The sequence below is a fragment of the Peromyscus eremicus genome, chromosome 15 (genome assembly GCF_949786415.1).
Source record: "Peromyscus eremicus chromosome 15, PerEre_H2_v1, whole genome shotgun sequence".
Classification (NCBI taxonomy): domain Eukaryota; kingdom Metazoa; phylum Chordata; class Mammalia; order Rodentia; family Cricetidae; genus Peromyscus; species Peromyscus eremicus.
In genome coordinates, this window is record NC_081431.1 from 31,671,929 (window position 1) to 31,744,017 (window position 72,089).

The window sequence follows — 72,089 nt, forward strand, 5'->3', positions numbered from 1 at the left end:
TCCTCTTTTGGGAAAAGCTCATTTGAACCCAAGAATACAAGATCAGCCTAATAGAAGATAGATAGTAAGGAGGGAGGAGAATAATTTACTAAAACACATTTTGTTTGAAAATACAACAATGGGCTGGAGAGATGGTGCAGTGGTTAAGAACATCTCTTGCTCTCACAAAGGACCCAAATAAGTTCCCAGCACCTACACTGGGCAGCTCACAACTGCCCAACTCCAGATCCAGGGATCTAACCTGATTCATGATCTCACAGGCACTGTACCCACAGATACAAACCCACACACAATACACATGCACATACTCAAAACTAAAACCTTTGAAAAAATAAAATGTCATAATGATAACTAATGTTCTACATACTAATTTTTAAAAATAAAAGTTTAAATAAAGTCTAATAAAGAAAACATTCAAACCTCAAAAACCCTTTCAAGCCTGTCAGTGATGGTACACGCCTTTAATCCCAGAGCTTGGGAGGCAGAGACAGGTAGATCTCTGAGTTCAAGGCCAGCCTAGCCTACTAATTAAGTTCCAGGACAGCCAGGGCTATACAGGGAAACTCTGTCTTGAAAAACCAAAAACCAAAGCAAATCATTTTTTAAAGGAAAGAAAAGAAAAAGAAAAGATTAAACTGAGTTTCAAACCAGATCTGTCCGGCAATAAGTGATTTCCCTTAAGTTTTCTGACTTTTTCTTCCTTTTATCCTCTGCACTGTTCTCTGTTCCATTGCTTCAGTGTCATAAGACAACACTCATGCATACCTTGAGCCTCACCCTGGCTCACATGCCTGCCACTTTTAGGACTAAGCAAGTTACTGGAAGTTTTGTTCATATATGGAGTTTATAGAAAATCCATTGCTGTGGTGCCTGCACATAAAACTAACAAGATGGTTTTATGTTAGCTTCCAGTTTCCATCATAAATTTCAGATATTTTGCTCACCCATCTCATTCTTTAGTCAAGGCCTGACATTTATTGTCAAGTTGGGATATGAAGCCTCTGATGAGAAACAATATGCTCTGTTACAGTCGTTTCCCAAGCTTGGTTATCACCTGAGTTAAGATGCTGTAGTCATTCATCTCAACAAGAGAATGAAAGAGAAACAGAACAGTGGTACTGATTGAAGTTTCTTAAATTGAAGTGACCTTCCCCAAGTAGAAATGTGTCTCTTCTGTAGAACTAGGTTTCTGACTATTGACTGTAAAATAAGTCCTTTCATCAAGTAAGTAAGGACCATTCTCAAACCTAAGTAAGATCCAGGAATGAAAACATTTGACTGCAAGCTAGAAATAACATCACAGCTTCAATTCCAGCATCAGAAGAAACTGAGTTACGTGCTTAAACACAGTGATTTTTGGTCTCAAAGGAAAAGATCAAATAACAGTTGAATATCTTCCAGTACCTTCAGAAGCCAAGCCAGAAAGTCCAGTTCACAAGTGTACAATGTACCAGGACTTACATAAACCATCGCACTCTGTTCTTCAAATCAACTTGTTTAATCAGTAGTGAAGGCCACACAATAACAGCACAGCATTTTTATTCTAACATGCAGCATTTTTATGAACTCTGAACATTTAAAGGTAATGTCAAACTATTTTATCTTTTAAATGCTAGCCTGTCTAAAGAGTTTTTAAACTACTTATATGTCAATAAGCGATATATCTCCTCCTTTGGATGGCATCCTTGGGTTGAGAGAGATAGTGAATGGACTAATATCTCAGCCTTGTGTTTTAAATATAAAGTATTGTTGTCAGATAATTAAGAGTAGAATGGGAAAACAATGTGGATAGCCCTTGAATATGTGTACTTGGAAGGAGTGAGTGATCCTTAGAACATTACCTATGTATACTTGGAAGGTGTGAGTGATTCTTAGAACATTACCTATGTGTACTTGGAAGGTGTGAGTGATTCTTAGAACATTACCTGGTACAGTATAGACAATTATTTACTAAATTAATATATTAAAATGTGTGTGTGCATGTACAATTGTGTGCACACGTTATAGTGATAACAACTGTTTATGTCTGTCTTATTGGCCAAACTCTATGCTCTATCTTATAAGTCGTGTTCAGTGTTTGATACATAACACATGTTCTTGAAATATATGTTGAACTAGTAAGCCACAATTTGAATAAATCAGTTAAGGTCCTTCATGTTTTTGTTTTTTTGGTTTGTTTTTGTCTAAACGTAAGAACATAGTTGACCTATAAGTGGTTCACAGAGATACTGAAACTTCTTTATTGGAATAGCTGGCAATCAGTAGGCACAGGGTTGTTTTGTTTTGTTTTTGTAATGCCTGGCAGGCATAATTAGCATTTATCAGCAACAACATTCCAAGAGAGATAAATATCCAGAAATCCCAAGAACAGGCCAATAGAATGAAAAATTGTCCTGCCCAAGGTATCTAGTGATATCTAGGTATCTACAATGATGTGATTTAAAGTAAAGGATATTTTTTAATTGTCTGTTGTGACTCTCAAGCTAACATTAGCTGAAAGGACTCTGGCTCTGCTTCCTGTTAGCCTTAAGGAATGTCCCTGGCTTCACTGTCAGATCCCACATGTAGAATGTAGGAATAAAGCAGCCAAGTGCTCTGGGCTGAACTCTGAACTAGGTCCCTGCTCTTAATACCAGTTCCAGCTCATGTAGTCTGGGAAATGGAATGGAACCCAGTAGTTTATCTTGGCCCCTACTGCCAAGCCCCAACCAAGACAAGAAATCTCCTAAATCACATTAAAATTTTTCTCATGCCACAGAGCTCTTGCTAAGGAAGGCTCTGATGATGGGTGCTATCCTGATGACATCCATCTCTGTCACCTCAGAAACAATTATGAAAGCTTTAGGTGGGAACTCAGAGTTGCAAGTTCCCTTATGGGTCTTGATCATGGGGTAACATTTGCAATGTGAGGACAAGTAGCCTTGCCCGGTGGCAAAGGACAGCGGGTGACAGAAGCCCACAGGCCTGTGGTTGGAGCCAGCTCTCAACTCGGTATTGCTCAACAGTGAACTCAGTGATCAAAAATCACAGTGAATCACAGCCAGACCTTGTCTGAGACACGTGTTCAAGTTTGCACTGTCTTGTTAGCTCCAGAATAAATGCGTAGTCTTATCATCTAAGTTCTAGAACATTTTGTTTTATTTTACGCAGTGAAAGTATTTTGTTCATGTTTGATGCTGTTGGTTTATCGGACTGTTGTTTCATCTTGGCTCTTTCATCTAGACTCATACATGGACCCCCTGCTCAACAGAGTAAAGGATATTAACAACTTAGTGTATACATGCAGCCATATTTTTCTCTTTAATATAAGTTTATTTTAGATTGTGTGAGTGTGCCTATATGTCTTGCATTCATATTGAAAAGAATTTTTAAATAACTATACATTTTTCTAGTTAAAATGTAATAGCCTTTGTACATGTTGTATCTGCTTTCCGTGTGACATAGGATTTCTCTAAACCATCTATTACAACTGTAATAGCTACATTATAGCTTTTTAGTACCCACAGACTATCTTCTGGGAATTAAGTAATTTATTCATTTCTCTATCAGTAAGCATTTGTCAAAGACAGACACATGGTTTCAAAAACGTCAACATAAAAGAGACTCATTATATGCAATGACACCAACACAAGGATTTCAGGGGATTTATCAGCAGGGACTGCAGGATGGCACTTTTCAAAGAAGAACTGCCAGAAAGGAAAAATCTAAACTAAAAGTATCACAACTGTCCAAAGAAATAAAAGACAGGTAAAGACATTTTCAATGCCAGAAAAACCTGAGAGATCTTATTCTTAGGCCTATCTTATTTTTAAAAATGCAGGGAAAACTTTCCAGTTGAAACAAAAAGCTCAGAAACAATGTGGAATTATAAAACTCCCTGATAAATATGAATAAGTATAAAATTTAAAACATAAGAGTACGGTAACATGCTTGCCTTGTAAGCATAAGGACCTGAGTTTGAATATCTAGAACTTGTGTAAAAACAATCTAGGCAGGTCAAAATGTGTGAGAAATGGAGACAGAAAGATGTTTAGGACTTGCTGGCCACAGCATAGTCTATTCCGTGAGCTCCAAACCACTGAGAGAGCCTTTCTTAAAAAGAGATAGATAGTGTTTCTGACATCCAAAGTTGTCCCCTTTATACCCATACATGTACACAGACACAGACACACACACATACACACACACACACACACACGCATGCATGTGTGCACCAATAAAGTTTAATGATGTGCAACTCTAACTTGTTATGTCTCAATAAAGTTTGAAGGAAAAGGAGTCTGTGCTCTTAGGAGGTATAGAGAGATTGACAGGATTGGAGACATGACCTTCTTGATCTATCAACATAGGCCAACTTGACAATTGTTTCTAGTAGTGTGAACACTGGTATCAGCAGCACTTGTGACCTGCAGGAGAATCCAAGAGATGAGCCAGCTACCTTCCCGTCATTCTCTCTAGAGCATCAGCGTCACCTGTTATTGCATGAACGTAAACCAAGTTGTCTTAGAGAAAGACACTGTGTCGCCATCAACCACATAACAGCACAGCATTTGGCATCACTTGGTAGGAAAAATAAGCAGAATGATGTGACACAGCTAGCATTCCAAAGTCACAGGCACAGTGCATTGTGCAATTCAGACAAAGCTATTTAAATATATTTAGACAAGCCATTTCAACCGATAAGATGTGTGAATCTCTACCTAATTAATCTCCTTTTGGAAGCAAATGCTTTCTTTAAAAATCAAGTATGTTAACAACTGCTCATTATTCTACATTCAGTTACTTTTAAACATGACCTAACACTGCCTGTATGTCTGTTTTTCCACTCAGGCCAGTTACTGTACAAGTTTACTGCTTAAAGTATAGTTATTTCCTCCTGTTCTAGACTGTGAGGCATTTTGTGAACATACTCACACTGCAATGGCTCTTTTAGAAAGTACATATTCAACAAATTAAGTCTCAATTTTGCAGAAATATAAATATTTGAATAGAAACGACAACTAAAGATATATGCATTAGATTACTCACAGAAAATAAAGCTTGTAAAATTACTTTTTAAAAAGGCTTCCGTTGAAGTTAGGTGCCTGAGTTTCATAAATGCTTTTAAGTGCAAGCTTATCTTCACTGCTTTCTGAAGAGCTGAGTTTGACTCTGTTGACTCTGTTGACTTCTTGGCCCCTTATGTAGAACACTTTCCCATGGCTCTGACCATATGTCCCTATCCCACTTTGACCAAGTGGCAGGCAGTTTCAGATGCTGAGACCTATGTCTGTAAGTAGGCAGAGAGCTTGACTGGTGGAGATGATAGCGTAGTGAAGGTCTTGAAGAATGGGCATAGTCTCCTCTCATGTCTTTGCTTGACTGAAAGTCTCATCCCTTCTGAGCAGATAGAGTACAGTGGACACTTCTCACACTGGAGGCCCATGAGGAGGGTAAAGTGCAATGGCAAGAGACGCATTCACTTCCAAACTCTTCCCTGTGGAATTCCTTTAAATACAATTGCAAGCTCTGACTTTAAATCTGCTGAGGAAGGTCTCACAGAAGACCCACAAGGCCCTCAGCAAGATTCACTTGAATAATATAATTTTTCTAAAGCCCATGACCAGGTCTGACCTACTTGCTACGAGTATGTCAAGGATTTTTTTTTCATATCATAGAAAAGCTATCTTCACTGCTGGTCTATCTCCAATCCAATTATGATTAATTTTCCATAGAGTTTGGAAGGTTATCACAGGCTACCTCAAAAGACCTACAAATAAGGAAAGTAAGGTAAACTTTGGAATTATACATAAGGAAACAGAATCGAGAACCATAGCAACTTGGAAAAATTGCTGCCTCCCAGGCAAGGACCTAGGGGTGAAACTGGAGGTTGCTAACAGGAAAGCAGGTCTGAGTGACCAGAAAGGTGGCCCCAGAGACCCACACATCACAGGAGCTGGGGTGTGTACTCACTTGCTACAGGATCAAGGATTATCCCTTTAAGAGAAGCTCCTCCCTATTCCAATAACACACTCCCCAACTTACCATCAGGTGCCCAGCATTTTCTCTTTCAGACTCCCCAGAAGACTCGGGGCTTAAACACACAGAAGAAAGGAAGACAAGGAAAAGGTAGAAAAAGAAAGCTGTTGCAATGGGCAAGGGGTAGGGGAGTCTGGGAGGTGAATGGAAAAGGAGTGAGGAGGAGGGTCTGGTGGGTGAATGGAGTTGGGTGGTTCTTCTTTCACTGTGGCTAGAATGAATATGGCATGCCATTCAGGAAGTTGCCTGGTTTTATTTTTCCTGGGTGTCCTAAAATAGGATTCTCATCATCTAAGTATTTTGTTTGTTTGCAGCATTATGGACTTTTACTCAAAAAGAAAAATAGAGAAATAGAGGTAGAATCTAAGGATAGGAAAAGATTAGGAAGTGTGATTTTCTTGGAAGAGAATGGAGTTGAGAATGGATAATAATGGGAAGATATTGTTTGAAGGCAATGGTGACTTTTGTTGAGGAAGGAAAAGGACAGACTATCTGACATATTGAGATGTAGGTGTTCCCAGTCTTATGTCAAGTAAAACAGACATAGGCATACATGTATGTTATATGTATATGTGTGTATGCATGTATGTATGTGTAAGTATGTATGTGTATAAGTGTATGTATATCTGTGTGTTTCATATATAAAGATTCAAGTACCTACAAACCAATGATGTGGTTAGGCTTATGAGGGTTGCATCTGTATTGAATACACACATGGTTTTTTTTTCTTCTTGATATTATTTAAGTGATATAGCAAAACAAGTATTTCCAATGAATTGGTAATATCATAAATTACAAGTAATCCAGAGATGAATTGAAGGATACAGGAGGATTCCATAGGTTAAACCAAAATCCTAGGCCGTTTATTGAAGGAATCTGAGCATCTGCAGATGGTCATGAAACCAACCCTCTCACACAAAGAGACCATCATACATCTACACATAGATCTTGGTTTGCTTTATTCACATATAAACATTTTTGTGGAGCTTTGTGTGTCTATAACATAGCTGTGAATGTGTGGTGTGGGTGAATGTTTATGTAGCTTAGTTGTGAATCTCTTAATTTGGGGAGCTGACTGAAAAGAAAATGCTTAATACATTTTGCTTTCACATGCTTGTGCATGTGTGGATGTGCCATCCTCTCTCGCAACACTCACGTGTGCGCGTGCGTGCGCACACACACACACACACACACACACACACACACACACACAAACTTGTTTAAAAGTTAAACCAACTTTTAAAATGTGAGGTTACCAAAGATCACAAGTCTCAAGGTGACTTTCTTTAGCTGCTTACTTGCCAAGAACCAGAAAGCACTTTGATGACTAACAGAAGTTCTGAAGTACTTTGGATAGGTTTTCATGCACGCCAAAACAAAATTTCCCATTAAACCAAAAACAAACACCAAAGTAAGGTCTCAGAAACGCTGCTGGAACTGATCTCTGCCTCACTCCACAGGAACCCATGAAGAGGAGAGTGGCTATCGTCGGAGCTGGAGTCAGTGGCCTGGCCTCCATCCGGAGCTGTTTGGAGGAGGGGCTGGAGCCCACCTGCTTCGAGAGGAGCGATGATGTTGGAGGCCTGTGGAAATTCTCAGTGAGTGTGGCATCTGTGCAACAGGCAGGGAAGTGGAGGAGGAGACTCCAGGCCTGCCTAGGTGACAGTTGTGACTCCTAGCAGGATTGGATCCCACAAAACACAAGAGAGGAAGTAGGTCAGAAATAACCTCCTTTCAATTTAGCAGAAAACCAGTTACCTTAGAGAGTTTGTTTATTTACAGAATTCGCCTCTGATAAATCACAAGTAAGAGTCACTTGGAGATTAAAAATCCATAGTCAAATACTAGGTACTTGTATATAATATAAATACATGTCTTCCTTGTTTAAAATCCAACAGGTAGGTCTTGGAGATGGCTCAGTGAGTAAAGTGTTTGGCCCCACAAGCATGAGGATCTGAGTTTGGATCCCCAGAAAATACATAAAAGTCAGGGTGCAGTGGTGTACACCTATGATCCCATATAGTGAGGCAAAGCTATACCCATACATATGGCTACCAGACAGTCAGTCTAGCCAAATCAGTGAGCTCATGCTCAGTGAGAGACTGTACCTCAAAAAAGGAGGAAAGGGATTGAGGAAGACTCCAACTTCTGGCCTCAGCATGCTCTTGAACATGTATACATTTGTCACACAAAATAAATAATGTGTAGTGGGAAAGTTTCTCCGATCCCACCAGGACCCTGCAGTCCTGTGGCCTGCTTATAAAATAATCAATCACTCATAAGCTTATATTAATTTTAACTGCTTGGCCATTAGCTCAGGCTTATTACTGACTAGTTCTTGCACTTAAATTAACCCATAATTCTTATCTATGTTTAGCCACATGGCTTGGTACCTTTTCTCAATTCTGCCTTGTCATCTTGCTTCCTCTGTGTCTGGCTGGTGACTCCTGACTCAGCCTTCCTCTTCCCAGAATTCACCTCTCTGCTTGTTCTGCTTATACTTCCTGCCTGACTACTGGCCAATCAGCATTTTATTTATCAACCCATCAGAGTAACGCTTATTCACAGCATACAGAATGACATCTCGCAGCATAAATGTTTCAAATGTGAGGATACAAAAGGTCATGTTAGTGATTTAGACCACAAATTTCAATTTCTCAGGTAGATTTGGTCAAGAATCAATTAGCTACAAATGTATTAGGTTATTTCTATGCTCTATATACTGTTCCACTGGTCTAGGTGTCTGTTTTTATGCCACTATCATGCTGTTTTGGTTTCTGTAGCTTTGTGGTATATTTCAGAGTCAGGTAATGTGATTACTTCCAGCTTTTGGTTTTGGTTTGTTTCTTTAGTACTGCTTTGGTTTGGCTTGGTTCAAGTCAATTGTATCTATTTGGAGTCTTCTGTCCTTCCAGAGGGATTCCAGGACATTTTTCACTAGTTTTGTGAAGAACATCATTGGTATGTTGATAGATTGAATAATAATCTGCATTGAATCTGTAAATAACTAGGGTAGTACGTACATAGTAACATCAATTCTTCCCATCTATGAACATCAGAGTTATCTCCATTTGGTGAGGTCTTCCTTAATTTCTTTCATCAGAGTTTTACAATTTTCATTGAAAAGTCTTTTACTTCCCTGGTTAAACTTATTCCTTTGTAGTTGTATTTTTGTTTTGTTTTGTTTTGAGAGGGGGGATTGTTGCTTTGTTGTTGTTGTCATTGTTTTGTTCCTTGTTTGTTTGTTTGTTTGTTTGAAATAGGGTCTCTGCATAGCCCTGGCCCTAGGTATCTGGAAACTCACTCTGTAGACCAGGATGGACTCAAATGCACAGAGATCCACCTGTCTCTGTCTCTCAAATGCTGGGATTAGAAATGTGCACCACTATGTCCATCTCCTTTGTAGTTCTGTACCAGTTGTGAATGGGATTCCTTTTTACAATCTCTTCCTCTTTAATCTTACTAGAAAAAGAAATGATAAGCTCTTTGGTAAATGGTACTGGAAAAAGAGGAAATTCACAAATGGATTATTAAACTTGACCCCCTATACCTCTCATGCACATAAAAATAAAGCAAAAATGGTTTTAAAAACGTGAATGTAAGATCCAGAACTACATAATTACTAGAAGAAAACAGGGGAAGCATTTCAAGACATTAATACAGGCAAAGAGAAAATGGATATGGCCCCAGCAGCACAAGATATGATAGGTGAATGGATGAAGTAAGTGTGGCACATAGTCTGAATGGAATAGTGCTTGACCTTAAAAAGAATACCATCCCATTATTTTCAGCAAAACAGTTGAAAATGGAAGTCATTGTGTTAAATTAACAAAATGTGTTCTTAAATAATTGAATGTGTAGTAGCAAATACTAAAGGCTGGGAAAGGAGAGAGATGAAGCAGACACTGGGAGTTTAGCTAGCAGTCACACACAAACAAGTAGATTGAAGTAATATGCTCTATATTATAGTTTCCAGTAACCAATTATGTGGTTTTTGAATAAAAGAGTCACCCTAGCACTCCAAACACAACGTGATGACAAGGGGTAGAAAACTCGTTTCCTTAATCTGATCAACACGTATTGTACCTATTTATTGAAATATTGTGGCTCAAAATATGCACAATTATTCTGGGTTAGTCAGCATATTTTTAATGATTGAAAAGATATAATTTCTAAATACTCTGGTTTAAGCACTATGCAATGCCTACATGTATATGATTTTTATATGATAGCCTACAAGGTAATACAATTAAAGTAGTAATGTTGGGAGTATGGGAGGGCACTGTGCTCTCTGGAGAAACATACTCCTGACAACGTGCCTTTATGGAGGACAATACCATCTATTTACAATGACTATATACAATTAAAATGCTTATTTTAGAACACAAAACACTCAATTTATTAACACAGGCAGAAAGTAGTTATATCTACTTTAAATTAAACAACTTAAATCACACATAAAATCTCTCCATTCCTGTTTCCTCCAACACATTTTGCATTACTAATACAAATACTAATTTTTTATACATTGTGTACTCATTAACAAGTCTTGGCTTTTCTACTAATTGTTGCTATACACATTGCTAAATAGAACCTACTTAGTCTGTGTAATGTTACTTGTTTTTAAAGAAATTTATTTTAAAACACTTCTTTAGTATTTATGTAAGCTTGCTATTTACTAACAATGAAAGCAAAACAGCACACTAAGTAATAGCAATAATATTGTCAAAAATGAGATGCTGGGAATGTGGGTAAGTGGTAGAGTTTACAAATTAATACAATTCAGAGTTCATTCAGAAGCCTTAGGTTGAATTCCCAGCACCACAAAACCGGGCATAGTGGCTCTCACCTCTAATCTCAGCACTCAGGAGGTGGAAGCAAGAGGATCTGGAAGCTCAAGACGGTTCTCAGATACACAGCAAGTTTCAGGCCAGCCTAGAATACATAGGGTCAAGAGGAGGGCAGGAAAGGGCAGGAGAGGGGAGAGGAGAAGGCAGGAGAGGGCAGGAGAAGGGATTAAAAAAAAAGCAATTTAGAAGATAAAAACTAATGAGACAGCTGCAAAGGGCAGTATAGGACACATTTTAAAGTTCATTTGATGTTTTATCACTAACTATCCATTTATCCCAAGTAGCCTATCAGCAGATGGGTTCTTATTCCATCCCTGATTCAAAGCCAGAGTGATGTACTGCCCTCTCACTGCTGACCCACAGAGTAGATAAACTGCTTTGACCAGGCCACAGTTTTAGCTAAAATTTCTGTTCCCCAACAGCCCTCCCCCAAACAATTAATTCGTAAGTTGCATTGATTTACAAGAAGTTTAATAAAGGCTCTTTTTCTATACACAACCATTTTATTAATTTTTATTTATAATTTGAAAATTGTATGCATGTATTCAGTGTATCTTGATCATATGTGCCTCATATCCACCCCCAATTCCTCACTCCAATTCCCCCTTCCCCATTCCCCGACACATTGCCTTCTCAACTTCATTCTGTGTGTGTGTGTGTGTGTGTGTGTGTGTGTGTGTGTGTGTGAGTTCAGTTAGTGCTGCCTATCTGCTCATGGGTGTGGGTCATCCACAGGGGCTTGAGTAATCTACCAGTAGCCAAATCCGATAAGAAAGGTAATTCTAGCCTGCATGGGTCTGCACTAGATCCTCTACATACATGTTATGGTTGTTAGCTTGGTATTTCTGTGGGGCTCCTAACAGTGGGAATAGGAGTATCTCTGACCCTTTTTTCTGCTCTTGGGACCCTTTTCTTCCTACTGGGTTGCCTCACCTAGCCTTGATATGAGGATTTGTGCCTAGACTTAGTGTATCTTGTTTGCTGCATTCAGTTGATAGACCTGGAAGACCTTTTCTGAAGGAAACAGAGGAGGAGTAGATCTGAGAGGAGTGGGGAGGTTACTGGGAAGAGTGGAGGGGGGGAATGAAGTCGGGATGGGTTGAGAACAAAAAGAAAGAAGGAAAGAGAAAGAGAGGGAGGGAGGGAGGGAAGGAGAGAGAGAGAGAGAGAGAGAGAGAGAGAGAGAGAGAGAGAGAGAGAGAGGAAGAAGGAAAGAAAGAGTTCCTTCTTCCTCCCAGCAGCCATTAACTGCCAATAGTTCCTCACCTTGGAGTGGGACTGCAGAAGCCCCTTCCCCAATCCATGTTTGAATTTTTTTAAATTTAAATTTATTTTATTTTACAATACAATTCAGTTCTACATATCAGCCACAGATTCCTTTGTTCTCCCCCCTCCTGCCCCCCTCCCCTTCCTCCCAGCCTATCCCCTATTCCCACCTCCTTCAGGGCAAAGCCTCCCCTGAGGACTGAGATCAACCTGGTAGACTCAGTCCAGGCAGATCCAGTCCATGTTTGAATTTTTAACTGGCTTGACCTTGTGCAGGTCCCACGCAGGCAACAACACTTGCTGTGAGTTCAACAGCAGCATGTGTGCAACAGTCATGTCCTGTCCAGAGGGCATCTTTTCACAACACCCTTCTCCATCCCCTGATGTTCTTTCTACCCTTTCTTCTACAACATTCCCTGAGCCTTGAAGAGAGGGGTCTATACAGATGTCCCACCTACAGCTGGATTCTTTTACTTGTGCTACCATGCTGGTGCTTAAAACATTTCAGATTTGGAATTTGCAGGTTGAGAGGCTCTATGTGAATTAATATATCCTTTATTTTTTCCCTCTTACCTAGCAATATCATTTCTATCAAGCTTTCTGAATTCACTGGAAGCTACAAATCCCTTCAGCGCCTCAAAAATCTCATGCAGACTACCCATGTGCATGAGTCACATGAACAGCAGAAAACTCGGGTCCCATTTCAAAGTCACATTCCTTTTTGAAACAAACAAAACAGCTAATTTGTCCCTTGACAATAAACAAACTTCAGTCATGCTAGTGATAGTGATTGGCATGACCTAATATTCCAATGTTTACTAAAAGGTCATAACCCGGGCACCCATCAGCTTTGAGTTACATGAGACCTATTGAGAACTTTCTAATGATCTACATGTTTCTCTACAAACTCACAGCCATCCATAGAGATCTGCAATTTAATCTTTCATCACAAAGCTTAAGGTCCAATCCAGATAGCTTACTGATTTCTTGTTTATGGAGGTGCTGAGAAAGACAGATATTTCATCTAGACCTATAGAGCACTCACAACATACCTTGGTGGTTTTAGAGATCCAAGCAAAGTTTCAGCTCTTTTAGCATGGTCTTTACAGTATTTTTTCTTTCAATTTAATGCCTTGGGCTGAGGATCTAGCTCATTCAGTAAAGTGCTTATTTTGCAAGTGTGAGCATCTGAGTTCAAGCCTCAGCACCCAGGTTTGTAATCCGAACACTGTGAGGCAGAGGCAGAAGGATTCCTAAAGCTTTCTTACAAGCCAGCCTAGCCTTATCAGTGAGTGGATGGCTCTTAAGGAACATACACCTGAGGTTGACCTACACACACATACAGAGGATAGGGGACACATTTGCACATGGACACACAGGTGTACACCACCCATAAACAAGCATATATATTTTTCATTTAGTGTCTTTAGTTCACCTCACACATACATTGAGACACCAGCTGCAACAAACAGGTTCTAAGGTGTACTCCTGCATAGGATCTACTTTGGTGGTCATTACCCTCTACCAGTTTTATTCTACACTGTTACTTGAAAGACATTTGAAACTCCAGGCCAACTAAAACAAAGTCTACAGTAGTTGAATCTAAGTCTGGATTGCTGTGATATTTTGTTTGTTTGTTTGGTTGGTTGGTTGTTTGGTTGGTTGGTTGGTTGGTTGGTTGGGGCTGTTTTGTTGGTGGTGGTGGTGCTGCTGCTGGGCATGTGTGCATGCATGCATGCATGTGTGTCTTTGTGTGAGTTTACCAGTGTATGGCTACAGATGAGAACCAGAACACAATGTCCTGATCTGCTCTTTGCCAAGTCTTTTTTTCTTCAATGTTCCTTTCTTCTTTCATCATCACTTAGTACCTCCTTTAGAATTTTTAGCACAATTCTGTAACTTTCCCATTATATAGGGAACCCTGCTGAAGAGAGGGGGAAGGATTGTAGGAGCCAGAGGGGTCAAGGACATCACAATAAAACCCATAGAAACAACTAACCTGGCTCATAAGAATTCACAGTCTGAACCAAGCCCTAAATATATAAATATATAGGTGACCTAAGCCCTCTAAATATATATGACAATGGTGTAGCTTGGTCTACTTGTGGGACTCCTAACAATGGGAGCAGCAGTTGTCCCTAATGCTTTGACTGGCTCTTGGGAACCTATTCCTCTTACTGGATCACCTTGCCCAGCCTTAATACAAGGGGAAGTGCTTAGTCTTACCACAACTTGACATGCCATGCTTTGTTGATATCCATGGGAGGCCTGTCCCTTTCTGAACAGAAACAGAAGAGGATGTGATTAAGGGTGAGCAGAGGGAAGGGAGAAGAGAATGAGAGGAGAGGAGGGAGAGGAAATTGTGATCAGGATGTAAAATAAATTAATTAATTAAATTTAAACAATATTACCAATGCAAACATTTCTATATTTCTAAAAGTTGAAACTCTACTACCTACATAAATGTTCAGTGGGCAGGCAATGTTCATAAATTCAATATGCTTGGTTCAGAATAAGCAATACGAATCTTACATTTAATTTTGAGAGATTAGGATTTAAAATGCTCACATTTACAAATCTTATAGATAGCGCCAATCGCCTATCACTGTTTTTGCAAATCAAATTGACTGCTAGTTGCTCATGTTCATGAGTTGGTGACACAGTGAAATCCTGTGGAGTTGAGCTATGAAAACAGCCATCACCATATGTTATATAAATAAAAATTCTAGTTGTGCACTTCTAAAAGGAAACAAAGAAATTGTTTCCCTTAGAAAAGAAAATAGATTAAGTATGTGCTTCCCCATTCTAAATCACGTTGGTAAATTATTTAGGGGAAGTTCATATTTACTTGTCATCTTATCAGATTCACTAGTGGGTAAAGGCCAGTTCAACTTACTATAATGACTTGGAACTGAATATAAACAAGAACTGTATACTCACATACCAATCTTCCCCCATCTGGAAATTTCATTCACAGGACCATACAGAAGAGGGCAGGGCTAGCATTTACCAATCAGTCTTCACCAACTCTTCCAAAGAAATGATGTGCTTTCCAGACTTCCCCTATCCTGATGACTTCCCCAACTTTATGCATAACAGCAAGCTCCAAGAATACATCGTTTCATTTGCCAAAGAAAAGAACCTTCTAAAATACATACAATTTGAGGTAAGGCCACGCAGTGTCAGACAGAGCAATCAGGAAGTCCGTGGCAGTGGCTCTGTTCCCATCTTTCCCCAGGGTCCCTTTCTTTCATCAATATTTTTAACAGTTTGCTTTCTCTAATTGTAGATTTGTGAACACTATTTTTCTCTCATGAATCTGTCAGAAATATGCAACTATATCACATATAGTTCTAACATCAAAATGGCAACAACTTAGAAACCAGTAACAAAAAAACAGATACACAATATCCATGGGTTTGTAAATTTACTTTCTAAATAATCCCTGTGTCCAAAAGAAGTTTAATGAAAAAAAAATACTAAACATTTAGAATTAGATATTAGTTAGACTTTTTGTGGAAAGCATAGAAAGCCATACTTTTGTGAGACCATAAATGTAACCATTTGCAGTAAACAATGAAAAATATTTAAAAACAAGCCAAAGAAGAACACACACACACACACACACACACACACACACACACACACACACATATATATATATATATATGGAGAGAGAGAGACCTATATACATACATACACAATGTAATGTTTTTATTTCTTCTGAGGGACTTTTGAATTCCTTAAGAATTCAAAATCCTTACTAATTAAATGATTTTATTAAGACCAATCTACTATTAGCATATTAAAGAAGGCTTTCTCTCTGCATTCCTTAGACATTTGTAACCAGTATAAATAAATGTCCTGATTTCTCAACTACTGGCAAATGGGAAGTTACCACTGAAAAGAACGGTAAAAAAGAAACAGCTGTCTTTGATGCTGTAATGATTTGTTCTGGGCATCATGTGTACCCCCATCTACCAAAAGACTCCTTTCCAGGTAAGACTGAAATTGAGGAAGCCACCTACACATCTGTTGAAAATAAACATCTTAGTGATGTCTATTTTAGTCTACTTTCTCATGCAAGTAACAGAATACCTGGGGATTAAGACATTGTAGAGAAAAGAGATTTGGCCCATAATTACAGGCACTGGCAAGTCTAAACAGACTGGTGCTAGCCTTCTAGCAAGGACATCCCCCCCACCCTGCCCAAGTTGCATCACAGCATGGTAAAGAAAAAGAATTAGCCCTGTCCAGCAACTGAGGATTACAAAGTGAGAGGGGTGGCTGGAGGGATTCAACAGGCAGGCTTGCTCTTTTTAGAACTAAAAAGTTACTGCTCTATGTAACTATGCTCGCTCCATCCTCCTTTCCAAGGGTGGTGTCCTCAAAGACCAACTTACTTCCCAGTTGCCACCACCTCTTGAAGGTTTATATCCACACCTCAGTACCACTGCAGTGGGGACCGAGCTGGCAGCACATGTACCTCTGGGGAATAGACTCAAGCCATCCCCAAACTGCATTAACGTCTTTTTAATTAAACTACAAACGGGCAGATTAAAATACGTTTCTGTTATATATAATTTATTAAGACTATTAAATTTTCTTATTTGGTGACCACTAAATATTTTATTTTATTGTTTTCTTTTAATGGAAATCAAATTGATTCATGTATTTCTCACCTTTCACTCAGGACTGAACCGTTTTAAAGGCAAATGCTTCCACAGCAGGGACTATAAAGAACCAGGGATGTGGAAGGGAAAACGAGCCCTGGTGATTGGCCTGGGAAACTCAGGCTGTGACATTGCTGCAGAACTCAGCCACACAGCTCAACAGGTACCGTATCCCCCACATTCCCCAGACAATCTGAAAGGAACAGAAATGGTTATTATCCTTTGCAAACCATTATGGAATGGGATGGCATGTGAAAACCAAGGGATATTTCACATACCTCAGCTTCCTAGGTAACAAGTGGGATTTGAAATCGCTTTATAGGTATCATTAGTGATGTTTCCTACCCAACAAGCTTCTTGAGACATTTGATACCTCGTGTGTGTGTAATCACTTCCTCTAAAACTAGTTGACTTCAGGTTAAAGCTATGACTAAGACACCTAGATAAGTTGTTCTATACTTCTGGGTTTCTGGTCTCCTCATCAATAAAACAGATAAAAACCAAACCAATTTAGAAATGAGAATGTGACCGAGTTAAAACCTGATTTGGTCAATATTGACAGAGAGCTGCATATTCACCCATCCATGCATGCATTCAATCTCTGGTTATTTCTTGTTCTGGGCACTTGCCTAGGTATTGGAGAAAGAATGTTGAACTGAACAAACATAACCCTCACTCTTGAACTCCAAGATATTAACTAAGTAAATGCTCTAATGTGTAAACTATGATTGCAGAAAGTGCTAGCAAGAAAAACAAAGCCCAGGATCTATGTGATTAGTAGGGGTGACCTGCTCCCCACGTGGAGGGAAAGACCCCTAGAGATGATGACACACGCAGAGAACCAGTTGAGAAAAGCACAGTATCAGAAGAGGTCTCCAGGTAGAGTGTCTTGAAGTGAGAAACTTGGTGTCTCAAAAACTGACAAAAGGCCTCTTGGCTGCATCTCAGTGGGTCTGGGAAAGAAGGGTGTAAAGGGAGACTGAAAGGAGGATGGAGGGGAATGATGAAGATCCCCTTAGGGTGTGACTTTAAACAGATGTCATCTCCTCACTTTGAAAGATTCATTAAAGGATGCCTTTCCAGAAGTCCAAAGGCAGGAATCTTATTTCTAGATGTTAGTCCTTCTGATGTCTATACTCCTGATAAGGTCCCTGAGCATCCCAGTATGTTTCTAGTTTTACTCCATGATATTATTGTCAAGATGTATGACGATCATGTCAGGACAAATGGCATAAAAATCTATTCCTATGCCTCTGTCCAAACACTGCACTTGACAAGCAGGAGGCACGCAAAGAAATGAGCCACATGACCTTCTTTCTTAAGAGGTCATAAAATCTAGTCAAAGCACACACACACACACACACACAATGGCACACATAGACAACCTCAAGAGCTAAGCAGAATGCATGACAACAGTGTAAGAGCTAACACTGGAATAAAAGATAAATGGATGATTGTGACACTAAATGCCTACAAGATTCCAGACTCGGTGGCAACACAACAGAGATGGTCCTGAGCCCATTTTTGAAAGAGAAATATAAATATATATATAAATATATATAGTTGCAGTGGTGGCAGAAGCTGTTCTTAGACAGGGGTATGATAGCAAAGCATGAAGACAGGAATCAGTTCTGTGTATTTGACAACTACTGACTCGTCTTGCTGAAATAAAGGTTCTTAATATCAACAACGGATATAATCCATCAAGGTGCTTTAATGCTCCTGCATAAGTGAGTGCCTTCGACTGTAGGTAAAGAGTCATTGAATCTTACTTTTCCCATTGGGGAAAAAAGATAATTGAAGACAGAAATATCAGCAACTTCTTAGAAAGCTCAGAGGAACTTAAGATCGGAGCAGGAGAAAACAAGAGAAATGAAATTCAGAGCTTCAGATTCCAAGAGCAGAGCAGCTACAGGAACTGAGACAGGAAAGAAAGGTTGGAGTCCCAGTGAGTGATCTTCTCAAAGACTTCAGTGCAGAGCTGAAAAAAACATGGATTATTCATAAGTAAAAGTATATCGTTTAAGGTTTTCGAACTAAGAGCAATAGGATGAACCAGGGTGATAAGATATTTATGTCTGCATATGGAATGAATTACAGAGAAGAAAACCAATTTCTGAAGCTCTCAAGGTACATTTCTTATCTAGCTAGTTTCTTTCATAATGGCATTACATAATTTAAAAGGAAAAGAAGAAATAAATAGAGGAAACCTAAAGACCTACTGTTAGGAATTAACGGAAGAGGAAGGAAAGGACATTTACTGATCACATTATATGTGAGGTTATGTCAGCCATATGGCACAGGTTATCATGCTGAATTGACCCTCATGAAAATCTGAAGTGGTAGATGATGTTCCTTTCTGGTTTAGAAGAAGGAAAACAAGATCAGTGAAGTTAAAGTAATCTTCCCTATGTCACATCGAGGTAAGAGGGCCAGGATTTGTGCCTATGGTGTCCTGATCACAATTTGCTTGCCTTATTTTACACCAATGCCTATTTGGGGATCATAACTGCTTCTCTGTAGCTATCAGTAGTTGGATAAGCACCCAGAAAAATATGATTGGAATTCATACTGATGGTCACCTGTGCTAAGTAAGACATCGCTAAAATAAGCTGGTTCCTGTCAGCAGCAATAGGGTAGCCAACTTTTAGAAGTAGGTTAGAGCGGAAGAAGCTTGTCTAAAAGTACTCTTGGAGTCAATGTCTCCCAGGAAGGAAAGATAGCTTCTTTTTGCCTTATGCTTAAGCTTTGATGGGCTTATGGATATGAACCAAGCTGAAACGAGGGTCCTACATGGACCAATCAGTGAATTCAGAAAACCCAGAAAGGAAATAAGACCTGAGTGGAGCTCATTTCTTTAGTCAAAACAATTATCTTTAGGAGGTCTGGCAGCTGAGGGATTCCTATTTCCTCCCAGTAAAAGAAAACAACAAAACAAAGAACAAAACTAAAAACCCAAGAGCAAGAGTAACAAGCCCATTCCCACAGGGAGATGTAGAGGGCATCGTACAATATGCACTACATTTAGCATTTGTATTTTTAAGGTCGTCATCAGCTCCAGAAGTGGATCTTGGGTGATGAGCCGGGTCTGGGATGATGGCTACCCCTGGGACATGCTGGTGATCACTCGATTTCAAACTTTCCTCAAGAACAACTTACCCACAGCCATCTCTGACTGGTGGTACATGAGGCAGATGAATGCGAGATTCAAGCACGAAAACTATGGCTTGATGCCTTTAAATGGGTAATGTGGACTGAAACACAATGTGCCTGCTAACATTTACTTCAGTGTCAACAACCCTTGATGTGTGTTGTAACCTCAAAACAGATCAAAAAAATATTCATGAAGTAATCACACCTCCTGCATCGAAGGATAAAGAACCGCAAATATTGGGGATGATTTCCACATAACCTTCATACCAGATTTGTACATCTAGAAAGTTAGGTAATACTGAAGCAATTAGTTCCCATAGCAACAGTAATAAAAATAAACTTGTTTTAAGCACTTCATATATTACCAGAGTCTTACCTATTCTCTCCTTTAGGCTCTGGCATATGACATACACCCACACAACTATGAAGAGGGCTCTGTTTGTTCTCCTGCTTTTCTAAGAAAACTAAAGTACAATAGAATTAATAATGTTACCAAAGTCCCACATTCAGGAAGTAGAAGCAACCTTCAGTATAAACCCACATCTGCTGATTCAAGGTCCTTTGTTTTTTATCTATAAAACTTTGTGACTTCACACTTAATGTCAAAGTGGAGTACTCTTTTCTCACCCCCTTCAAAGGATGCTCTCACTCTACCAGGTCTACATGAATCTGGCATTTTTTCAACATTGCATACAAATCCCAAACTTCTTACAAATTCATTAACTCAGCAAATACAAATGAAGTATTTACTGTGTCAGGTCCCGAGTGTTTGTGGATATATCAGGGTCTAGAACAAGCAGAATCCTGTCCTACTAGAGTACACTCTTAGTAGCCATAAACATACCATAAATGTTTAGTAGAAAGCTGTGTGTTATAGAGAATACAATGCAGGCTAGGGGGATGAAAATGCCATAAAGACAATTTTCAAGAGTGTCCTTGAATTGGGTTCAAACTCTAAGTTAAATTCTATGCCATCTCTTGAAGGAGGAGTGTAGATGCAGAAGGATAAAAGGGGGGTGAGCTCAGCAATCAGGTGGGGGAAGAAAAGAGCAGCAGGGAGCACTGAGGGAAAATAGTCATGTTAGGAAAGGAACTAAGAAAAAGTAATGATCTTTGAAGACAGACAGTGTTTCAGGAGGGAAGACGCAATTAACTAAGTCAAGAGTTACTAATAAGTTCAAGAAAATAACTGACCCTTCAGCTTTATTCTGACAGCCTTGGCAAATGCAGTCTCAGTGAGGCTAGGGTGCTTAACAACTGAGGGCATTGAGTTTACTACAACTGGCAGGTAGGAAGTGCAGTTGAATCTACCACTTTTCCAACCAGAATTCCACCTAATCTCACTGTCTCAGTTTCTCCTCCTGCAGCTTCTTCTCCTGTCTTGGCCATACATAAACAGCCCTTTCCTTCCACGCTATTCAAGTTCATTGTCAACTTCGGAACAATCCGTATGCATAGAGATTTTATTAATCAAAAATAAGGATCTCTTTTCAGATCCCCAGGGGCCAGTGCTTCAAACTATTCTCCCCTTCTTCTAGCTTTCTCTAAGTTCCCAGGAGCATTTTCTTTGACCTAAGTGGTGTAATTACTTCATGTGGCTCACATTTCACCACTGAATGAAAACCCAGGTGTGGCCCTCTCATACTGTCCTTTCACCCTTTCAAGTCTGTCTTACCATGGCCAGTTTGGAAAATAAGAAGAGAAGTTAACACTGTTAGTGCTTTGTCTGTGCTACAGCCTACAAAATCCCTCGTATTATTCAGATCTCCCTGTGATCTAAGATAGATGACATTGTCATTCCAGAAGAGAAAAGTGAGATATGGGGAATTCAAGAGGACTGAATCTTCTCAGTTTCATGGGTAATAGGAAGTAATGAAAGACTTCAGACACCAGGTACATTAGAACTTTTCTGGACATAGGCATGATAGCAACTTCTCCTACTTCCTACATGGCCTCATATAAGTTTTGTTCTTCACATGCATTAGTGATATTCCATAGCTTAGAGAAAACTCTTTGATTGTTGTGTTCCTTCCTTCACAATTTGTATAAAGACTAAGACAAGAAGGGCATGTTACTGTTACAATGACCAGTCTCTTCTGTCCATACAGAACCCTCAGGAAAGAGCCTGTGTTCAATGATGAGCTCCCAGCCCGCATCCTGTGCGGTACTGTGTCCATCAAGCCTAACGTGAAGGAGTTCACAGAGACCTCCGCTGTCTTTGAGGATGGGACTGTGTTTGAGGACATTGACTGTGTCATCTTCGCAACAGGCTATGGTTATGCCTACCCCTTCCTGGATGACTCCATCATCAAAAGCAGAAACAATGAGGTCACCTTGTATAAAGGCATCTTCCCTCCTCAACTGGAGAAACCAACCATGGCAGTGATTGGCCTTGTCCAGTCCCTTGGTGCTGCCATCCCCACAACTGATCTGCAGGCACGCTGGGCTGCAAAAGTAATAAAGGGTAAGTGGGCCAAAAATTTCAGCAACGGATGCTAATGAGAGTACTTTTCAGAATCTAAGTAATAATCCTAATTAAGAGACCTATCCAGCGTTGCGAATTTGTAACTCTATTTCCATTGGTGCTGTACTCTATAAGCACTTTGAAGCATGTGGCACTAGGTTATCGTATGAAATGGTATGATATTATTAGGAGATTTTTGCTGCTTATGATTCTTGGGAGCTGACAATTGCCTGAGATCATTCAATAGACAAGAACTCCAAGAGTTCGCGGTCCTAACTGCATGACAACATTATTGAAGTGTGATTTCAAACTGAATAGAATTACATTACTTGAAAGGGTGATAGGGAAGGATAGTTCCAGGCCAATCTCCAGCCAGCCTCAGATATCTACAGCCAAGGAGAGCACAGACTCTGGAAAGGCAGCGGCTCTTCTGTGCTATTTTCTTCTCCGCAGCGTGTTAGTTAAGGACAAGCAGTGGTTGACTTGAGACAGGAAGTACAAGATGTGAAAGGTGTTTAATCTCTGAGATATGAGAGTACATAGTATTCATATTTTCAAAAGGAAACGGAAACAACAGACTTGATTAGGGTAAGGCACGGAAGGAAGGCAGCAGAGCTGAGATCAGAGTCACAGTGACAGATGAAAGATCAGAGTCACAGTAATGAATGAAGTATAGCTGTGAGCGGCCGCAGATCATGAAAATACATAGAGCCATAATTAAAGAAAAAACAGAGATGTCAAAGCATACTGAGCAAAGTGAGTTGAACCTTAAGTTATGAAACTTCTCGGTGGGGGAGTTTTAGCAAAGTGGGCTCCTTTCGAAGCCATAGCTAAAGCTTCTAGTGCTACTCTAACTTGCTGGGGCTTACAGAGTCTCCCTTTCCTGTTGAAGCTTAGAGTGGGTATACACGGCACTGCACAGCCTGGGCTACCAGGCTGCTACCCATTTCAGCATGGTCCTACTCAGCAGTGACCTCCTTAGGTCTCCTTTGTGTCTACCTGCTCAGGCAGAGATTGGAGGTGGCCTCAGAGGCCTAAGTAACTCAGACAAAGCAGCAGCACCTCAGGGAGACTGGACTTAAAGGGAGATCACTAACTCTCTGTGAGGACAAGAGTTGTAACTTTGACTCTGAGAAAAGAAAATAAGGGAGGAAAGTAAAACAAAAAGGGGAACCAGGGAAGGAGATGACTCAGTTGACATGGGTAATTGATGCCAAGGCTGACAAACCTGGGCTCCATTCTGGGGACCCACATGGTAGAAGGATAAAACTGACTTCCACGAGTTGTCCTCTGACCACCACCACACACACACACACACACACACACACACACACACACACACACACACACCATGATACCTGGGTATGTATGCATTCACAGACACAACACAAATAAGTAGATTAATAACTTGTAAGAATAATCTTGAAAGAGGAATGCAAAGTGGGCAATTGACAGGAAATTGATGAAAAAGGCAAATGCTTAGATTACAAGAAATGGGCTATTGAACAAACAACTTAGTTTGAGAGAATCAGAGCTACAGCTAAGGGCTGAGGATTGAGTTTAGTGACAAGCACTTGTCTAGTGAGCACAAAGCCCTGGATTTGGTTCCCAGCACCCAGAAAAGAAAAATCAGAACCCCAAGACAGAAGAGCCAGTTTCAAGCAACCTGATGGTAGGAGTGAGTTGGCTTATGAACACATTTCCCACCTCCCAGTCTCTTCACCTGCACCTGGATAAGACAGAGCCCAGGGGCTATAATGAGGCCATGTTGACAAAAGCTGTCCAATGATGCTGTAAGGGCTGCAAGAATGGTGAGTTCAACAAGTCACTGCAAAGGGTGAGCAGTCATTTTTTTGAGATAAATTCTAATCTCATTCAAAAGTCATTCCAGCATTGCCAAAGAAATTATCCTACAATATATTTTAGTCTGTGTTTCAGAGACCCATATTAGCTTATATGAGCCTAAAATCCTGAGGGAGCTTCAAATGGCATCTTGTCACCTGGCACTCCCCGTATCCTTGGTGAATCTGGACAGTCCATCATCTCAGTCACTCTTAATATCTCTTGTTTCTCCACCAAGAGAATTGGGGGTTTACTAAGTTCTCTACTGTAGCTAGAGTTTTCCTGCCTGACCCACAGTCAGGACAAATCTCTGTCACCTGCCAGTCCCACAGCTGCTCAGACCCGACCAAGTAAACACAGAGATTTATATTGCTTACAAACTGTATGGCCATGACAGGCTTCTTGCTAACTGTTCTTATATCTTAAATTAATTCATTTCTATAAATCTACACCTTGCCACGTGGCTTGTGGCTTACCGGCATCTTCACATGATGCTTGTCATGGTGGCGGCTGGCAGTGTCTCCTCCCACCTTCCTGTTCTCTCAATTCTCCTCTATATTAGTCCCGCCTATACTTCCTGCCTGGCCACTGGCCAATCAGTGTTTTATTTATTGACCAATCAGAGCAACAGATTTGACATATAGACCATCCCACAGCACTCTACCTTATCTGCTGAAATCCCCTTCTCTGGCAAAGCAAGACTGAATTCCCTAAGGGGATTTTTTTCCTTGAATCTTGAAACAAAAATCAGAGCAGAGAGATGGTTCCATAAATAAAGTACTTATCACGAAGGCATGGCAGCCTGAGTCCAGATCCCCAACACCCATGTGAAAATTCTGGGTACGTCAGTGCCTGCCTGGACCCTAGTACTGGGGGCAGTGGGTGGATGCAGGAGGGTGCCTGTGATTTGCTGGCTAGCTTGTCTAGCCAGCTGGTGAACTTCAGGTTCAAGAGCAGACCATATCTCAAAAGCTAACGTAGAGAGCTGTAGAAAAGGGCACTTGAGATTGACCTCTGACCTCTGCTCATTCTCTCTGTCTCTGTCTTTTTCTGTCTCTGTCTTTCTCTGTCTCTGTGTGCCTCTCTCTCTCTCATATCTCTCTCATATCTCTCTATCTCTCTATCTATCTATCTTACACACAATACACATACAGACATGTGCAAAAAAGATACACACACATACTCCATACACACAAAAAAAATTCTGAAAAATAATTACAATTCACCTGCATTAGACTATAATTTATAGAAAATATTCTTTAAAATATGATTGAAAGTTTATGATATAGCTCTTCAATTAATATTAAACATCTGATATCTTTAAGAACCAAAATAAGATAATTCCATACTAGACTTTTGTTATTGTGGCAAGTGTTCTGAGAAGAGTGGGAATCCTTCATCAATCTGAAAACCATCACCTACTAATTTGCTCAAGACTTTGTTTTGCTGAATAGCAAAAAGTCAAAGGAAAATAGGACCAGTAAGAGGGCTCAGTGGGTAAAAGTGCTTGCCTCCAAAGCCTGATGACCTGGATTTGATTCTTGGAACTTAGTAAAAGGAGAGAAGTGACTCCATAAAGTTGTCCTGTGACCCCCCACGCCTGTGCCATGGCATGAATGCATGTGCACATGCACAGAAAAAATAAACACTTTTAAAAGTGAAAATATAACATGACTCATAATTCACTGAGAATGAAAAATACTGGGGTACGCCTACACTGGATTCATGAAACAATCATTTTTGCCCTTTCTTCTTTTTCAGAAACATGCATTTTGCCTTCTGTAAAAGACATGATGGATGATATTGATGAGAAAATGGGGAAAAAACTCAAATGGTAAGAGCTTTATATTGTAGATTATATTGTAGGTATATAATAACGTAGATCTAGGATTTGCAAAGAAAACCAGGATTTGTCAATATTTGAAACTGATTTCATCTTAAATGATCCTTCATGAAATTAACAGAGTAAAAGCTATGTGCCACATTCTTCCATCCAAGAATCATTAGTGGAGATCTTCACGCCTGCCGTTGCATTGGGTCCCACTCAGCGCAAGGTGCAGAGTGAGACTAAGGATCCTCCCTGTATTTTGTCCCCATTTGCCCTGTCTTCTGCAGTACATCCCAGAAAAGACATGTAAAAGTGATGAACTCAAAGTAACCCTGTTCTCTAGCCCAGAAATCTTTCACAAGGTAGATGATACTTCAAGTAGATGCTTTAAATAAAATTGACTCAGCGGCATGAAAATTAACCCAGAAAACTAGACTCCATTCCTGAAGTGTCACTCATTAGCTCTGGGCTGCAAATAAATAACTTCACTTGAGCAAGAGACAATTATCGATTTGCTCCCAGGGACACAAAAGTTCTCCACTGCTCTGTAGAGTTGGAGAATTTATTTCCAAAGGAGATATGAAATATTCCCCTCAATAACACAAGAGAACAGCTGCTCCTGATAGACATGAGTTGCCTTCCCTCTTCTTGCTTCTGCGAAGCATGGGTGTCACAGGAGTCTCTCCTCTCCATCTCTAGGTTTGGCAACAGCGAGACCATCCAGACAGATTACATTGTTTACATGGATGAACTGGCCTCCTTTATTGGAGCAAAGCCCAACATCCCACAGCTGTTTCTCAAGGATCCCAGGTTGGCCATCGAAGTGTTCTTTGGCCCTTGCAGCCCCTACCAGTTCCGGTTGGAAGGTCCAGGGAAGTGGTCAGGAGCCAGGAATGCCATCCTAACCCAGTGGGACCGGTCACTGAAGCCTATGAAGACGCGTGTCGTTAGTGGTGTTCGGAAGCCTCGCTTATACTTTGATTTGCTCAGGCTCCTTGCGGTCCCTATTCTGCTCATAGCTGTTTGCCTTGTGCTCATCTGATTGGGATTCCCTCTAGAATGTTGGGTAGTCACTGACAATAACCAGGCAGGAACTTTGCTATTTAAAAATTGAGATTCTCATACCTCCACCTTTCCTGTTCAAGTTCATTTGGCAGGACATGAAGGCAGTAATTAGTAAGCAAGACAGTGTTTGCTCTGGCCTTTTAAGTAAGCCTCTTTCAGAATCATGCTAGTTTTTAGAGGTTGTAAGTCAGTTCTCTTTAAGTTTCACTAACACTTTGTAAGGAGAAGTATGTTTTTATGTCCAACTTGAATCATTTTTTTTGAAACAATTGGAAGTGGTTCCTTTTCTCTTTTAAACAATGTTTGAAAGGTGTACTTCAAATACAAACAGTGAATAAAATAGAGCATTTAGAACATAATCTTCTCGGGCTGCTTCTATAAACTATTTGTGAGCCTGGGGGGAGAGCTTGGCTACTGCATTCTAATTTTATTTCATTACTAATGCTCCAAGCAGTCTTTCTTGCCCCCTAGCTAAGAAACACAATATAGAAATCTGACCCACAATGGAGGTTAGCATAAATTAGCTCACTTCACTGATAAGAAAATCAGCCAAATAAGGAAAGAAACTCTCCAGCATAGAGCAAATAAATAATCACAACAATAAGCAATATACACCTTTGAGTTGCTACAAAAGATGTTTTTAAAACTGGGTTTTCTTGGTGCCATGACTTGAATATGGTAAAGGTTCTCTAGGGGACCTCAAGATGTACTGCTGAGAAGTGATGGAAACTTCCAGAGGTAGAGTCCAGCAGGGGATCCTTGGGTCATTCCATGCAGCAGGCCTTCAAGGGCTTTATAAGCCATTGGTTTCTTCTTTCTGGTCCTGGCTTGGTATGCAGTTATGTTAGCTAGTTCTCCCATGTGTTCCCACTATTCTGTCTACCACAGTCTGACACCGAACACTCAGCCAATGCCAGGGTTTCGTGCTCTCACACTGATCTGCCTCAGGTGTTTCATCACAGCAACAAAAATCGGGGACAGTTGTTATTCCAGAATGACGAGGCCAGCAGATCAGGAAATGATTGCCATTCAAAGGGCATCTCACTGTACACAGAGATTCCCTAGGGAAAGCCTTCAAAACTCAGAAAGATGAGAAATTCAACAGCATTCTCCAAAAATCACTGATATAGTACAGAAGAAATTAAAAATGTATCTTGACAGAAATAAAACATATGCAATATAGCAATAGCAGCCCTATGTTACAAACTTATATTACACAAATATCATATATGTGTAATGCTTGTACTCCAAGAAGTACTCAACATACTTCATGCATAAAAATAATTATCGTCTATATGAATAAAAAATATAAAATCCTTCTGCTCTGTTTTTTAATATTTTCAAATACATCATTTATTTCTCAGTAATTTTGCCTATTGCAAAGTGTCTTTAACAACAAAATGTTGGAGATAGCGCAAATGTCTAAAATGAGAAATTAAAAATAGACTGTGTCTCCCACAGCTCCAGAGTACCATCCTCTATCCGCTGAGCGATTGTAGTTTTGCTACTGTTCCTTCCTAGGTCAGAAGGAAACCCCTGAGGACCACAACATATACTTTAAAAATAATAATAGTACTCTTAATTTATGCATGAAAACATTGGTGAAGCCTTTTCTGAACTAGCACACTGGCCTTGTGCTAGGTGAGAGATACTTTCTGCACTTCTCCAGCTGGCCACCAGGAGGAGGGGGCCAGACGCTCATGAGCATGCCCTTCCATTCACTTCTGTTAGGTGGCCCACACCTCCAAGTGATATATATATATTAACTATTACTTTATCCCCCCCTCACGCATATCTCCTTGTCAGAGGCTCCATGGCTGTGCATTATCATGCAGAGCTGTGTATTTATTATATTGCTGTACTGTACTCTAGAGTCTGTGAGCTGTTCTTCTCAGCAACACAGAACAGATAAGCAGTGGTCTGAACAGTCAGCTCCCCACTGCCAGTCCCCTTGGGTTGGCACAATAGTAATAGAGGAGATTCTGACCACCCCTTCGTATTCTGAGCTGCCCCTTAGTAGTCAAACTGTGTGCTGTAGACTGTCATGCCGATTGCATTCCCAGCTCCGTGCCACAGATTGACCTACCAGGTTTCCTGTGAATGAGGACCTGAGCATAAAGGGCTATGTGGAAAGGTAAGTTGATCAGGCCTTTGCCCACCTGTGACTCTGGAAGGGTTTAAGCTGTAATACTATTTCCTCCATGAAAATGTATAGCCTCCTGTTTGTTACGTAATTGTGTGGGTATTTGTCAGACAAAGACTTCAGTACTGAATCGAACCTGTGTCACGGGTATGTAGAGAGTCCAAATGGTCCTTGACACTTGGAAGTTACTGTTTTTCCCTTTCAGCTTCTGTAATCTTCAGAAGAGTTTGCTGTCACTGAATACCCATGCACCTCCATATCTCCTCTGTTTTTACACTAATATTAACAAAGGATCTATAGTTTATGGCCACTAAGAATTCCTTGTAAGAGTTGAAAATGCCTCTTTCCCTAGAGAGAAGTAAATTTCAACATGTCATCATATCAGTGATTAGTGCTCTAATTCTTGAGGCCATGTAACTTTTTTGAGCATTCCAAGGCTAATACTACATACAGATGGCCAGTTTAACTTGTAGCCACTATGGAGGAAGGCATGCTAGTGGAGCTTAAGGCTGTAGGTGTCTAGGTCACAGCACTCTGGCCAGAAACAGTTGAAGGAAAGATCTAGCTCCTGAATGTAGAAGAGATGCTGCTAAGAACTAGGCATAGAACCAGAATCCCAGTGAAATGGCCTAAGCATCCGGATGGGGCTCAAGCTCAAGTAGAAGTCAAGTCAGAGAGAATAAGTACATTCTAAGAACAGAGTCCTCCAAGAAATATGTTGAGACTCTCTAGACCAGAGCTGTACCAGAAGGGTACCTGGCAAGGATAAATGTAAGCTGAGGAAGCCAGAGAAGAAGAAATCAGTCTGATACCAAATGCAAGACAAAGGGGAGGGAAACACTGTGGACTGCCAAACAATCAAAGACAGCTTTGACAAGGTCATAGAAGGAACCCTCAATCCAAAACTAGACATTGGAGAAGTCCTGAGGTACAGGGAATAGATTCGATTAGCACCCCTGACAAATCCAGCCATCATCTGGCAGCATCCGGGACAAATGTGGCCTCAGTTCAGAGGCTTCAGGAACTTGAGTCCTTGGCTGATTACACTTCCTGTGATCAGACAGCTATATGTTCTCAAGGTCACTAGAATGGTCCACTCCAGTGTGACCTATCCAAGCCTTAATAAGGGTACAAATGCAAGGTTTGCATCAGACACAAAATTACTAAAGAAGGAGGCCTTCTGGGCCCGACCTCTGGTGGGTACACGCATTCCACTCTGATGTGTACCAAATCAGTATTTAGAGGTATCAAAACCAAAAGATTGAAATTCCTCTGAGTGAAAGAAGGACTGGTGATTATAGTCATCTATTCTGGAGCTTGTGTAAACTATGGAGAGGCTCTGAACTAGAAATGTCAGATCCAGGTGCCCCCTAACCTCTTCTCCATTAGTCTTTATCCTGTTTGGCATCACATAAACAGACAACAGTTGATGATTTCATCTGCTTATTTCCCAGCTCTGTTCTGCTACACACAGCTCTCTTATGCCAATTACTAACTCCAAAATCATTATCATATTTCCCAGTCTAAAGTTTTTAGTAAAAATAATGTTAAAGACGTCATGCTTTGCACTGTCTTTGAATTCATATTGTGAACCAGGACCTGTTCCAGGACTAGGGGACTTGAGAGTGAATTAGGTAGAAATTATTCCTTCTTCTCTAAGTTTATATTCTGTTGGAGCAAAGTAGTTAATATGCAAATATAAATTAATAGAGCAGAAAATATTTTGTCTATACCACAGGATTTAAAAATGAAGAAGAAATAGAGATGTATTAGATCTAGCTATCATTATTTCTTGAATGATCATCTAATTGGCCAGCTAGACTCCAGAACCCAAGCCATACCCCATTCTGTATGTAGAGGGCACAAGGTCCTCATGCTCACAGATAAACACTGGAGAAACCAGGAATGTTAATCATGCAGGAGTGTCTCCTTAATAGAGACACTATTTTCTGTTTTCCACCCAGAAATCTGGGAGTGGATGTTGTTAACAACTTGGTGACCTTAGCTATTGTAGATCCTGACCTCACCCAAATCCCCCAGAATGCTTATCCCAGACTATCCCTCCCTAGACATGTATCTTTAGCTCTCAGTCAACATAACCCATCCTTAGGGGAGATGTCTCATGTGCTTTGTAGCCTGGTAACCTCTACACTTTCTCAGTCAGAGGCCACACCAGATCCTAAACGCTTAAGCTGTAGAACCCATCTTCATGGTCACATGTATATGGAAGTTGAGTTTTGATATGATTTGATACAATTGTGGGATTGTATCACAGCAGGAAGCTTTTTTTCAACAGTTATACTATGTTTAAATATGCTTGCAGTAAACTGCTTGGTGTCAGACTCTAGAAGTTTGAGCCAGCACTGACTTAGTCGGGCTGAACCGAGTTTTCCTTCATGCCTCTTGAGTTTCATTTTCCTGCTGAGGATGCTTGCAGGGACCCCCACACCCGTGGTCCCTTCCACTTGCCTTTCTGAAGTGGACCTTTAGGTACATCACTTCGGCTCAAAAATCATTCTCTGCTATGCCTTTATCTGCTTAAATCATGTATGAGGTGCCGCCCAATATGGCTTAACCTGCTTTTCCAGTCTCTCTTGTAACTGTGTTCCAGATCAACAATATGGCTTACAGGTTGGTCCATGAATAAACCCACCTCCATGTGAATACTTATGATTATCCGCCTGCCTGGGTCAATCCAGGCATCTTTCAAACCTGCTTTACATCTTTCCTCCTAGATCAGACTTTGAGCTTCCTGTGTCCTCAGGAACAGGTTGAGATCTGTATCTGGTTATGGCTCTCCCTCCTGCTGGATGGGCTGAGGAAGATCTCAAGGAGAACCACTGTCCCTTGTAACCACAAGTGTCATCAGACACTCACTAGCAAGAGAAGCTCAAACTGATTGACCCAAAGATTCAAGAGTCTCAGTGCTTCTGAAATGCTTGCCAGAGCTGAGATTTTTCAGTTACCTTATAATGTCGAAGAGTGAAAAAGTTAAGATGTATTTTGACTTTCAGCAAACTTGGTCACGAAGCTACAGGAAATAAGAAATTCTTTAGGTCTGGCACGTGGGTGCTGCCGTCTAAAAGCCTGGTGGACAAAGTGGTCACCTTCGCTTGAGTGAGTACTTCACAATCAAGAACAGATGGTGACCTTACATGAGTCTCTGTTTCTGAGTTCACAATGCTCAAGGAACTCAGGACTTACAAAGTGGAGGACTTGACCAAACATGTCTCTAAATGCCACATACTATTTGCTTGGACTCTTCCTGGCACCAACTTCAGAATTACGATGCTGTCAGAAGAGAGAATTTCATTGTAAGAATATCATACGAAAGAGTGTTGACGGGTATCAGAGAATCTAAATAGTAAAGACAGCCCCGAATATCACAGAGGTGTGAACCACAGAAGACACTGCCCCTCCCAGGGCTAATGAGACAAAAGGAGCAGGTTCTGGGCTGAGCAGATAATTAAGATGGTAAAGCTTGACTACCAGACACTATACAGAAGAGCCAGGAGTGGGAGCCCATGCTTGTAATCCCAGTTCTGGAGAGGCAAAAACAGGCAGAGCCCAGAGGCTCCTGAGATTTGCTAGCCAGCCAGCCTGGACAACTTGGAGAGTCCCAGACCATGAAGATATCTATCTGGGACAGCACCTGACGAACAATATCTAAGGCTGTCCTCTGGCCTGCATGTGCATGCATGTGAGCATGAGTCTGCATATACACGGGGGTAGGGGAGAAGGAAGGGAGAGAGACCGGAACTCACACTAAGGAAATAGATCGGAAATATTAAAAACTAAAGGTCTTAAGGGAACTGGCAGAGCTGGTGCCTCAACTCTGAGGAGAGTGCCAGGTGGTTTGGGCCCCTGTCTCTGAGGTGACATGGAGAGACTGGTTCTACAGGTTGGGGGGAACAACTATCACTGTAACTGAATCTACCTAAAGCGTCAGCAAGGTAGCTGGGATGAGGACATTTGTGGCAGAAATGCTAATAGAAACTGGAAGGAGAAAGTTCCTTCACTCCCAGCCTTTGAGACTCACCCAGACAAGGAGCCAGCAGGCAAAATAATAATAATAATAATAATAATAATAATAATAAGAAGAAGAAGAAGAAGAAGAAGAAGAAGAAGAAGAAGAAGAAGAAGCAGCATTACTGCCCAGCTTCTTAAAACAGAGCATAAACTAACAGGCTTGAAGTTGAGAGGCACTAACTGAACCTGCAAGCATTCTTTAAATCATCTCAGATGTTTGGGAGTGGGAAAGAAGGGATGATGTTGTTCATCAGGTGGCACAAGTGTGTTTTGAAGATTCAATGTACAGCACGCTAACAATAATTAAAGCAAATATCATGTACTTAAAATTTACCAAACAGGAGATGTTAAATGTTCTCAACTATAGAAAAACAATAAGGTCATCATGTGAAGTGATAAATATGTTGATTAGCCTGCCTGTTGCCATTTCACGTTGTATATTATAGCAAAAGATTATATTGTATACCTCAAAATATATGTTTTATTCATCAATTATATCTCAATAAGATACATTTTATAATATAATATAACATCTCAAAAAAAACAAATCCCTAAGTTTTGCACCCATCTATGTGGTAATAATAAAATTCCCTTTACAGAAAAAACTAAACAAAACATCTTAAAAGCACTATAAAGTTCAGTCAGCATGTATCTATTGAGCCTCTACTGAATATTCAACTCTCTACTGGATGGATGCCAAAGAAGATTAAAAAAAAAAAAAAAGCAGACATGTTGGTGTCTGGCTGGAAATGGAAAATCTGCCCATCAGGATAATAATCAACATTTATAAGGCAATTCACAAAACCTTCTGAAAACATACAGCTGTTAGGTAGTGTGGGCATAGCATTTGGTCTACAGAAATTCAATAACAAAACACGTAAACGCTAAGAAACTTTCTACTGAAGAGTGAACTTTGCACAGATTAAATGAACATGGAGAATCCCCCCAGAGGCACTGTAGAGGTCTGTGTCAGGAGGGAGCATGATCCCTTGTGGGGGGATGAGAAAGAGTGTGGCTGAATGACAGGCAGTTCGGGGCATCATGGTAAACAGGTAAGTGCCAAGAAGTGGGGAGATCAGGAAGCAAGGGAGATTGTGTGTGCCCTAATCTCCAGGGAGGAACACCATAAAATTTATCATTTGGGAAAATTAATTTCCTGAAGCCGTTAGAGCTTCCAAATGATGCATAGGTCCTGAGGACTGGAAGAGGAAATTTACTGCCAAAGGCAAAGGAGCGCCATAGAAAGAACAGAGTTGAGCCAAAGTTCATCTGGCAGGACAGGGTGGTACCAAGAACACAGGGTGGAAGAAAGGAACAGGGATTCTACTGCTCTGCCCTTCACCTTCTGATGGAGCTTCTTGGTCCAGGACCTCCTCTCACCTAACTGAAGGTGTCACTAAAAGGTCAGTGTTAGATGTCTCTTAACTGAAGGAAAGTTCTAGGAAATATAAGGCTAAGTTGTCTTCCCTGCCTCTCTGCTGTGCCTGAACTAAAACACAGGGAGCGAGCTAGGCACAGCCCCAGCAAGGAGGAGGGTCTGTGCAGTGCAAGTGGGCCTGGAGAGGAAGAGGGAGAGACGTGAAGTCACAATAAATCAAGGCCTCTGGCTGTGGTTCTGGGTACCCCAATGTTCCCTTGGGTCCATCAAAGTACAAACATAAGAATTACATGGTGTGAAGTCATCTAGGGACTCTCCCCAAACTCTCACAAATTCTACAATAATCAGCTTGGCTGGCAAACACCAGCTCTTTCCACACTTGAAATCCTTCGACTCCCTAAAAAGTCCTAATCCCCTGGCCAGAGAAGCTAGTCAACAGGCCAGTGAACAGCTTGTTCACACAGCCCTGCTCTGTATGACAGTCACACTGCAAACCATCTCTGGAGCTTGAAAACGGGAGAGGTGAAGTCTCCAGAAAACCAGAGACCCACCAGGTAGTCTCTGTGATCTCTTCTCCCACATGAACTCCTAATCACCTCTCCAGAGGCATCACGGAAGTTTTACAGTTTTCTAACATCCTGATAAAAGCTGGAGCTCTTTTATTTCAAAGTACCCTAAAATCCCTAGAATCCTAAACAACTACTTAAATTAAAAAATGTACTTTCTGAATCCCTGCCATTTGCTTAGGTAGCTCTGGGCAGAAGAAATAAGAAATTGAGCACAATGAGGTCTTTGAGATGAAAAAGCCACTAAGTGTTGAAATGGGGCAAGTTAAACAATGATTGAGAACACTGTGAAACTGATCAGTGAAGTTAGCACTTGGGTAAAGAAAAGGCCTGGTGGAGATGAAACTGTGCAGGGAAGCTAAGTGCTTCCACTCTGGACTCCCTCCTGAATCACACAGACTGGAGCAAGGGGGAGAGAGAAGCAGAGGCGGGGGTCAGAGAGCAGACCTCTGACGTCACAGTCTGCTCTTTACGTTGGCCAGTTTCACGAACTGGCCACCTACAAGAAGTAGATCAGCAACTCAAATCAAGAGGTTTGAGCTTTCCCTTTATTTTCCCCCACCGTTGGCATAACAAACTCTTTCCTTGGGGTTCAGGTGCTTAGGCTTTGTTTACATTTTCTGTAATTTCAAAGCAAGAACAAATAAAAGAATTATGGGTCATTTAATCTCCCAGGGGTTTCACTTTACATCCTGGTGACCATATCAGTCACCATTGTATTTTTTAGAGCCAAGGGCCAAGGCCCCCATTCATGCCTTCCCTCCAGCCCTTTCTTCCTTGTCCCCCCATGCCCTCCTGGTCCTTCTCTTATTCCTACAGCACTCAATCCTTCTCTTTCAGGTTTTAGCAGAGCTCTACACCATGAAAAATACAAAGAAAAAGGAAATTTTGCTTTAAGAAAAATATCCCCGCCCCCTTTCTCAATTTTGACATTAAAAGCCAATTCTCTTCGACATTTGGAGAGCTGTTGGTTATCTGGGCAGGGGAAAGAAGGTGGTTGGTTAAGAGGTAAAATCTCTTAAAATCAAGCAATCAGTATTCACAGAAGTGATTTGATGCAATGGGTTTCGCTAAAGGGGTCCATTTCTAGTTCTGAACCTTGTATTTCACTCTGAACTGGCAGAGAAGTCATTTTTGAATTTCAAGCTACTGAAGCTTCATTTGAAATTCTGAGCGTTGGTTTGGTTATCTTCATGGTGCTGCCAGCTGTGGTGGCCACTGGCTTGTTCATTTCTTAGAGAATGGAGTAATCAGAAGAAGGAAGGTTCAGTGTCTTGTTATACAAGAATTGTGCATAATGAACACACACCGTTAATGTGCTCCTGTGTCTTCTTGTGTTAAGGTGGGGATCCTGACACATAAACCTTGGCTAATAATTTCAACTGAAAAACCCTAAGCATCAAAGGACAATTTTTTAAAAACTTATTTTTCATACCATCTATCATGGGCAAGAAAGTGGCCATTGTCGGAGCTGGTGTCAGTGGCTTGGCTGCGATACGGTGCTGTCTGGAGGAAGGGATGGAGCCCATCTGCTTTGAAAGGAGCAACGATGTTGGAGGCCTATGGAAATTCTCGGTAAGTGGTCCATCTCTAGGACACAAGAGGCAGAATGATGGTTTCCATCGCAAACCGCATCTGGTCAGACTTGAAAGCCATATCACAAAAGTCCCAGGTCTGGAAAGTTAAGTCTGACTTCTCCTATCACATTAATATTGGGTCACTCAAAACTACTTCACACCAGCAGGGCTGAACTTAGCTGAACCTTAAAGGATGCCTCAAAGAAAGCAGACCACTTTGTGATGTATTTCTAGTCTCTAGCTCCTCAACAATACCATGACCTGTCTGGTGGAGTCCAGTTCTCCAAGGGATGGAGTGTTAATGTCAGTAATTAGCTTAAAGTAATACACTGCCACCTTCTTGTATATTTGCAAAGATTCTATCATTTATTCCTCTTAAATCCCAACAAAATAGTTAGGAAAAATCTGGACTAGAATCAAATTCTGAGTTCTATTTCCAACTCAGGTTTTCTAGGCAGATCTTAGGCAAGTTGACTACCACACTCTGGAGATCAAGTACTCATCTGTCAAACACAGAGATTGGAAATTAGGTTACCTCTAATGTGCTTTGTGATTCCAACAGGATATGATTTTATGACTAACTGTGTCTCTCTGAGCAGTTATAAATTATTATAAATGTTGATGGTGTGTGTGGTTATTGGACTGCCTGTCAACTCTAAATCTGAAGAGAAAAATTATGATCTTTACCCTCTAGTCTTCAAAACAATATGGCCATGAAATGTTCGATATAAATATAACATTCAAGTTTCAAAGCCAAATCTGGGAGCACTCCTAGCTTTCCTACCTTGAATTTTCCAGTCAATGTGACTGCATGAAAGTGATACATACTTTTGGCTCAAAGAGAGTGTATCCACAACACTCACTATGTAGCCATCTTTCCCTGTCTCAGTCTCAGTTCTTGCCTACCTGCAATTTTCATTCTCTGATAAAGAATTTAGTACTAATTTAGAATACATCTGTATTCATCTCATGAGATTTTTCTATAGTTTTTGTTCCTGTTAAATGCAAAGTATTACATGAGATATCTAGTCATAGATTTTATTTTCCAGTCTGGAAATAAGTTTTTTTTGGAACATTCCATTTTCGTTATATCTGCCCAGAAAAGTGTTACTAGCTTAGAATAACATGACTGTCCACAATCCCATCAGCAAGAGCTAAGTGCTACATCATCATTGGATGTGTCTGTGTTGTGCTAGCAAGTAGGATGAGAAACATGTGACATAATCATTCTTCTACATCAATGGTTTCCAGCCTGCCAATGAAGGGAGTCATAACTTAAGTCCACAACACTTTGATATCAAATAAACAAGAATTCAGTTGATAGCAACACCTTTCATGAGGTAATGACGGAAACAGTCTGACCATTAGGTATGTAATGGAACCAATCTGAAAAAAAACTGAGTATATTCTAAGAGGCACTTTAGCTATCAGATTATTAAAACAGTGAACCTCAAGAATTTGGGATTTCCCCACAATCTCAAGCTGAGAGAAGAAAAGCCTAGACCATTCAGGGAGGAATCTCTTCTGTAGAGGAAAGAGCTTTACACCCTCACAGAGATGGTGTGGGTCAATGGTGGATGGGACCATGCCTTGACCTAAACTGCTTAAATGTGTCTAACCTTGGTCCTCTATTTAAACATCGGTCTCATTTTAGGACCCTAGAGATGAGCTGGAGTGGAGAAATAACTGGGTCTTCCCCTTTTCTGATTTTTATATTAATTTGGGTGGCCTAACTGGCTTATTGAGGATAGGTGAACATACCTGGCTTCTTGAGCCACAGACTGTGATCCAAAGTTCAGTAGCAGTGAAATATAAAAACCATAAGCCAAATTGTTATACAGCTAATTCCCTCTCTTACTTTATCCTACAGAAATTTTATCATGTTTGATTATAGGTAGGTACCCCAGACCTCACTAGGAGACTATGGATCATAATCCAAAACTATACATATTCCACAAAATAAGTGGCCCTAAGTACCTCAGATAAAAAGTTGTTGACAAGATGGCTACTGAATAAAAAGCTACTAAAATCTTCGTAAGTCAGAAGAAAATTCCTGCAAGATAGCAGTGAGCTGAACCTTAGTGGATGTTGTCAAAGAAAGTAGATAACTACATGATGCAGTTCCAGAATGCCATTTCCGTCATGATCTGTGAGTGTGCCTACTGTCATGTGGATGTACTGGCAGTGTGCCAAAACCAGCATCATAAGAAAAATCAACAATCCCCGAAATAAAAATGAGAGATGTCGAAGTCATCAGCATCCAAGAAGGAATCTGAGTTAGCCATTATCGCCACCTCAGGAAGCTTATGTAAGGAAGCAAAAAGTGATAGTTAAATAAGATACAAAGTCAGACTCTGGTTATCCCCAAGATAGAAGGTCTCTTTTCCACCAAGTTATGTATATAAGCAACATTCTACTCAGAGTCCCAGTGGGGGCTGGGAATACATTCAAATACTTGAAACTCCAGTCTCCTCCGCTCATCCCCAAACCTTCTTTCTGTTCTAAGAAAAGTTGCTTTGCACAGTGTGCTCAGACAGGAATTTTTGAAAAATGTGTTACATAAGCTTTCATCTTGCAAGTCCCTGCTGTGCAAAAAGGTGTGCAGGAAGACAGAAACCTGATCATTCTGAACTTTCCACTGTATGCTTTTCCTAAGAAATGGAAACCAAATGGGGTTTAAAGAATAGCAGATTAAATATGAATGAGTTTTAAGTTTCATATATTCATATAGGGCGCCACGTCCTCAAAAGACTTGGTTAGTTTTACAATAAGAAATTTCTTCCATGAAAGTACTAACTAAGCTTGACCCTGCAGAACTTCGTTGCATTCAGGGTGGTATGCCTGTAAATGGCCTGCTGAAGATGAAGATATTCTAAGGGGACACTTGTATTCCCCAGTCTATCAGATTATTGAAAAAATGGACACTCCAAAATGGAAATTTCCCCCAGGAATCTCAGGCTGGCAGAAGGAAAATATTGGAGGCCTTTGTTTCTCTGAAAAGAGATTTAATAGTACTAACTGCATCTAACACTTGTAGGACTACCTTGTATGATGAAATGGAGGCTTGGACAATTTTGAGTCAATGGTGGGAAGGACCCCACTTTGCCCTGTTCTGCTTAGATGTGCATAAACTTTAATCTCACTTAAGGACTTATACAACGGATGGAGGAGGTCACCGGATCTCATCGTCCTTCCTCCCAATGACCACATTGACTAAAGCTCTTTTTCTGCTTCTTACTATTAATTTTGCTGTTTCAATGGACTTCTGGAGAACAGGTGGCTGAACTTGACTTTTTGGAGTACAGATTATAGCCCCAACTTTGGTAACATGGTCATACACAGCAATTAAAATTTTCTCAAGGAACGAACAATAGATTGCCATCATTTTGGTTGGAAAAAAAAAAAGGAAAACGACAGAATCAGAATAATCTGAACTTATTTTTCTCACTCACTTATTCACGTATTTACTCAACAGACACGTCCTGGGTGTATACAGTACCGTGTGAAGCATAGCATCAACTAATAAGTACACTAGGAAGCCAGTGTTTTATATTTTCCTTAATTTTTAAGCATTTCATACATGTATACAACAAAGTATGATCATACCTACCTCTCATCCCTCCTCCAGCTCCCCTGTACCCCTTCCAAACTTCATGCCTTTTTTGAAATAACCCACTGAGTCATTAGGGCTATCCATATATGCACTGGTGTGGGGCCAGTCACTGAAAATGAGAAACCTATCAGTGGCCATAGAAATGAAAACAACTATGATGTAAGCAAATATGTCGTTAGGGTAATAAAGACAACAGGAGCTTGGTGGATGCAGATATGACTGACAGTTGATGAGAGGGAGAAAGAGAAAACAAGTTGAAGGAGCAGTTTTGAAATTGGATCTGGAGAGTTTATTTAACCCAACAGAAACTGAACAGATACGCACAGATGAAGTATGAGAGGCAATAAAAGCAGACTGATGAAAACACACAAAGAACGTTCTGGAATTCACCTCAAGTCCTCCAGTCACTTATGACCTAGAGCAGAAGAGGGGAGATGCCAAAGCTCTAGACAGAATGACAATGTGTTGATAATGTACCCACAGCTGTTGGTCTCTAGTTCTAGGACACAGGCTTTCAGCCTATGTCATACTTGGTGCTCAATTCCCTCCTGACTGGTTCTAACTACCTCGCATGTTGACGTGAGGAAAGGGCACGCTTTTTGAAGCAACTGTCTACTCTTGTACATTTCTTTTATTTGAGGAACAGCCTCTGAAGAAAATTTCAAGTTCTCTTTCCATGTTAGGATTGCTTAGAATCTATGCAGGAAAACACATGTACTTACTCCATCTGAAAATAGTCCCAGGCCATATCACTTCTTTTTCCAGAGCAAGCTTAGATTTTTAACCACTCCCTGGCCCACAACTGTGCCCTCCCTCTTTCCAGTGGACAGCTGAGAAAGCTTCTTCCCTCCTTGCCTCGCAACTGGCAACAGACAGGGCTGTGAATAAATACAATGGCTCAGACCCCAGAACCTGCCAGGGAAGAGCCTTCACCCTGTTTTTGACCTCCATAAATATTTCCAAGCAAGTCTTTAAAAAGATAAAAATTTGAGCCTAGAAATTTATGAGAAATGTGGCAATCATAGATAGAGGAAGGATATATTCTCAACTTGAGGAGAGACACTGAGGCCTCAGGCTGAACCCTTCCCTCCCAGAGACATAGACCTCATGATTCTTTCTAGATCTGCCTGTCTTGGTCTTCCAGAAGCTAGCCTGGTGAACAAGAGATGGGCATCTTAAATCAAGCAACAGTGTGACATTGTATCCCTCTCCTCTGTTACATAAGAATTCCTTCAGGCCTTGGAGACATAGAGATGGCCAGCTTTGAGATGTGTTTTCAAGGCAGCACCCTGTGTATGTTTTATCCTGTCCACACAAGAGACAGGAAATGTTTATTTTCAATTTCGCTTCCGACTGCTTTTCAACAAGAAGTCACTTTTCAATTACACAGAGTTTTTAGAGAGGAATGCCAAGCAGTGACACATAATCTAAGTCCTGTGGTTTCCTGTGAATTTTTTTTTTTTGAATAGTGAATTCCCATAGCTGATGAGTTAAAGGCTCCTCAACAGGACTCATTTACAGCAGAGCGTAGTTCCCACACTGTGGTCTCAGGACCAGCCACACCAGTATCCCCTGCAACTTCTTAGAAGTACAAATTCGCAGGCTTCTCAGGTCATATATTAGAGGGGCAGGGAATCTAAAATTTTGGAAGTGAAACCCAGGAATCTGCAATTGGGGGGATTTTCTTGTGATTCTGATTGCACCAAAGTGGATAAGCCACTTGTACACTAGGTCTTGTGGCTGGTGAAGAGGGTACCGATGTCCATGTAGCAACCACATAAGAGAAAAGCCACACACTGTACTGCTGTATCCTTGTTTTTCAAGGTAAGCGTGATATCAGATCCAGTGATAACACAGGGAAGAATAAGGAAAATGCTGAGAGACTGAAAAAAAAAAAACTAGCATGTGGTTAATTAGAGCAAGGAGGGTTAATGTGGGAAGAGATCAGCTCTGTACAGTTCTATGTAAAGAGCTTTCTATTCTGTATCTGGAAAAAAGAACTCTTTTTTTCATACATTTTTATTGAAATTTTTTAATACAATGCAATACATTCTGATTAAGTTTTCCTCTCTCCCAACTCCTCCCATATCCCATGCACCTCCCCATCTACCCAACCCACACCCTTCCTTTCTCTCTCTCTTTAGAAAGCAAACAAGAAAAAAACAAAATCACGTTAAAAAAGGAAGAAACATACACACAAACACAAACAAAACCCATAATAACACAGAATCAGGAACCATAATATAGGCACAAAAGATCAGTAAGAGAAAAAAAAAGCCAAACAAAGCAACGTGAGACAAAACCATTGGGTTTGTCTTATGTTGGCCATCTACTCCTGGGCATAGGGTCTACCCTTAAATGTGGTTAATATACCTAGTGAGACTTCATTGGAGAGAACCGATAAAAAAGAACTCTTAATTTTTAATATTAAAAGGGTTTTTGCTCCTGCTGGGTTGCCCCTTCTAGCCTTGATATAAAGAGATGTGCCTGGTTTTACTATAACTTGATATGTCATATTTGTTTGATGTCCCTGGGAGGCCTTCCCTCTTCTGAAGAGAAAGGAGGAGTGGATCTGGGGGAGAGGGGTGGGGGGTGGGGAGACTGCCTCCGGGATGTAATATGTGAGAGGAAAAAAGTCTAAAAGGGGGGTGTTGATCAACTAATAATTTAGTATTCTCAGAAAAGAGCACCATCCTTGGCTTCATTTTACAGTTCTGCTATTCTTCCTAGGGCCACGCAGAGGAAGGAAGAGCCAGCATTTACCAGTCGGTATTCACCAACTCTTCCAAAGAAATGATGTGTTTTCCGGACTTCCCCTATCCTGATGATTTCCCAAACTACATGCACCACAGCAAGCTCCAGGAATACATAAAGGCATTTGCTCAGAAGAAGGATCTTTTAAGATATATACAGTTTGAGGTAGGACCTTGTACCTAGTACCACTGGAATACAGGAATGAATCAGAGAAGATGGAAGGACACAGCATCAGACAGCGTGTACCAAGTGTCTTGACGCTTCACCAGTCAGCGGTTCTGTTAGATTATAGAGCATTTATGCACTCCCCCACCCAATTCCTCTCAGAAACTTTTTAAATGCCTTAGAAAATGCTGGAGAAAAATATGCTATCACAGCAAAGTTCCATACCACACTCTCTTATGCTTGGAAAATCATCAAAATTCTGTAGTCCATATTTAGATTCCTGTGGGTTCAATATCAATTAGTTATGCATTGGCCAATCAAATGTGGCATTTATTAGAAATTATGGCATTATGAAAAGAGTAACAACTTAAATGAGCCCTGTCCTTTACCCTCTTAGCCCATTATATGTCTCCTTAATGAGTCTAGGAAGTGTTATGAAGTGGAGCCATTTTTTCTGGAGCTGGCGGTAATATTTCATATTTGTTTGAAAGCCCTGTCTTAATTAATTAGTATTAAATGAAAGGTGCACACAGATAGTGAGGGAAACAATGGACAAAAATATGACCTGAGGCTGTATTTATATAATTATTTCCCCTGGGGTTGTTCCAAACACATAGTTAAAATTTCCAGCTATCATTTTTCAAATTTTTTAAAGAGTAGAAAAGCAAGGTTTATTGAGAAGTAAAGAAACAGCTGCCTGCAGCTGGAGAGAACTCAAAAAGAAGTTAGCCCCAGATGTCCTTTTATTACATTTATCTACTCATTTCATCCATTCATCTATTCTTGGAATTCCCAATGTCAAAAATTGCCTTGATTTATGGCAGTAATATCTGCAAACATTAATCATGCTCCTGATACATGTTTATATCATGCTAATGTTATATAGGAAGAAAGAAAAGAAAGATGAAGGAAGAAAAATCCTGCATGAAAGAAGGAAACATAGAATTATAGAAGGACTTACAGAAGAAACTTAGAAGGAATTATTTTTTCTCATTTTCTTTCAGACCCTTGTTTCCAGTATAAAGAAATGTTCTAGCTTCTTGGCCACTGGCCAATGGGAGGTTGTTACTGAAAAGGATGGGAAGCAAGACTCTCTGCTCTTTGATGCTGTAATGATTTGTTCAGGGCATCATGTGTACCCCAATATGCCAACTGACTCTTTTCCTGGTAAGCTTGAAATATATATACAATAATAATAATGGGATTTATAGGCAAATAACTAGGGTGGAAGCATATCTTTCCACAAAATTGTGTTTAAATTGCCAGAAACATCAAAAGAAAAAATATTTATGTATGATGATATGAAAAATATAATAACTTGTTCCCCAAGTCCTGAAGTCCAAAGACTGTACAAATCAGAGATAGACATGAGTTCTTAGGTCACAGATGATAATGCAAATTTAAGTCCTAACACACGTGGGGTCTTTGAACAATCATATCCAAAAATGTGGGGTTCTGCCAGAAAATTAAAGTAAGAGTCATATTTTGTCTTCATTTATAATTTACAAGTGAATTTTAATAATCTCAGTGTTGTGTGTTAAGCATGCATAAATTCATATTTTGATGTGTGTGTATATAAATGTGTATGTGTGTGCGTGCATATGTGTGTGTGTGAGAAGAGTAGTAGTACTAGTGGTTGTTGTTGTTGTTGTTGTTGTAGCAGCAACAGCAATCCAGTTGCTGTCTTACTTTGCTTTTCTATTGTTGTGATAAAACACTGACCAAAAGCAACTTGAGAAGTAAAGGGTTTACTTCAATATATTACTGAATAATTTTTAATAATTTATAATCCACTGTGGAGAGAAATTTTGGCAGGAACTCAGGACAGGAACCTAGAGGCAGGAACTGAAACAGAGATCATGGAGGAATATTGTTTATTGGCTTGGTCTTCTTGGCTCACTTAACTTGCTTTTCTATACAATCTAGAACCACCTGCCCTGAGGTGTCACTGCCCACTCTAGGCTGGGCCCTTTCATATCAATCATTAGTCAAGAAAATGCTCCACAAGCTTGCCCACAGGCCAATCTGATGGAAGTATTTTCTGAATTGAGGTTTGCTCTTCCTAGATAACCCCAGCTTGTATTGAGTTGACAAAAATACGAACCAGAACAGATGCCATCCAAAAATGAAAACAATCAAAAAAATAAATACACTCAAAAGTCTTCCTGCCCTCAATCCCATTTTTTATCCTCCCTTCCTTCTACTCTCCATCATTCCTCCCCCACTTTATGCTAATTTCTTCATCTTTTAATACATATAGCATGTACTGAAAGGATCAAGCAGACGCCATAACAGGCTGCTCAGTCTTCTCTCAGAAATCAGGCCTCAATTTCAGTTTCCTGCAACTTAAGCAAGCAGTTTCTAGGAGGGCTATGACATAGTTCTTGCAATAGCTCCCTTTCTGCACGTACTCTGACTGCTCAACGTTCAGCCATTTGTTTACTGTCTGGGACCCCTCACCAGCTTAGAGCTACATGCATAGGTCAAAGGGAATATGTGAGGTCAGCCAGCCCCCATGGCAGCTCAAGGACAAAGCCTGGGACTTGTCCAGGCCTGCCCCAAAATAATAACTGTAATCCCCAACCAGTAAATTTAAAGGTTACATACCCTCACCCAATCATATGATGCCAAGGCTTGTACCACCCTGCTTGCAGTTTTTCCCTTTAAAAACCCCTCATTCTGAGAGCTCAGGGTCATCCTCCTCCACACACTGTGCCAAGTGTTGGATACAGACCAAGCCTGAGCTTGCATGTTATCAATAACCCCTTGTGTGTTTTGCATCGGATATTGGCTCTGTGGTGGTCTTGTTCAGGGGTCTCTCGATGTAGTCACAACAGTACCACCCAGGGATATTATTGTGAGTAAATAATTAAAAACCAGACTAAGCATTTATCATGTGTAATAACTCTTAGACAGTATTTAATAAATTTATTATTATTATTATTATTAAAATGCAAATCATAACATCTCAAAGATTTTAAGATTTCCCAGAAGTAATTATTTGGGAGTTTACTGGCAAAACTCACTAAATGGATAAGTGCATCTCATATGGGATTTTTTTTTTTTTAATGTGAAAACTGAGTCTTCAAATTTTTTTAAAATCGCCTTAGGTCTAGAACACTTTGAAGGCAAGTGCCTGCACAGCCGGGATTACAAGAGCCCAGGAACCTTCCAGGGTAAGAGGATCCTCGTGATCGGCCTGGGAAACTCAGCAGCTGACATTGCTGTTGAACTCAGTCGTCTGGCTGCACAGGTATGTGACACAGAAGGTCTTAGGAAATAAAACTAGAATAGGGGCTGGGGACAGGGTTTCCATAGTGTATCACCTGCTTTAGGAGACCTTCCAATCATGAGGATTTAAGTGAGCCATTCTTCTGGAGAGGGAGGAAGTTTGTTCTGATGAAATGGAGGCAAATGTCTGAGTGTATATGTAAGTGAGTATGTAAACATTTACTTTTTGTTCTGATTTTATATTTTAACAATTTTCAGATCAGCTGGTTCCTAGTCAGGCTCCATCTTTATTTATTTAACAGCATTTCTTACCACCTACCATGTGAAAGACACTGCTTGCCAGTCTAAAGCTCTGGAACATCACATGATCGGGCTTTTACCATCATTCATTCATTCACTCATTTGGAAGCAAGCATTCAGCAAGTGCTGGGCATTATTGTATGTCAGAACTGTTAAATTAAAATTAAAGATATGGGTTACACTAGATTACAACTTTAAGGAACAGTCAGTGGGTGGAGATGGGTTATGGGTGTATGAACCATCTCCAAAGGAAGTGATGAGTGTCCCCGTGTAATTAGGTATGGCAACAACAACACCAAGAACAGACAACCTAACTCGACCTGGATAAAGTCAATGAGAGCTTCCAGGAGATTCAAGTTGTTGTGACATGTAGACCCTAGAGAACCTCAGCATGTTTTCAAGCAAGCAGATACTAAACAAGTTTACTCCTAAAAGAATGAAAAGAAAGCTTTGGTTTTTTTAAACTAAGAATCCCCCTAAGTTATCACAAAGATAGTAAATACACCAGCAATTGACCTGGCAGGCTTAGATGGCTTCCAGAGCTTAAGATGAACAGACACTCTGTGTGCACATGTACAGGGAAGACTAGAAAAGCAGAAGAAAGATAGACAGCAGTATTAAATCTGTGGCATCTCCTCAATCTCATTTCAGCTACCTATTTAGCTCAATTTTCCCAACTCAGCCCAACCTCTTCTACTACCCAAAGCGGCTGGGGCTCATTCAGTTGACTAGTCTCTACCAGCCATCTTAGTCTATGAGCTCATAAAAATTAAACCAAGCACAGTTGGCCATAGAGGCTTCTTATACAAGGTGTTGTGATTATAATTCTTTGAACAGCTTTATATCAGTCCTTCAGAGTGATAAGGAAAGACTCTTAACCCCCTCTAGCTGCAAATGTAGCGTATTCATCTAGACTCACCTGTTAGAAAGTGTTCCTAACTGGATAGTGAAGGGAACATTTAGATATGTCTCCAGAGAACTCTGCCATGTTTACTTATTTGTCACAGAAGGATGTTGAAATCCGTGTTGTCTCTCCCAATCAGGTCATTATCAGCACCAGAAGTGGTTCCTGGGTCATGAGTCGGGTTTGGAATGATGGGTATCCTTGGGATATGGTGTATGTTACTCGCTTCGCATCCTTCCTCCGGAATGTCCTTCCTTCATTTGTCTCTGACTGGTTATATGTCAAGAAGATGAACACATGGTTTAAGCATGAGAACTATGGCCTGATGCCTTTAAATGGGTATGACAAATAGGACGTATTTTATCATCCAATCTAGGAGAGCACTGGTTCGGGTTATTCACTTCTACCTCTTTCTTACTTTCATTATCCCATTGAGTCTAGTGGGATTAAATTAAGAATTTCTCAGATGACACAGTTTAAACCAAAGATTATGTGCAAGTCAGAAATTAGTCAAGAAATGTGTGTGGATATGCAAAGTGAAGGTGGATGAGGTAAACAGTCATCCAATAAGCAGAATTCATTTAGCTACAACCCATTGCATAGAACTTAATGGGCTGAAAAAACTCAAGTTGGATTTCTTGAAAATAGCCATGTTTATAGGTAAGCAATGATATCCATAACAATGTCTACCTCTGAAGACAGTAATATTTCAAAAGATAAATATACATTTTAATTTACTTCATAAATTATAAAAACTTACAAATATGAATTCCTTTTAGTCTTGGATTACCTAATATGCTTTTAAGGACCATCTATCAATGTACTATAAATTGATGTGTCTCAGCAAGGAGGAGGCCCAGAACAGGAGTGGACAATCCCTTCCACGTCCTGCACACTTTGAGAGACAATCAAGAGACATGGAATGTGTAAAGCAATGGAGCTTGATAGAACTGATGTGACCCATAAAATTAGTAAGATTCATTGATTTACTTCTTTTGCAGACAGTGCTCAATACACACTAATTAGGGAAGTGTTGTGGATAGAAAAATCAGTATATTCATAGGGGAAAAAAGAATATTTGGTGGGTAAGAAATGTTTCGCAGTGAAATTTTCCCTTCTGGCCTATGCTAGCCAAAAATTTCATTTGTTTAGAGAAACACACTAAGAAAAAGTGAGGAGGAACTGTAAGTCAGAATACCAAATACCACTTTTAAGAGCCAGAGCCTCTTTCCAAGGCTCTTCTCCCACCCAGATTTAAGGACTGCTCTGACTCTCAAGAAAAAGTAACGTTGAATTTACATGTTTAGAATTTTGTTTAACATAATAAAAGTTCCCAAGTTTGATCTGGTTAAAATGTTTTATCTTATGAGAGTAACTACAAATTATACTGGGGCTTTACCATTTGGACAACAAAAAAATAGTTTTGGGAATCCACTCATTCTCAGAACTAAGCTCCCCCTTTGAAAGGGTTCCAGAGACCCTAAATTGCAGTTGACACATTTTCATTCCTCCCTTGGTTGAGAGGAGAACAGGGAAAGAAAACAGGTATGCTGTGATCTTCTTGTTAGCTAACTACTAAGGCAAAGGGAAAGGGGACATCGTTACAGATGGAATAAGAAACAGTGTGGAAATACATAAATAAATACCAAGATTCACAGTGTTTGTATGTATGTAGGATACTTAGAGAAAATTCTGAAATCTCTGAAGAAAACTTAAGTCAAAATGAAATATGTTTCATGAAAAATTTCATTGCCATAATTTTGGCAAAGTACAATACAAAAGGTGATTTCTTTCTTTGTGAACACAAAGAAGTTGATGGAAAAAGACCAAACATGGTGGTAAGATATCCCATCATCAAAAATCTGATGTTGCCATGCAAGGCCTTTGAGTTATAATAGCAGTTAACATGCAATGCTCTTGTCTGTGTTTAGTACTGTTTCAGTAGTTAGTCATTCAGTGATAATATCCCTGTGAGGGCAATTTTGTCATTATTCCAGTTATACATATAGAGAAACAAATATAGAGCAATAACAGCTGGTAGATGTGGCTAGGAATAAACATGTGTTGTCTAGCTTTAGAATCTTTATTATTAACTAATTTGCTGTATCTAGAATTCATTCTTACTCTCATCTATTTGGTGAGTCTCCAAAGAGTATAAATACACATAATGTAATTTTGTTTCAAAGGGAATCAAGAAAATTTCAGGCATAAATTCTTAGAAATGTTCATAAATGGGAAAGGAATTCCCATAAGAGAAGATCCTCTAGTGGCCCTCATGTTGGTACATAACTGATCAAATATGGTTGTAATGGTGTGGGCTGTTGCAGGGATTTCATGGAAATGACTGTTACAGTCATGGTGCTTGCCTCTCACATCTGCACAGTCCCCTAAGGAAAGAACCCGTGTTCAATGATGAGCTCCCAGCCCGCATCCTGTGTGGCACTGTGACCATCAAGCCCAGTGTGACGAAGTTCACAGAGACCTCCGCTGTCTTTGAGGATGGGACTGTGTTTGAAGACATTGACTGTGTCATCTTCGCAACAGGCTATGGTTATGCCTACCCCTTCCTGGATGACTCCATCATCAAAAGCAGAAACAATGAGGTCACCTTGTACAAAGGCATCTTCCCTCCTCAACTGGAGAAACCAACCATGGCAGTGATTGGCCTTGTCCAGTCCCTTGGTGCTGCCATCCCCACAGCTGACCTGCAGGCACGCTGGGCTGCTAAAGTGTTTGCAAGTATGTGAGTCATTCTATTTTTCATTCACTAAGGCAATAATTGCCTACTATAAGCTGATGACTGTGCTAGAGATCCAATGGGAACAAGAGAGGCACGCAACTTGACTTTGCAGATGGGGAAGGAATGAGGAGAGGAAGTTACCACAAGAGAGGTTTCAGGGTGTTCTGGTAAGGAGAATTGGTCTGGGATTTATTTATTCCATCTAAAACAACATAAATCGAGCCATAAGTACAAGGAATTGCACTGAACGTATGAAGAACCAGAAACATTTTTTAAAAATTAAGGACAGGTGTGACAAGCAATGGAGAGAGAAACGAAAGCACGGAGGAGATTTAATAAGCTATATCAAAGAACTTGACCTTCTGACAGTGAAGTTGGGGGGAGTTTGTAAGGTTGTATGTATGATAAAGGTAACAGGGAGTAATTGCAGTATTAAGTACAAATACTGAAGGGGTGCTGGGTCAGGGGTGATGGGCATGCCAGAAACCTACCATTCCCTCTGTGTCAACATCATGTCCCTCTCACACTGTTGAAGGTCTTCTTCCCTTCTCTTTCTCTACTATTGACTACATGGTCCCAAGGGACTACAAGAACTCTTGTGTGGGGACATATAATTACATGGAGAGAGGCAGTGACTTAAATACACTGATTTAATGGCTACAATACTATTGATCATTATTATTATGAAAAGTGTCTTCTTATTCAATGGCTAAAAAATGTTAAGCAACAAAAATATAACTTCCCTAACATACTACTGATAAAAACTTATAATGAGGAAAATATTAAAATCACAGAATGAGTTTAATCTTCCTAAAAAAAAGTACTGTGGATACATATGCTTCTGTTTCAAATATATTATTAGGAATGATTATTTAAAAGTATTGTCGTGAAATCTGGAATAAGGACACGCTTCTGTACAATGCTTCCATTGTCTTTTATTCTTAAAAGCCCAACAGTGTACCCAGAGTCTGATTTTTTATGAGAAGGTTGGATACAATTCATAAACCTAGAAAAGTTACATTAAACAAACAGCACCATTTATTCATTTGATACATACTCATAGAACTTCTGCTGCATGTGAACATCTGCCTTATCACTTACTTAGGTCACAATTTCAAATCAAACAGACAAAAATTCTGATCCCTCTCCCTCTGGTAAAACACACAGCAAATAATGGCCATAGGGTGCTGTCAAGCAGACTGAGATGCTCACAGTGTCAGGGCGGTGTTCATGTACCACAGATATCATAGTAACCTTATTCCATTGTTTCAGCGGTGAGTAAATTACAGCCAGCCACAGTGATGAGGTCTGCAAGAAAGCCAAAGCTTTTCAGCCATCCCTTAAACATCCAGCTGAATACTGACATTGGAATCCTGTGTCTCCTCTTATTATCTACTTTACTTACTGTGGACTTCAGTATCAACTATTGTTCCAGATTATTACTTGAGGGAAATTTTAATGGGAGGATAGAGACAAGAAGTATCAACACAATTACTCCATTGTATGCAATGAGGTACTGCAGAGGTATGCTGAGGACCAGGCTCTTCATGATGTTACATAAACATCAAGAAGGTTGGGTAACTTAAAGCTACAAACATCTCTGCTGGGATCATTACATACGGGCCAGCTTTTCCATTCCCACAAGTGCACTTCCCTCCCAGGTCTCCATATTTGTGAACTGTCATTTGGCTCCTAACACGAAAGAGAGCTCTCCTTAAGACAAAACTTTTTTATTAAACAATATCGCTTTATTATAATGAACCCACAAATAAAAATATCACACAGCTAAATTAAGGTAGCCACTCAAACACTTTTTAAGGATTTGTTTCAAAAATAATGAATCCCATCCCGTGTCATTATAAAGGACTAATGTCATTGTCTTTTTCCCTATACTTTTTCCAGACACATGCACCCTGCCAACTAAAAATGAAATGATGGACGACATTGATGAGAAAATGGGCAAGAAACTCAAGTGGTAAGGAATTACACTCACTAATCAAATGAGTTCTAATTTTTCCATTATGTATAGAAAACATCAATAAGGTCTTTAATGTTGCCAGTGGTTAACAGTTCGTTTTTTTTTTTTAATCTTGGCTATTACTGATCCACATTGGAGGGAAAACACTCTCTGCCACTGTAAACTCAGGAGAGAGAGATTTTTTGCCCTGCAGGGAACATGTGAAATCTAGAGATAACTGAGGTCTGCAAGTAGAGTTGGCAGCCAGAAGCTTCCTATAAGTAAGACACCTGGGTGCCGGAGCTACCATATACCAAAAAGAGCAGTTCAGAAACCATGGGATCATCTGGCCCAAAATGTCCATGGTAATGAGGCTGAGAAATGGCTCCATATCTTTCCACAAAAGCACCTTTTCTTAGAGAAAACTAGCTGGTTGGAAATTGAGCAGTAGAATTCGATTTGCTGTTGATAAATTCAAATAAAAATTTATGTTTCAGTTCAGCTACCTTAGTATATTCTGAGAAAGAGTATTCACCTCCAAGTTCAATACATGCTTTCAAGTACAGCGGGTAGAAAGTCCTTTATGTGGCTAGGTCTAAATGTACTTTTTCAGGTTAATTCCTTTCAAGGAAAATTCCTTTCAAGTTACCTGTCAAAATCTGTTGAAAGTATAATTAAATATCAAGTCACTGTTGGATAAGTAAACAATTGTGTGGGAAGTTTGTTTCTTCTTTCTAGTCTCCAACATACTATTTAGTGAATGTCCCGGGGTAGACATCAGCTCAAGGGTCTAGAGGAGAAAAGGAACAGAACCCTCAGTCCCCATTTAACCTCATCCAACTCAAAGGGCATAGCCATATCTCAGAGGTGAGCATGTCCAGTGCTCATGCTTCCTTTAGAAGTGAATACAAATAAGAAGGAGAGAAAAGCTTCAAATGTCAGTGACAATCTGCTCTTTAAGTCACATAACGCCACACTCCAACTGAAAGGATGACATGATTGATCTTGCTGCACTCTAGCAGCATTGAAACTATGCAAAATCTAAACTTCAAATAAACCTGCATAAGAATCTAACATTGGCAGATGAGACATGATGTGCAACAGACATAAATTACAGGATTAATGCTCCATTTGCCACTGTGACAATCATTTGTGGGGTTTTTTTTGTTTGTTTATTTTTTTATTTTTTTATTTTTTTGTCCTCAGGTTTGGCCAGAGCCACACTCTGCAGACAGATTACATCACATACATGGATGAGCTGAGCTCCTTCATTGGGGCCAAGCCTAACCTACCCTGGCTCTTCTTGACTGATCCCCAGCTGGCCCTCGAGGTGTTCTTTGGCCCTTGTAGTCCATACCAGTATCGACTGATGGGACCAGGAAAGTGGGATGGAGCCAGAAATGCCATCTTGACCCAATGGAAGAGGACAGTGAAGCCAACCAGGACAAGGGCTGTTGGGGAAACACAGAGACCCTGTCACCTTTATGACTTGTTAAAAATGCTTTTCTTCCCAGTGATCCTTCTGGCTGTTTTTCTCACATTTTATTAATAATAAAATCCTTTAGGTGCCAGAGTCCAGCCTAGAAGTGTAATCACAGAGGAAAACACACAAACACATGTAGTCACACACACAATCTCCAAGGGCCCCTCCTTTCCTTCCGGCAGATGTGAAATGAATCCCAGATCATTTGACTCAAAAGATAAATAAAATGGAAAATACCCAGCCTATCTGTTTCTGATGAGAATCTTTTCTTTAATAGGCTTTTCACATGTTGAATTGAAGTTTGGGATGTTTGAGATAAGCGGGGGTGGGGTAAATAGAAGGGAAATTGAGAAGGCATAAACAGACTTTCAGGCTAGGCAAAGTTTAATGAGGTTTGTAAGGGGAGTGCTATCATATATTGCAGCATAGCAACCAATATGTTTTGCACAATACTAACTGAAGTATTTGACAATAAATGAATATAGGGAGGTGGAGTTGTACCGATGCAATATATTAAATAAAATGAACAAATAGAAAATTGCTAGGAGGAGGTCGAGATGAGTAACTCAGTGACATAGTGCCTGTCTGGTGTGAACAAGACCCTGTATTCAATCCCCAGGACCAAAGAAGATGGGAAAACATTCCCACGATGAACTTCAAAAGCAAGATGGCCTCACTCATGAATTCCATCAAAAATCTGAGAAATCGATGATACAAATTATGTAAAGATTTATCAGAAAATGCAAAAGGCAGATTATGCACGGATTAATTTTATGAGACTGCCATCATTCTGAAACTTAAATCAAAAACCACAAAAAATAAATCTAGATCAATATCCCTCATACACATATACACATGCATACATTCTTAATAAATGCAAAATAAAATCCAACAGTATATAAAATGAACAGCACATCATCAAGTAAAACATTTCAGGAAGAGAAGGCTGGCTTCATGGTTAACATAATTCACCTTACTAATAAACTAAACTAAAAGATGGGAAAACTGTTTGAGCTAAATTAAAACATCTTAGATGCAATACAAAATGCAAAAACTCCATTAAAATTATAAACTGGACTCCATCAAGATTAAGAATAGTTCCAATATCCCCTTGGGGGAAATAGTAAGTATATAAATATCTTTGGCAGCTATACTAATTTGCATATAATAAAAGCAAGATGAATATCACAAACTATCAACTTGGAGACATAGAACACAGAAGAAAAAGTTGGATTTGAGAAAAAATCTGTAACAGTCTCTATCTCAGTAAGCAAGGGGTTTAAATAGCTTTGTATTACTTGGTCCTGGGTAATAGCAGAACATAATCATGGCCTTTTTCATTTTTACCAATGAAGGAAATAAAATCAAAGGATCGATGAGGAGTAGCCAAGGACCGGGAAGCATGCTGACCAAAGAGACATTGCATTCTTAGTGTTGGGAGCCTTGCCTGATCAATGTGAAATCTGTATTTGTGTATATTTGTGGGTTCAAGGTGTATGATCAAATCTGATGTGAGGACTATACCAAACAAAGTCATTAACAGCAAAAACAAACAAAAAACAAAAACCATTTACCAGTCTGTTATGGACCTGAGTCTAGCAAGTTAAAATGCTGTGTTCTGTGTCTACTGACACAAAAGAAACCACAACTCTAATGTCACACTTGGCTACAAACTAGCATAGATTAACATATTAAATGTTAAATAAAATTATATATATATATATATATATATATATATATATATATATATATCACTGAGATCATAGAAATTTGGTTTTCATTCTCTTCCCTCTGTTATGTTTTTTATACTGTCATGTCTGAATCATTTGCAAATATTTCTTCATTAATCTCTTGGGCATGTTTCTAACTATCACCATTATACTTCACAACAAGGAAATCAAAGCTTTCAGGCAGACCAAGGATTAAAAGTAAAGCTAATCCTCTTACACCTTGATCTGCTGTTCTTTCCAAAAGCAATTTGACTACCACTTCCTCTAAGCAGCTCATTCGGACACTGAGAACCAAAAGAACATTTATGTAACACCCCCTCCATGTACCAGCCTTCATGTATGAACTGGGTAGCACTCTTCATAAATATGATTAAATGCATTGTGTCTGTTTTATTGATAAATGTACATGTAGTACATATATATGCGTACACAAATATATAAGGCTTACGGTGTACATGTGCATGTGTATATACATTATACGCACACTATTAATACAAATAAAATATGTTGAATCTCATCTATGAGAAGTGCTTCCTACTTCACATATAAAAAAAGTTAAATGTGCATTTATGCACACATAATAAATACAACGTGTTTATGTATATTTATATATAATAAACAATAAAAATTTTATCAGGAGTCAGAAGAAGGTGTGAAGGGAATCAGTGTTCTAACTCCAGCAATGCTCAAAGGTCAAGCACATTTAAAATCTATGTCTTGGACTGAAGATGTAGTTTAAATACCTCCTGATTGAACCTGGAGTTGATACATTGCTGTGGCTATCGCTCTATATAAATAAAGCACTGATTGGCCAGGGACCAGGCAGGAAGTATAGGCGGGACAAGGAGAGAGGAGAATTGAGGAAGGAGGAAGGAAAGGGAGACCAGCTGGAGCCACCGCCAAGACAAGGAAGATGTAAAGTACCGGTAAGCCACGAGCCACGTGGCAAAGTAAAGATTAATAGAAATGGGCTGAATATAAGAGTGAGAGCTAGACAATGATAGGCCTGAGCTATGGCCAAGCAGTTTAAATAATGTAAGAGTCTGTGTGTTTATTTTATAAGTGGGCTCTGGGACTGGCGGGACTTGGCGGTGGGAGCTGGAGAAAAATTCTCCAGCTACAATACATCCTCCCTAGGTAGCCTTGTTTCCTCTTCAATCACTCTTTGGACACACCAGGCATTCATGCCCCTCCCAAGGAGCCTTCAGGTAACTGATGATCTCCAGCATTTTCCCAAGGTGGTGCTCATTCATTCTCAGAGATAGGAATGAGCCCTGAGCAACAGAAAGAGCCCAGTAAATGCCAAGTGTAAATTCAGTAGCCACAGCTACCTGCTCAACAATTGGGAGTAAAGTTAACCAACTGACTCCAAGCTAGAGTTCTAATTACCTAACTATTAAAATGCATAAAGTGAGTGAGCAATTGACATCACCCTTCTAATTTAGAAGACCTAAAGTGCCCCAGGTACACATCATGATGTAAAATAATATAAAGTAAAATATCTAAGATCAATCTGTACATGCAGACATGGAACACTCCAAAGCACATTTTCAGTAAAAGAAAAAAGTAACAAAGTAACCGTACATTTTCTCTCACTTATGTAATTGTACATGTATCTATGTACAAATATACATATGTATAAATGTGTACAATATATATGTACAAAACATATATTGTTTGTACATTTATATAATCATAGACAATTATATAATATAAATGTTAGGCATACATAGGAAGCCAATTGTCAACAGTGGTTTCCTCTGAAGATTAGATTAGGTCTGGGAAGAGGTGGGGCAGATAGGGACTGTTACTTCTTTTTCTGTTTACTTTTTCATAGTTGGAAATTTTTCTACGAAAATATTTTCATGTGTGACTTGTGTTTTTTTTAAGATTTATTTTATTTTGAATTATATGTCTGTGTATCCATGTGTGGGTATGTGCATGATGCCTGCAGAGGACAGAGGCTTCCAGTTCTCTGGAACTGGAGTTACAGGCAGTTGTGGGCCACTTGATGTGGGTGCTGGAAACCAAACTGGGGCCCCCCTCAATAGCAGTATAATCTCTTAACCACAGAGCCATCTCTCCAGTACCTTGTGTTATGTTAATTAGGAATTAACTTTGAAAAGACATGTCATGTATTGTGTGTGTGCGTGTGTGCGTGTGCGTGTGTGTGCGTGTGCATGTGCGTGTGCATGTGCGTGTGTGTGTGTGTGTGTACTTGATTGCTCCTAAGGAAGAGATGAGAAATAGAAATTTATGTCATACATAAAATCCAGCCTCAACTGGATATGGTTTTCTTCCTTTCTGAATGCCCTGTAATGTGAACAACCAACCACAATCCTGTGTTTGGAAGCAGAAGTTTAGCATAATCTTTTTCTTTTTCTTTTTTTTTCTTTTTTTGTCTTGTTTTGTTTTTACTCAGTTTTATATAACAGTAGTTATTGTGGTATGCTAGAGAAGGCTATGATTAGTGAGTTATGTACTAACTGGAATGTACTTTATCAAAACACACAATTGTAGATAAACAAAATGTCAAACCAAGCCTGTGGGTAAGCAATAAACCCACAGCACTTGCCCTGTGATTGATATTTGAGGCCAGAGATACTCAGAATGATAAGAAAAAAGATACTTTGCCCCATAAGTAATAAAAGTCAAAATAATGAAATTCTGCAGGCTCCTAGTAACTTGTGGGACTGATGCTTCAAGAAAGATCACTAGATAAATGCTGAAATGGAGAACAAGATGGCACAGGTTTTGGTAGCACCAGCCACCTCCTCTTTCTTCTCCACACTGCTACAGGTGTGACCACAGTATACACCTCTTCAAAGCCCTTAAAAGCCTTCTCATTACCTTTTGATAGCAGAACTGCTAAAGAAAGATAGAGATAAGGAGAAACTCAACATGAATTTCTAGCCAGCTTTGCACAAATATTAACCCTTCTTAGATCTCATTGAATGTTGAAGGAGAAGTTATGGTTTCATGGAGACAGGGAGCTATAGTTTTGGCAGCAACTTAGGTACTCAAAAGAGAAGATTTCAGAGAAATGTTTGCTCTGACCGCCTCCTGTGCTCCCTTTCCCCACTCTTCATCCTTTCCAGGCAAGCTGAAGGAAACACAACTCCTCTCTCCCAAGGGAAGTCATGAAAGTCAAACTCTTTCCCCAAAATCAGTCATAAAACTTAAAAATATTACTCAACCTTTATCCCCCCTTGTCTAAGATTTGGTCTTAAGGAAATGTCTGATCTTGTCTTGTCTGAAAGAAGGTCAGATGACCCCCATCTCAGAAAGGATCCAACCCAAGGTCAAGAGAGAAGGAGTTGTGCACAGAGAGACCAAAGAGAATCTAAACAGACAGGCATTGCTAGGTTCTCCCTCCTTGGTGTATTACTCTTAGAACTTATCCTTTTGTCTAATCCTATTCTACATGACTGTCCACTCTTCATCAAATCTAGGGAAATGGAGAGTTTACATTCATTCCTTATGTCATTGTTCTCAGAACAATCAAGTCGTACAAAATTGTGATCATATCAATTTATGTGCCTTCTCTTCTAATTGCCTCCTGTTATAGGAATATTATCCATGATCGCTTAGAAAAGACATGAAAGAAATTATCCCTTTTTCTGATCCTGCATTAGTTATGACTTCTGCTTCTAAATTTGAAAAAAAAAAAAACAATGAATACAATGAACATTTAGCATACTTCAAAAAAAACCTGCAATCAATTACTATGGCAACACAAAACGTAGCCACAAAAGAATTACAATAGAGTGTCTCTTTGCTAAGAACATACTCTTCAAGATCATTGCCACATTTGCAAGTGATCATACTGCATTGTTTTAAGGGAAATCATTTTTCAGACTTTTTCACTGATTTACCTTGATGATTTAAAACTGGCAGAACCATGACCATCATTTCTGTACACTGCTTGCTTTTCTTGCTCAATGTTATCATTGTCAGATGCATGCTTTTTTTGTTTTTTGTTTTTTGTTCTTTTTTGAGACAGGGTTTCTCTGTGTAGTTTTGGTGCCTGTCCTGGATCTTGCTCTGTAGAACATGCTGGCCTCAAACTCACAGAGATCTGCCTGGCTGTGCCTCCCGAGTGCTGGGATTAAAGGTGTGCTCCACCACCGCCCAGCTAGATGCATGCTTTTTATTGCATAAAATTTCATTTCACTTTCTTTCATTGTGTGAAAGTTTTCTTGATAGAAACACGTTACAAGACACTTAGCTACTCTTCACCAATAAGCATTTAGTTATTTAGGATTTTTTTTTTTCTAATATTGCGTTTCCTCTCCCCCGCCGCCCCTTTTCCCTCCCTTTCATTTACCTATCTGGACTTAGCTCTCACCTTCATCTTCTTTGTCTTTATGATAGAGGAGTATTTTGCTAGGTTCCTCATCTAGTGGTGCCCTCTTCTGAGAGACTAGAAAAGTTCAAGTATTTAACACTGGGTTAAGGATGAGGGAAAGCACATCAGTCCTGCAGTTTTACAGTTCTTGTTTATTTTACAGGACTTAATTTTTTTCCTTCCTTTTCCCTTCACTTCCAGTTTATGCTGCTTCTCTGTTTTCTGTTCCTCTCCTAGAGTGACACATGGCAAAGAGTCATTATCAATCACTCTCCCTTTTGTACCATAGCAATTCTTCCCAAGTGTCTAAAAATTATTGAAATTCCTTTGTAGAGGTGTGTGCTCTAATCTGACTAGATGTTTTTGTAATTTCATAATAGATGGTAAATTTAATTCAGCTAGAGATTATTCAGCTAACCCCAGTAGCTCATTAGCCTCCATCTTCTTCCTTCATGCATTTTTTTCTTCGTTTATCTCTACGGCATTGAAACTAGCATTGAGGGGAGAAGGCAGGTGAAACCACAAAATGTGATTTAATGGCTTTTCTATTTAACTCACAGTTTTTCTACAGTTTTGGCATTCTCTGTCTTAAATCTATACTAGGATTTTTGTTTTGGTTGTTTTTTGTGGGATTTTTGTTGTTGTTATTGTTTGTTGAAAAACCATGTTTTCACTCTGGTAAATCTCAAATATTTCCTGAAGAGAGCCTAGTGAGGTCTAGCTGGTTTTCCATCACTAACACAACACATTCATTAGTAGATAGCAAATGAGTAAATGTTAGCACCTGCTGGAAGCTCCCAACCTGGTTAATAGCAGAGAACATTGCATGTATTGGGGCACAATTAGGACTGACTGTGGGGACATCCAGATGGGGCGGTCTGGGAACGTGCCCTGGAGTTTTAGAAGGGCAGCAGCTCAGGGCAACAACATTCAAAGAAATTTCAAATTACATCACTTCTTAGGATTCATGATTGCTGCTGACAGAAATTAAACCATCTCGTAAGAAAAGAAGTGTATGCAGCCTTAGTCTCTGAGTGGTTTGGAGGAAGAGATTTCTTGGCAGCTGAAGATAACAACATTCCAAAGGTCAGCTTGTATAATGGGGGGGGGGGGGGTGTCTCCAACCCAACCTAAAGTTTGGATAGAGAGAAAACTGAAATTTGATTAACAATGGCCTCTCAACCCAGCCTTAAGTGGCTAAGTCAATGAATAATAGTTAAATAAATTGGGGTATGTCTATACAAAAGAGTATTACACACTGAACAGCAATTAAATAATTCACAAACTTTAGAAGCATGGAGCTGGGTGTGGTGAGCACTAGGAATGCCAAAGCAGAAAGATACAGAATTCAAGACTAGCCTGGGCTACACAGTAAGTTTGAGGATAGCCTGGGATGCATTGTGAGACTATCTCAAAAAAACTAAAAGGGGAGAGGAAAGGAAAAAAAGGAAAGGAAGGATTAAATGGGGGAACTATGGAGCTTACAGAGAGCATTGAGGAAAAATCAAATTGAACAAAAATAAGCTTGTTGTGATAATTTTTATATTGCTGCATGTTTTGATTTGTACATATGTAGCAAAAATATAAAAAAATATGAAGCATACTAGTTATTTTTGGCCAACAATAAAAGGAATGCAATCACAGAGTGGAACAAAGAAGGCTTTAGTTGCATAGTAAGTACAGGAATGTGAAAAATATCATCCCCTTTCGTGTATTATAACAATTATGTAATGTATTTATAAACACTGAAAATAAAGTTAGATCTCCACCTTTGCAATGCATATAAAGCTATCTCAAAAGTGATAGTAAGCAGAGTTTGGTATCAAAGACATGTGCTTATAAAGAACTTGGACAATAGAATGTTGTCTAGTTGAAGAGGCAAAATAGAGAAAAAAGTAATTCTTTACCAGAACTATATAAATAGAAAAATTCCAAAGCTACTTAAAGTGACTGAAAATCATTAAAGTCATCTAGCTGTGACTGGCTAGCATACATTAGACCAGCATCTCCTCTGATGAATATAATACTACATAAAACATTTTAGGTATACATTGGCTTTAAGTATCAGAGAATTACAATGATATCAGGAGCAAAACTCTGAGAAGGAAAGTGAGTTCCTGAAGGATGGGCAAGGTGTTGTTTCACTTTCTGTTTGAAATAAGTGTCAGTCCAAGAGCAGCAACCAGTGAAAGGCTGGATTTCTAGAAATTGTAAGGGGCCGTGAAGAAAAAAATATGTATTTCACAAAAGAGTGGAGCTGAATAAGACCTCAGGCCTCATGGATTGTGATCCATGATGGGCTTCAAACACTCTCCAAGAAAGATAACTTATACCCTTTGTGGTAAAACGGAATAAGAGTATATGGGCCATGGGTGGGAAAAAGTATTTATTACCTTCAAAAGAAAACAAAGTTTAACAGATGATTTTGCAACTGAAATTATGGAAGTCAGAAAGCAGTTAAATAATAGCTCTAAGAACTATCTTTAAAGAAAGCACTGCCAATCTAGAGTATTATACATTTTTCAAATGCCTTAAAAAAGATAAAATAATTCATATTTAAAAATACAAACTAAAATAGTCAAAGACCCACACAAATGAAAGTGATCCTTGGGTAAACACGAAATGCTATGGTTTGAAGAGGAAAATATTTGTATCACATTGCATGAACATTCTACAAGACTAAAAACATCTTGTACTGTGTTAAACACAAGAATAATTAAACATATAATAATACTAAAAATGGTGTAGGGGTAACAAATAAATTGAGAGTGTTAGAAACACATTTGTTGTCTTTTTTAAAAAAACAAACATATCTTACACTTCAAAGGGGAAAGGATGTATATTTTAATGCTTAAGTATACTTTCAAAATAGTAGTAGGAGACAAGCTAATTATATAATAAACAAAGAACAAAAAAATTATTAAACCAATTTGGCATAAAAGTACAAAATAGAACATATAATACAAATACAAATAAATAGTAAGACTTACAGGCAAAATGCAAACATATTAATATTTCAATTAAAGGAATATATCAAATTGAACTTTTCAAAAAGCTTTAGCTGTGGAACTCATTGTAAACAGATAAATCGGGGGAAAAAATGTTAAAGTTGTATATGGAAATTGAGTCTAGGAAGATGTTAAGATATGGTGGCCTAGGAGAATGAGTAGATCATTCTGAGGACTTTGGATTTGTTTCTGTTAATTATTAATAATTCTGGAGGTAAAACTACTATTCCCAATGTGTCTGCTGAAAATAATAAAACATCAGCCTAGCTCTTCTACTGACTCCCACTAAATTAATTATGTTAATTACTGCTCACAGAACACACCTATCACCACACCTGCTACTTTTGAATTGAATGAAGTGTTTAAGAACATATCTTAAGACCTTTGATGGCCAGAATTTAGATTCCTCTTGTATGAATTTCAACATTTTACCTAATTCGTCTATACATGGGTTTTATCACTCAAAAACTTCAGCTAACAAGACTTACCCTTTCGTGGGATTGTGAGGATAATCAACCAAGTTGCTCTAGGCCAAATTTAGATAATCTCTGGTAAATTGAAAATACTTCATAATGGGTAGGTATTTTCAAACCTCTTGTGCCTGCACTGGTAAAGCTACCACCCTTCTCTGCTCCCACATAATTCTACCATCTGTTCTAGGCCATAACTTCTACTCTCGTTTGTCAATACAACCCCACAAAAATTCTGTTTTTCAGGAATTTCACCATAATCTAATCTGCATGTACTCAAAGTCTTCTTAGGTGTTATGCCAACTACACAAACAAAATAAAAAGGAAAAAATACACAAATGATACTCTATCAAAAGTAAATCTTTTGTGCTTCAAAGAAATCTATGAAGTTAATTGATGAGCCCTTGAAATGAAAGATGGTTAGTATCGTGCGCTTTATAAGGGATTCATCTAGGATACAAAAAGAAGGCTCACAAGTCAATACTAAGACTAAGTGAGCAAACATCAGCGTGGACATTTCTTCCAAAAAAGATATGTAAGTAAACCATGCTCATTCAAATATTGTCAACATTATTAGCTATAAGGGGACTTAAATTAAACCACAATGAGATTTCATTTCATATCCACTAGGATGATTATAACCAAAAAAGATGCATAAATAAATAACAAGTGTTAGAAAGAATATAGAGAAATTGGAACCCTCATGCATTGCTGGCAAGGATGTGAACTGATGTGGCTGTTCTGGAAACATCCTAGAAGTTTCTCAAATGCCAACCATAGAGTTATAATCTAGCAATTCTGCTCCAAGATAATTAGGCAAGAAAAATAAAAATATACAACCATAAAAAATTTCACACGGATACATGTGACAGCATTGTTCATTATTGGCAAGATATAGAAACTACCCCAAAGTCTATCAATTATTGTTGAATAAATAAAAAGACAGTATCCATACAATAAAATACTATTCAACAACAAAAACCAGTGAAGTCTTAATACATGCTAAAACATGGATGAACCTTGAAAACATTGTAAGTGAAAAAAGCCACTCACCAAAAACCATGAATTGTATGAGGCAATTGTATGAAATGTTCAAAATAAGCTAATCTAGCCAGGGGCAGTGGTGCATGCCTTGAATCCCAGCACTAACGGGTCAGATGCAAATGAATTTCTGTGAGTTCAAAACTACCCTGGTCTAGTAAAGCCCAGTCCATCCAGGGCTACAAAATGAGAACTTTTCTCAAAGAAAAAAATGCAAATCTACAAAACTAGAAAGTAAATTATTAGTGGCTAGGGCTGGGGGTAGAAAAGTGACTGGTTGGTAGGAAATGAGAACTGACAGTAATTACACAGAAGTTCTTTGTGGAGGGTGTAGAACTATTCTAAAATTGGTTTGGTGGTAGTTCTGAAACTGTGAATTTAGCAAAACCACTGAGTTTTACACTTAATACTGGAGGAATATATATCTTAAATTGTATGTCGATAAAACTGCTTTCTAAACCTGGGCTCAGAATGCTTCCTTGATTCAGGGCTGTCATAGATGCACGATTTTTTAGCGCTGTCGGAGACGCACTACTTCCACAGATCTCCCATACCACTCTGCTGAAGTGTCATAGGGAAGTAAACAGCTTGCTCAGTTCATTCTGATCCTGAAGCTCCAGAGGGATTATTTCTTTCAAGTACTGCCCCAGAAAATACAGGGCATACAAGAAGGGACGGGTCTACAAGCATCATGTGGCGAACACGGATGAGCTAGCCCGTCTACAGGAAAACTAGTTTGATTTGTGGTTCATCCAAGGTCTAAAGTGATTTAGTGAGAGAACCTGTCCTCCCAGTTCTCTGCTCCTCAGCAAGGGGAACTGTGTTTGAATATTTCTGTTAAATAAATAACAGCTAGTCAAAAACAAAGGAGAACGGAAAGGTGGCTGATGAGTATACTCTCCTCACAGGAGTTCTCAGTGAAGGGGATGTGGACTCTTCCAAGAATGCTTTAAGGGTCATTCCAGGCCACCTGACCATGTGGATCTGGGAAAAGGACCTTCCAGCCCTTACAATATCCAGGGCATTTTCCAATCAATAGCCTCCCCAGCATCTTTGGGTTTTAGATCATTGACTGATAACAGCAAGATTTCTGATCTCAGACCTATGCTTAGTCACATAAGTCCTACTCACACCTGCATCCCCTGTGACCTGTGAACAACTGGTCAGCTGATCTGCTTGATTATGCACAGTAATAGAGAATTCTCCTCTTCCAGAACACCTTTCTATATTTGTACAGTATTGTTAACTAGAAAGTTCTTCCTCAAACCAGAGTAAACTCAGTTTTTCTGGAGCATTCATATTTGGGGTCCTAGGTAGACTTTCACCTTACCTAGAACTGCCTTGTGTGATCTTGCCCATCAATCAGCATTCTTGACTAGCGAATTTCAAATATATCCTCTTGACTAAACACAACATTTCTTGGTAGCTCCTAATGTGATAATGTTTTAAGAAACTTACTGCTCTCCTGGCTATTGTTAAACTCTCTAGTGATGTGGAATATATATCCACTTCTATAAAGTAGGGGTGGGTGATAAAGCCTATAGACCTGGGCTAGTAAAATGAATTAACGTATGGGAAAGTATTTTTACAATTAAGAACACTTTGTAACTGTTAAAAAAAACTGTTAAAATATATCTGATTCCTGGGAGACAGCTTGACTAAAGATATTAGGAAGTTACAACTCAAAATGTGGTTACAACTCAAAAGGACACACCTGGAGTCACCAGAAAGCTTGTTAGAAATAATCTGGACCCACCTCATAGCTGTTAAAAATCCACCTGTGTGTTAACAAGATCTCCAAGCATGTCGTGTGTATATTAGACTTGGAGGAATGCCTTAGCCTCAAAACTTCAAATGCTTTCACTCAGCAATTCCTGCCTCAGATATCTATGCAGAGAAAATAATTAAGTGTGGAAGAGATGTATAAAAAGTGCACAGTGCTATTGTAGCAGAAGAAACTTGAAACAATTATAGGTCTACTCATCAAAAATTGCCCAGGGGCTCACTGATTCACTCTGGGTATACCTGCAATCTCCCAGGGAGCTTGTTGGTCCAAGGCACACCTTCGTACCATTTGCCAGCCAGGACTGCCTCTGTAAAGCAAGTCTGCCAGCTGGTACTAGTGCCAAGAAGATGCCGATGCTTTGGCTGTGAATAAAGGTATCAGTTTAGCTTGGCATAAAATGGCTTTAGTTTCCCCCCATGAGTTATGCCTGGAATAGAACCATGCCATTGGCCTCTATCCTATCTCAAGGCTTCAGTCAGTTAAAATTTTTGCTAGCATATCTAGGTGTTTCTCCTAAGTATAATGGTTAAGTACAATTATTCGCAACAGACTTCTAAAATATAATCACTTACAGGAGGATGGTGAACACACAACTGAGGGATCATCTTCATTGTTGGTTGTAAAATCTGTGATCTGACTACCCTTTTCCTTGTAGCTGAGAAATGTGCCCAGTGCCTTTGTCCTAGTCACCAATCGCCTCCTTTGTGGATCTGTCACTCTTGTCATACCATCACTCAACTTATTGAAGAGGAGCCTGTCATCATGATTAATTCAGTTCGGGACATTTTAGAGAAAATGACGTTCCCTGAACACTTTACTTAACATTGTAAAGCTGTCCTTCGCCTTAACACTCCACGGCTCCCTCTGTGCTTGACTTTTCCCCGTGACTCTCCTCCCCATCTACTGCCTATTTCATTTTACTAATTTCCAGTCTGGTCCGTCCTCTAGCAACCAAGGTCTACAAGTCCAGGAAGGTTTTCTCTTTGCTCACTCTGGTATCTGTAGCACTTAACAGTGTCTGGAACCTAGGAGACATTTGAAATCTGGTTAGTCAATCTGTGTGACACATCACAGGGTCCTCAGAGTTACTGATCTCTCAAAGTCAGAAAGCAGAGGCCCTACCTTCGCTGTTTTAACTACAACCAAGACATACAAAGCCTTTGAGCTTTCTATTTTAGCCTCCTGTTAAAAGTTAATGCTAATAACAGATCAAGAACTAAAGAAAAGTTTGTCTTGTTCTCCTTGTCCTGGGTCAAGAAGCGTAGTGGATAGGAAGATCTTAGAAGTCCCAGTAGGTTCATCCAAGCCAGCAAACACACAAGCAGAGAAATCATTTGAGAAATAGATCTCAGCTAGGAACAGATAACCACAAAGTGCTAAGTCCCAGAAGTCATCGAGCCTAAGAGAACTAGATCAGGACTAGAGCTAAAATCCATGAAGTCAGGGACACAGTCTACTCATCCAAGCATGGTGCTACATGAAGAATAATACCAAGCACACAAAGATGAATAACTATTAAATAGATGACTAGCAGCACCAGCCAAATGGAATCCATGCAACCATTAAAAATGCTCTTGTACAAACTTACTGGTAGAATGGAGTAAAAAACTAAGTTGGAAATTACACTTGGAGTGTGGTTGTGGTTTTGCTTTGCTACATGTGTTGCACACAACAAAGTGAAAGCAGAGCTAAGAAGACAGCTTGTTCAAAACAGTGCTTACCACACAAGCATGATAAACCTAAATTTAGGTGGGAGGTGGTGGCCTGTGCCTTGAATCCCAGCACTCAGAAGGCAGAGGCAGGAGGATCTCTGATTTAGAAGCCAGCCTCGTCTACAGAGCAAGTTCTGAGACAGCCAGGGCTACACAGAGAAACTCTGTCTCAAAATTTAAAAAAGGAAGGAAGGAAGGAAGGAAGGAAGGAAGGAAGGAAGGAAGGAAGGTGGAAAGAGAGAGAGAAAGAAAGAAAGAAAGAAAGAAAGAAAGAAAGAAAGAAAGAAAGAAAGAAAGAAACGAAGAAAGAAAGAAAGAAAGAAAGAAAGAAAGAAAGAAAGAAAGAAAGAAAGAAAGAAAGAAAGAAGTAAGAGAAGGAAAGAAAAAGGAGGAAAGAGAAAGGAGGAAAGAAAGAGAAAAGAAAAACCAAACTAACAACAACAACAAAACACCTAAGTTCAGATCCCCTACACCTACACAAAAATCCAACCTCAGTAGCATGCATCTGGAACCAGGCACCAGGTAATTGGGAACGGGAGGATTCCTGGGGCTCACTGGCCAGAATGTCTAGCTGAATTGGTGAGCTCCAAGGTTAATGAGAGACCCTGTCTCAAAGAATAAGGTGGGAAGTAATTGAAGAAAACACCTCATGTCAACCTGTGGCCTCCACATCTGTGTATAAATGTGTGATGAGCACATACACACATACACTATATGGGTGGAATAACTTGCCAAAATGTTCATGGTGGTTGTAGGTATATCTGAATGATGATAGTAGGGATGATTTTAACTTTTTTTTAAATTCATCTACTCTTTTCAATTTGTCAATGCACACTTTCTACACTGACTATAAAAATAAACTTTAGACCATCTGTAAGCTTCAGTGTTCTCAACCTCAGCAAGTGGACCTCTTGCTTAATTTCAGTACTAATAAAGCCCTTGGAGACTGAGCTGGCAGAGTGCTTGAGAAGGAGGAAAGCTCCTCCCACTTCTCACAGCCTCTTCCATCTCTTAAAAACTCCCATCTCTCAGCACACCACCCTCAGAGGGAACTCTTCTGCCGGAGCGACAGTGCTAAAGAGCACAAATCAAGGTAGGATGACAGCTGGGAAGAGGGGCTGAGAAGGAAGTCCTCAGAACTCCAGAGAACACAACCAGCTTTGGTTCACAAGCCTGGGACTGTTGGGTTGAGTAACTTGGCTTGCTTAAACGGATCCCTTTTTAATATTAAGCCAAGACATTGTAAGCACGTTTACAATGAAGATCATATGACCAGACAAATTCCTCTTAAGGGGAGGAGGAGATGAAGATCTGATTAGTGAGGCATTTTATTTAATTAGTGCTGCTTATTAAATTACCACCAGTGGTGTGACCTGATCACACTGGGGGATTCTCTTACCTTTGTCCTGGTTAAGCAGTAGTGACTGATGGACTCATTGACAGGAAACAATGACAAAGAAGGTGGCAGTGATTGGAGCAGGAGTCAGTGGTCTGATCTCCCTGAAGTGCTGTGTGGATGAGGGTCTGGAGCCCACTTGCTTCGAAAGGACTGAAGATATTGGAGGGCTGTGGAGATTCAAAGTAAGTGAGACTTTTCTTGCCTTAGACTAGGGCACACTCAAATTTCAAGGTGGCGGATGGGCCTTTGAAAGATCTCTTAAGCAGCTTTGATCCAATTTTATTTTTTTTTTAATTTATTCAGCAAACCAGGAACTGAACTCAGGCTGGCATCTCTCCTAAGTCAACACTGTGCCAACCCATGTGATCAACTCAGGGCTGCAAGGAATCTTCTCTTTAAAATCCAGCTAATTGCAAAACAGACCATATTTCTGTCATCTTTCTGATATACTAATTAGGTCATATGCTAATATTAGAAAACGTTTTACAAAATAGAAGTAATTAAAATTATTTTTAAGACATCACTCTTATCCTAATCATTGAGTCAAATGCTTCTTCAGAGAATGAGCCCTTATCACTTGTGACTTTGTTTTTCTCTGGAAATGAACCATGCTTTTCCAGTTATATTCCAGTATAACTGCTGTGAACCTCTTTATTAGATATTTTCTATTAATTAAAGTCATTCTATTTAACCAACCTAAATTTTCATAATATTAACTGTCATTCAAAATTGTATTGATAGATTCACAGGCATAGGCCTATGGCCTGTGAGTATAAATATTTGCGTTCCCTCCTGAGAGTGGTAGCACATGTCTAGAGTTACACCACTAAGGAGGGTGAATCAGGGGGATTGGAAATTTGAGGTCAGCTTTGGCTACATGACAAAACTCTATCTCAGTCAGAAAATACACTCATTCCCAGAACCAAAATCTCCTGAAGAGATTCACACAAGTCTAACATGAACCCTACGATAATGAGACCGCTTGGCAAACAGTGGACAGGGGCCAAATGAAAATGTATTCACCCAACCGTGCAAACACAGAGGTAATGGAGAAATTGACCTTTCTATGAGTGGCTGTACAGAGAGGAATCACGTCTATGTCTTAATGATCACTGGTTGCTAGAATTACAATTTTTCCTGAGAAAGTAATGTAATATATTCCTGTCTTAATTGAAAACTTGTTATCTTCTACATTGTAGGCTCATACACACAGGGTTTTCTTTTGCATCTAAATAGGTTTAAAGTGTAACAAGTTTAGCTGTTATTTATTAATTGTGTGTGTGTGTACGTGTGTGTGTGTGTGTGTGTGTGTGTGTGTGTGTGTACATGCGTGGGTGTGGGTGTGGGTGGGTGTGGGCATGTGATATGTGAGCTTGGGTGCTCCGGTGTCAAAGCATGCATGTGAAGATCAGAGGACAACTTTGTAGAATTGGTTCTCGCCTTTCACCTTTACATGGGTTGCAGGGATTGCATTCACGTCATCAGGTCTGTACAATAAGAGTTTGACCCAATGAGCCATTTCAATGGCCCTGTAAACAGATTTAACGTGTAAGACTTCATATCTAAGCACAAAGAGCTCCTTATTTGTCACTAATGTGTTAGCCAAAGAGGCAAAAGTTACTTTGAATGGTCTGTCAACAACATGATTTAATACATTCCAGGAAGGTAGTTTCTATAGCATTTCCATGACCTAGTGTATCACATTTTAAAATCAGAGATAGTTCCTTATGTATTGGGGGGGACAGATTAAAACGTGTATTAATTCATCTTTATTGGATAACGTTAAATACATAATGTCCTAGCATCTATAACAGTGTCACATGCCAAGCCTCTCTTAAGACTACATCCAGTGGAGAATGATAAATAATTTTCTCCTCTCAAAGACCTCTTTACTGCAGAGAGAAACACTAAGCAAAATTTCACAGGCTGCCACTGGGGCCCCATGAGCATCTTGGATACTGGACTTCCAAGAGGAGGAGACTCTGGAAAGGATTCTTGGGGCTTCCACGCTCATCCCCAGAGAAACTGCTCCTCACGATTACACAGTCCAAAACTAGATCAAATCAATTATTCGCTGATTCCCACATGGACACAGAATCCTCTGAGATCACTTGATACGTCTAGTGCTTACATAAAACAAACCCAAAAAGTTTAAATCTCTGTGCCTTGCCTGGCTTAGGTGATACTGAACTCTTCCAGAAGGTTCTCCAGCACCCCCTGGTGTCACCTTTGGGATACAGGCAGGGTGATTAATTAAATATTTTTAGCACTTCTTCCAGCAAAGCAGCACTCAGAGTGCATTGTTTTTCTTCAGATGTTTAGGGTTAGATCTTACAGTTTTCCTCACCAGTGGCTGAATGGGAAGCTGAATTTTGTGATACACAGTTTGCCCGGAGGGAACACAGTTGAAAGAAAAGAACAAAAATGAAGGTCTGTGTGATTCCTGAGGCCACACACTTATTGAAGAATTGAGAAGGGGAAAAACAACAACAACAACAACAACTGCAGCCATTAACTTACTTTGCTTCTATACCCTATCATCACAGAGAAATTACTAATATACAATGTTTTCTGACTTTGGAATTTTCATACATAG

General features: G+C 39.6%; 3 protein-coding genes across 4 annotated transcripts in view; all 3 read left to right on the top strand.

The window, feature by feature from the left end:
• The first annotated feature begins 4,293 nt into the window (after nucleotides 1-4,293).
• On the top strand, nucleotides 4,294-27,518 carry LOC131925428 (flavin-containing monooxygenase 3). Of its 2 annotated transcripts, XM_059280747.1 has the most exons (9): nucleotides 4,294-6,108; nucleotides 7,479-7,616; nucleotides 15,112-15,300; nucleotides 15,971-16,133; nucleotides 16,828-16,970; nucleotides 19,852-20,051; nucleotides 22,069-22,424; nucleotides 26,028-26,100; nucleotides 26,794-27,518. In XM_059280747.1, exons 2-9 carry the CDS (start codon nucleotides 7,485-7,487, stop codon nucleotides 27,134-27,136), a joined length of 1,599 nt encoding a protein of 532 aa, XP_059136730.1. In that variant the 5' UTR covers nucleotides 4,294-6,108; nucleotides 7,479-7,484; the 3' UTR covers nucleotides 27,137-27,518. The 2 variants fall into 2 exon arrangements, with proteins under 2 accessions (XP_059136730.1, XP_059136731.1); XM_059280748.1 differs by lacking the exon at nucleotides 4,294-6,108 and having other exon boundaries at nucleotides 7,240-7,616.
• Nucleotides 27,519-36,564: 9,046 nt separating this feature from the next.
• On the top strand, nucleotides 36,565-54,173 carry LOC131925190 (putative dimethylaniline monooxygenase [N-oxide-forming] 6). The gene is made up of 8 exons (XM_059280475.1): nucleotides 36,565-36,850; nucleotides 43,196-43,384; nucleotides 44,389-44,551; nucleotides 46,495-46,637; nucleotides 47,959-48,158; nucleotides 50,203-50,558; nucleotides 52,462-52,534; nucleotides 53,723-54,173. The coding sequence occupies exons 1-8, from the start codon at nucleotides 36,719-36,721 to the stop codon at nucleotides 54,063-54,065; spliced, it is 1,599 nt and encodes a 532-aa protein (XP_059136458.1). The 5' UTR covers nucleotides 36,565-36,718; the 3' UTR covers nucleotides 54,066-54,173.
• A 14,922-nt stretch (nucleotides 54,174-69,095) lies between these two features.
• Nucleotides 69,096-72,089, top strand: part of LOC131925292 (dimethylaniline monooxygenase [N-oxide-forming] 2) — a 23,013-nt gene continuing 20,019 nt past the window's right edge. Inside the window, exons 1-2 of the mRNA XM_059280585.1 lie at nucleotides 69,096-69,187; nucleotides 69,538-69,675. Coding sequence (XP_059136568.1) covers nucleotides 69,544-69,675 — 132 coding nt within the window. The 5' untranslated portion in view covers nucleotides 69,096-69,187; nucleotides 69,538-69,543. The remainder of the gene's footprint in view (nucleotides 69,188-69,537; nucleotides 69,676-72,089) is intronic.

Bases quoted from the DNA above. Each gene is read 5' to 3' on its own strand.
- LOC131925428 (XM_059280747.1), top strand. From the start codon at position 7,485: ATGAAGAGGAGAGTGGCTATCGTCGGAGCTGGAGTCAGTGGCCTGGCC. The intron at 7,617-15,111 runs GTGAGTGTGGCA...TTTCATTCACAG, and splicing joins GAGGCCTGTGGAAATTCTCA to GACCATACAGAAGAGGGCAG. The intron at 15,301-15,970 runs GTAAGGCCACGC...TGCATTCCTTAG, and splicing joins TAAAATACATACAATTTGAG to ACATTTGTAACCAGTATAAA.
- LOC131925190 (XM_059280475.1), top strand. From the start codon at position 36,719: ATGGGCAAGAAAGTGGCCATTGTCGGAGCTGGTGTCAGTGGCTTGGCT. The intron at 50,559-52,461 runs GTATGTGAGTCA...TACTTTTTCCAG, and splicing joins GGCTGCTAAAGTGTTTGCAA to ACACATGCACCCTGCCAACT. The intron at 52,535-53,722 runs GTAAGGAATTAC...TTTTGTCCTCAG, and splicing joins ATGGGCAAGAAACTCAAGTG to GTTTGGCCAGAGCCACACTC.